Source organism: Hordeum vulgare, chromosome 6H (genome assembly GCF_904849725.1).
Source record: "Hordeum vulgare subsp. vulgare chromosome 6H, MorexV3_pseudomolecules_assembly, whole genome shotgun sequence".
NCBI classification, from domain to species: domain Eukaryota; kingdom Viridiplantae; phylum Streptophyta; class Magnoliopsida; order Poales; family Poaceae; genus Hordeum; species Hordeum vulgare.
The window spans coordinates 157,632,429-157,704,517 of record NC_058523.1 but is presented as its reverse complement, the minus strand read 5'-3'; the positions used below and the strand labels follow the sequence as shown (position 1 = coordinate 157,704,517).

At 42.4% G+C, this 72,089-nt stretch overlaps 3 non-coding genes across 3 annotated transcripts; all 3 read left to right on the top strand.

The window, feature by feature from the left end:
- Window positions 1-60,525: 60,525 nt before the first annotated feature.
- Window positions 60,526-60,626, top strand: LOC123406589. Its single transcript, XR_006612259.1, has one exon. It is a non-coding gene; the product is annotated as a small nucleolar RNA R64/Z200 family (small nucleolar RNA).
- A 1,895-nt stretch (window positions 60,627-62,521) lies between these two features.
- On the top strand, window positions 62,522-62,667 carry LOC123406660. Its single transcript, XR_006612320.1, has one exon. It is a non-coding gene; the product is annotated as a small nucleolar RNA F1/F2/snoR5a (small nucleolar RNA).
- Window positions 62,668-62,985: 318 nt separating this feature from the next.
- On the top strand, window positions 62,986-63,080 carry LOC123406534. Its single transcript, XR_006612221.1, has one exon. It is a non-coding gene; the product is annotated as a small nucleolar RNA Z103 (small nucleolar RNA).
- The last annotated feature ends 9,009 nt before the right edge of the window (window positions 63,081-72,089 follow it).

Here is a 72,089-nt window from a genome sequence, read left to right as displayed (position 1 = left end):
TGCCGACAGGGAAAGCAGTTGATTTGTCGGCCATTCGCAGAGAAATTTCAGTGGGTGTCAACTTATCCAGTTCAAGTCTACGATAAAGACAGAGAGGCATAACACTAACACCGGCTCCAAGGTCACATAAAGCAGTTCTTACGTAGTTTCCTTTAATGGAGCAAGGTATAGTGGGCACTCTGGGATCACCAAGTTTCTTAGGAGTTCCACCTTCGAAATTATAATTGGCAAGCATGGTGGAGATCTCAAGATGTGGTATCTTCCGTTTATTGGTCATGATATCTTTCATGTACTTGGCATATGGAGACATTTTGAACATATCAATTAACAACATCTGCAGAAAGACGGTTCTCAACATTTCAATAAAGCGCTCAAAATCCTCATCATCCTTTTTCTTGGATGGCTTAGGAGGAAAGGGTATAGGTCTCTGAACCCATGGCTCCCTTTCTTTACCATGCTTCCTAGCAGCGAAGTCATTCTTATCGTATCTCTTAGGTTGTGGGTTATCAGGATTAACCGTAGGTTCAATCTCCACATCCTCATCATTGCTAGGTTGAGCATCATTATGAACATCGCTGTCCATATTGTCACCAGGTCCATGTTCATCACGAGATTGTGTTTCTGCATCAGACGCAGAAATATCATTTGGTTCTTCAGGTGTGATAGTATTTGGTGTTGTAGGTTTCTATCATCCTTCTTCTTCTTCTTAGGATGACTGGGTGTATCAGCATTATTTCCTTGGGAATCTTGATCAATTCTCTTAGGATGGCCTTCAGGATACAAAGGTTCCTGAGTCATTTTGCCTCCTCTAGTAATGACTCTGACAGAGTTGTCATTTAATTCATTGAGCAAGTCATTCTGAGCTTTAAGTACTTGTTCTACCTGAGTAGTAATCATAGAGGCATGTTTACTCAGAAGCTTCAGATCATTGACATTTCTGTCTACACAAGCACTTAAATGACTAAGCATAGGAGTACTTTGTTCCAATTGTCTGCTAACATAATCATTGAAACTCTGTTGTTTGGCAACAAAGTTGTCAAATTCATCAAAGCATAAGCTAGCAGGTTTGTCAAAAGGAATATCACTCTCATCAAACCTACGCAGAGAATTCACTTCCACTACCTGTATCGGGTTATCGAGACCATGGATCTCTTTGATAGGTAGTAGATTTTTGACATCTTTAGATTTAATGCCTTTCTCTTGCATAGATTTCTTTGCTTCTTGCATATCTTCAGGCCTCTTTTCTTAGGAGTTGGCTTAGGAGGTGGTTCGGGAATAGTCCAAGCATTATCGTTGATCAAGATGTTATTCAGCAGCATCTCAGCTTGTTCTGTAGTTCGTTCCCTAAAAACACAACCGACACGACTATCTAGGTGGTCTCTAGAAGCATCGTAAGTCCGTTATAGAAGATATCAAGTATCTCATTCTTCTTAAGAGGGTGATCAGGCAAGGCATTCTGTAGCTGGATGAGCCTCCCCCAAGCTTGTGGGAGACTCTCTTCTTTGAGTTGAGCAAAGTTGTATATTTCCTGCAAGGCAGCTTGCTTCTTATGGGCAGGGAAATATTTCTCACAGAAGTAATAGACCATATCATGGGCACTACTCACACATCCAGGGGCAAGAGAAGTGAACCAGGATTTAGCGTCATCCTTTAGAGAGAAAGGAAACAGCTTAAGGATATAGTAGTAGCGGATCTTCTACTCACTAGTGAAAAGGGTGGCAATATCGTGTAGTTTGGTAGGATGGGCTACAACCGTCTCAGACTCATAACCGTGGAAAGGATCAGATTCTACTAGAGAGATTATCTTAGGGTCGACAGAGAATTCATAATCCTCATTGGTGATAAAGATAGGTGAAGTGGCAAACTTCGGGTTGTATTTCATTCTAGCTTTCAGTGATTTTTCCTTCCACTTGAGAAGTAATTTCTCAGCGTCATAGGCATCCTTACACGCAAGAAAATCCTCAGCTATCTCTCCCTTCATAACATAACCCTCAGGTATATCAGGCAATTCATATCTAGGAGAGCTAGATCTAGCAGGAGCAAAAGCAGGTTCTATCTCAATAGTATCGGCAGTTTCAGAAGCATCACGAGCATTGGCAGTAACTCTAGCAATATGAGCATCAAGGAATACTCCTAGTGGCACATCAGGCAAAGTAGTATGTCTAGCAGTATCAGGCATAGCATCTCTAGCAGTATCAGGCATAACATCTCTAGCAGTATCAAGCATAGCATCATCAGGCATAGTATCAAGCATAGCATCTCTAGAAGTAGCATCATAAGCATCATCAAGCACAGGCGACATATCAAGATTTCTAGCAGGAGGTGATCTCACAAATTTCCTCATAACTGAAGGTGAATCAAGTGCAGAGCTAGATGGCAGTTCCTTACCTCCCCTCGTAGTTGAGGGCAAGACTTTGGTTTTTGGATCCTTCAGATTCTTCATAGTGATCAGCAGATATAAATCCCAAGTGACTCAGAGAATATAGCAATACCTTCCCCGGCAACAGCGCCAGAAAAATGCTGCTTAGCAGTCCCCGGCAACGACACTAGAAGAATGTTGTTGACGAGCCCCTGACTTGATGCCTTTGTGACAAGAGAGCCAGAACTGCTCCCAGTTGCTCAACAATTAGCAATTGTCTTGCAATGGCCCACGAGCGCGTGGGTTCGCGACAGTTTTCGAGGGTAGAGTATTCCACCCAAATTTGTTGGTACGCCAGTGAGGAGGTGAGAGAATACTCTCGAGTATTAGCAGCTGAATGTGTCTGATTCAACCACACCTAAAAGATTAGTATATGCAAGCAAAGTATCAGCAGAAAAGTAGTATGATAACAACAGTGTCAGAAACGATCTATTGACGACAGACTATTCCTAACTGTCGTATCAATGGCGCCAGAAGTTGCCCGTTGACGGAAATTGTCTTTTCCCGTCAACGCCGATCGAACCAGAATTGTAGCAGGTAGCAGCAGAGCAAGCGACAGTAGTAACAGCAGTAGCAAGTAGCAACAATAGTAACAGCAGCAGTGCAGAGCAAGTAACAGCAGTAACAGTAGGAGTGGGACGAACTCGTAGGCAATTGGTCGGTGATTCATTTGGATGATATTCATCATGCAATAGTTGTAGCACAGAGAGATATGTGGCTAGCTCCCGTTCATCAATGTGATGTAGGAATGCATTCCGTGTGTAGTCATACGTGCTTAGGGTAAAGAACTTGCATGACATCTATTTTCCATCCCTCCCGTGGCAGCGGGGTCCAAAAGGATACTACAGGATATTAAGGTTCACCTTTTGATAAAGAACCAGAACAACACATTAGGACTTGGTGAACACATGAACTCCTCAAACTATGGTCATCACCGTGAGTGGTTCCGGTTATTGTCACTCCGAGGTTGCTGGGTCATAACTCATAGTAGGTAACTACAACTTGCAAGATCGGATCTAAAACACACATATATTGGTGACAACATAATAATTTCAGATCTGAAATCATGGCACTCGGGCCCTAGTAACAAGCATTAAGCATGGCAAAGTAGAAGCAACATCAATCTGAGAAGATAGTGGATACAAGGGATCAATCCCGATCAAAACTAACTCGATTACATGATAGATATCATCCTACTCATCACCGCCCAGCGAGCCTATGAATAGATTACTCACGAACGATGAAGAGCTTCATGGAATTGGAGAGGGAAGAAGGTTGATGATGACGATGGCGACGATTTCCCCTCTCCGGAGCCCAAAATGGACTCTAGATCTGTCCTCCAGATGAAGAACAGGATGTGGCGGCCCTCCGTATTGCAAACGCGACGAAATCATCTCTTCTGATTTTTTTCTGGGAGAAAGTGAATTCATAGAGCTGGAGTTAGGGCCGGCAGAGCCACGTGGGCCCCACAAGCTTGGTTGCCGCGGTCGGGGGGTGGCCGCGGCAACAGGGCTTGTGGCCCACTGGCCCATCCCCTCTGGTGGATCTTTGCGCAGGTATTTTTCATATTTTCCATAAAAATTCTCCGTAAATTTTCTGGACGTTCTGAGAACTTTCATTTCTGCACAAAAACAACACCATGGCAATTCTGCTGAAAACAGCGTTACTCCTTGTTAGTTCCATTCAAATCACACAAATTAGAGTCCAAAACAAGGGCAAAAGAGTTTGGAAAAGTAGATACGACGGAGACGTATCAGTTCCCTCGGCCTAGCAACCGGCCTCGCCCTTCGGCCCATCCTCTCTCCTCCAGGCCTGCCGAGCGAGCCAGCCCAAGGTGAGTCTGCCCCTATCCCGCGCCCGTGGCATGTTTTAACGTTCTATCGCGCATGCCCTATTCGGCCTGTTAGTAGTTTAGGCCCGATAGTTTTATTTTGTTTAGGATTCGGTTTAGTTAATTTTAGGAATATAAACGTATATTAAAACGCCCGTAAATTTTAATCCGTGTGTCGGATCACGATGAATTAGATACGAATCTTGTGTAGAATTTTGCGTAGATTACGAATTTACAACTTGCATAAACGTTTGATGTAGTTTGACGTACCTAATGCCTAGTTTTGTGTGCTGTCTCAATAGGATAGTGGATCCGTATTTATTTTCCGTGCGTGTCTGGTTTGCTCAAACCCCGTAGATAAAATGTTCATGTTTTAGGAACCCCTTTGCCATGTATTTTAGAGTAGTCGATTGTATTTTTGCATGTGGGGTTTAGTCGCTAGTTATTATTCCGTGTTTAGGACATTTTCCCGCATATACGTGTGGCGATATTCTTGTGTTGCAACCCCTCACGTTATATATGTTTTCGGGGTATAAAAATCCATAGAATTTAACTGTGTATTTAGTTTTAGCTTTAGAGAAAGTTAGTTCGCGTAATATTTTGCCATGTTGCCCTTTTGCTTATTTTGGTGGGATTTAATCCGTGCGTGATATGTAGGAGTTGTCAACTAGAGAGTTCCCCTTGGATGTTTAGTCTAGCCCCTGGTAATTTTGGTTGCAATAGAAATCCATGTTTAGGTGTGGTTTGCTTGTTCTTTACTTGCTAGGAAATAGTGTTGTTTTAGAGATGTTGAAATATTTCTAAGTCTGAGATCTGTTATTTTTTGTTGCTGTCTTTGCATGAGTTTATCTTGTGATGTGTAGCTCTTTTGAGGTTGGTGCAATGGAGTTAGTTGTAGACTTTGGGATTCTCTAGCATGCTATGAATTTGCATGCCATTTGGAGTCATGTAGCTTGTGGTTTTTCTTCTGTCAATATGCCTTCAGATCAAAAACTGCACTTTCATGAAGTGTTATTTTCACTAAGTCTGAAACTATGTGTGAGAAGCCATTTTGTGACTTCCTTTCCTAGTGCTCCATGCTTCCATGATAGGTATTATAAGTTGCTTGTTGTAGTTCCTCTTGCCCTCTAACGTCTCAAGCCTTGGTTGAGTAAATTGGATTTGTGTAGCTCGTAGTTGTGGGGTGTAGAAAATGCAATGTGGCTGATTTTGGCAGATTGTAGTGATTTCTTGTTTTGCTCGTAGTTGTTGAACCGTTGCCCCGTTTTGATTGTGTCCTATATGAAACTTGCTTAGAATCTCGTGTAGTTTCATTTTATCTTTCTGGTTGTGTGTTTTGAAATGTTGTGGATGCCATTTACACACATATTGCATTCATGCCATCATATCTCGCGGTGTCCGTATCTTTTGATCCGTAGCTCCGTTGGAGATGTTCTTTATCTGTAAATTTCTTGTAACAACACGTCGAATCACGTGAGCCTATTTTTTTTCTGTTTAACAACTATTTAAACCCGTTAGTTCAGATCTGGACAGAATTGTAAATTAACATGTGAGGTCGTTTCAGAGGTGCTATATGTCATTTCCGACCTCATTTAAAATGCCTAGATAGGTAGATTAACTATGCTTAACCTCCTGCCATGTGCAACCACATTTAATATTGCCGTGTACCTAATCGGGATAGAACTAAATAACTCGAATGTGGAGTTTTGTCAATATGCAACTCGTTGCATATTGAACTTCACTTAATGTGTAGTATTTGGTTATTGTGATTTGACATGCCGTGACTTGCATGTATTCAGCTGATCACACATCATATGTTGATTGCATCTTGTCGTGCATATGCCGTGGTGAATATCGTGTGTTGATGCTTGTTTCCGGTTTCCTCCGTCTCGATAGAGTTTCGCAAGCGTGTCGGAAGTGAGGACCCGTTCGACTATATCGGTTCGTCTGCTTCACGGAGTCATTCTTCTTCCAAGCGGGATCTCAGGCAAGATGATCATTTCCCCAGCTACCAGTACTATCATTGCCATGCTAGTTTTACTGTTTCTATCGATTATGTCTCGTTGCCTACCACATGTTAAATATCAGCCTCTCAACAATGCCATGAAAATCTTGAACCTGTTCACAACCTAGCAAACCACTGATTGGCTATGTTACCGCTTGCTTAACTATGTGTTAGCATTGATAGTTGCAGGTGCATTTGCTTCCATGTGATAACATGGGTTCCTTGTTATATCACCCTATTAAATGCTATTTAATTTAATGCACCTATATACTTGGTAAAAGGTGGAAGGCTTGGCCTTTCTAGCCTGGTGTTTTATTCCACCTTTGCCCCCTTAGTTTCGGCTACCGGCGTTATGTTCCATAATTGAGCGCTCCTAACACGACCGGGGTTGTTATGGGGACCCCTTGATAATTTGTTTTAGATTAAAGCTGGTCTGGCAAGGCCCAACATTGGTACTACATTTTCCCAACATAATAACTTTGTTAATACTGAAAGCATAGGATTTCATGAACCCGAGGAGTAATTTACATAATATAGGGGGCCAGTGCTGATGGTGTTGGTCCAAAACTAGAGCCGTTTGCGGGGCCAACCCGGGGCAACTTGGGAGATTTCTATCAGGCCACCGTACGTTGTGCTTATCCGTCGTGTCCTGAGAACGAGATACGCGGCTCCTATCGGGATCGTCGACACGTCGGGTGGCCTTGCTGGATTAGTTTTACCTTTGAAGAGGTATCTTGTGCATCGGGATTCTGGTGATGCTTTGGGTAATCTCCGAGTTGAGGTTTTTCCACTAAGGAGTCCGACGAGATCGGGAGTTTCGTGATCGAGGATTTCTATGCGGCTTGTGGTAATTTGTGATAGATTAGTTGGAGCACCCCTGAAGGGTTAAATCTTTCGGATAGCCATGCCCGCGGTTATGTGGCAACGTGGAAACTTTGTTTAACACTGGTTCTAGACGACTTGAAGTTAACTTAACTAAAACTTGCCAACTGAGTGCGTAACCGTGACTATCTCTTTCGTGATTTCCTTCTCCGATCAAGGACACGGTGGGGTTATGTCTGACGTAGGTAAGTGTCCATGATCATTCATTTGATCATCAATAGTCACGTCTATTATGCGTAGATCATCCCCCTCTTTATTTCTTATACTCGTAAGTTTAGCCACCAAATATATGCTTAGCCGCTGCTGCAACCTCACCACTTAACCTTACCTCACCCATTAAGCTTTTCTAGTCTTGATACCTTCGGAAATGAGATTGCTGAGTCCCCTGTGGCTCACAGATTACTACAACACTAGTTGCAGGTACAGGTAAAGGTTACTTGACGTGAGCGCATTGATTGTTCATTTGGAGTTGCTTCTTATTCTTCTTCATCGATCTAGGATGGGTTCCACGCCGGCAGCCTGGGATAGCAAGGATGGACGTCGTTCTTCTTTTCTCGTTTGTTTTTGTCCGTAGTCGGACCGTGCTCTTCTTCGTGATATTTATGTATTGTACTGATGTGACTCTGATGTAGCTTGTGGCGAGTGTAAGCCAATTCTTTATATCTCATCTTTTCAGTACATGTACTTGTAACAATATTCATTCTTGCGAAATGAAGAGATGCGCTTCTATCCCTGACGAGGCCCTCGTGCCAAATTGAGGATAGGATCGCATCTTGGGCATTACATGTTATTTTAGTACGAACTCTTGGATAGATTGATCCGAAAGGATAACTTGTTATTTTAGTACGAACTCTTGGAAAGATTTATCGGAAAGAATAACTTTGTGGTGGTTTCGTACCCTACAAACAATTTATTCTTATGTTCTCTTCTAGATAGGAACTTTGGAGTGATTCTTTATCAAATGTTGAGGGATTGTTTTGTGATCCAATTATGTTAGCATTGTTGAGAGATTTCACTTGCAAAAGTGAGGACCCGGGACTTATTTTCAAGTATTGCATTACCGTTTTTGCTATGTTTTATGAACTACTACCTTGCTTTTTTTATTCATTCGGATTATAAATATATATTTCTACCATCCATATTACATCTGTTTCACCATCTGTTCGCCGAACTAGTGCACCTATACAATTTACCATCGTATTGGGTGTATTGGGGACACAAGAGACTCTTTGTTATTTGGTTACAGGGTTGTTTGAGAGAGACCATCTTCATCCTATGCCTCTCATAGATTGATAAACCTTAGGTCATCCACTTGAGGGTAATTTGCTACTGTCCTACGAAACTCTACCCTTGGAGGCCCAACACGAGTCTACAAGAACAAGTTATGTAGTAGAAATAAAGATCTTTTCTCACGCTGTTGCTAGGGAGGTGAGTTGTTGAATGTATATCTTTAGATCTGGCAACTGAATCTTTTAGTTTCTTGTTTTATCACTAGTTTGGTTTATAAAAAGAAAATAACAAAAATGGAATTGAGGTGGCCTCATATCATTCATCTTTATCATGTCTTTCTGAAAATGATGGAAAGGAAAATTGTGCTCAATTTATCGAAAAATAAATCAATAAAATGTTTGGCATAAAATCATTGAATGTTGAGCATGATGCCAATATTGTTGGTATGAATTCTCTGAATATCCATGATACTAATGGTATGCAAAGCCGCAAGCTTGGGGATGCTATGTTTCATGATGAAGATGCTATTTTTAGTCCCCCTCCCCCAAGTTTTGATGAGGAAATTTGTTATGATGAAATCATGCCTCCTATCTATGATGATTATTTCGATGACATTTATGCTATAAAGATTAATGATAACCATGAAAGTTGTCATCGTGATTTTAATTTTCACACGGATTATATCAATCAAGTATCTCACGATAGTTTTGTTTTTAGTTCGCTCGCGCTACTATGATGTGGGGACCCCGACTTGTAAGTCGTGATCACCGAATGCACATGTATAGTTTTCCCAGAGATTAATACTCACTGAACACACAGGAGCTGAATAACAAGAGTCTTACATCCATACATACCATCTAATACAAATAAGGACCATTAAGGCCAAGTCTTACATTGATAGGGACTCGAATGCCAACACACCAAACACTACTAACAAAGGATATCTTGATTGACAACATGAACACATGCCATCTGCCTTGACCTACAGGCATTCCGACTGGGAAGCGTCCTAGTCCGCATGTTCGTCACCGACGAACTCTTCTCCAAACTGATGTCTCTTGCATGCCTGGCCAATTAAATAACCAGTGGCAAGCTAATGAGTACTTTGAATGTACTCGCAAGCAACCCATGATATGGAACAAGGCAATAATGAAGTATGACATAACACTAGTATGCTATTTTGCGGAAAGTAGATTTTTCCCTACTGCAATAACATGATCAACTTCTCGTGCGGCATGCATCATAAGGTAAACGGTAACCAAGTGAACAAATTACAAATATCAATATCAATTGAGGGTTGAACAACCCATGTTCACCCATCATGCCAAGTAATCTGACTTAGCTCATTATTCGTACTGCCACCATTCCCCTCCCCACAGACACTTGGTTTAAGCAAAAACTCCTGGACGTAGTTTAAGCAACACCACCCAACTGCCCTCGACCATGGCCAATTAAAGGTAGTTTCTTAGACATGGTCAAAGGCTGCTTGACTTGCTCAACAAATTCTCCGAGGTCTTCAAGGTCTTCGGGTTCAAGCCCCTCGTCAACAACGCAATCTATCGCCGCAATATAAATGGTTAAAAATAAGCACTCAACCAAAAACAAGGAAAATATCCTACTTACAAAAATGTCACACCATTTTTGTAAAATACTAGGGTGGGTATAGGTTATGTAAAAATTATTGGGTTTTCTATTTGGACTACAAGAAGTTGCAAAAACTATATTAAGAGAGTGTTAAAATGACTAAAAAAGGGTTCTAAAATAATACAAATGCATGCAACATTTTGTAAAAATCGCACAAGTGGCACCCTAAATACTACATAATATTACAAGACTTGTGGTGGAGGAATATTTGGATTTGGATAAATATTCAATCATGTGGGATATTTACAAAACAAAATTAAAAGGAAAAAAGAAAAGGGACATAGTTCCTAGGCCAAAAGTTGTTGGTCGAATTAGCCCAACCAGCGAAAGCAGCCCAGGCGGGCTAGGCGTGCGCACCCACTAGGGTTTTAAACCCGACATGCGGGGCCTAGCCGCGAGTAGTAGTGAGGGGAGACAAGGGAGAGCCGAGGATAATAGGTGGCCCCCACCTGTCATCTTCAACCTCAACACAGAGAGGGCGACGAGCTCACCGATGACGATAGAGGGCACAACGAGGGTAGCTAGGGGTGGAAATAGATCTAAGGGCGAGTCGTCGTTCGACTGGTGGTGGAGAGAGGAGCCGGGGTATAGGGAGTCAACGGTGATGAGGTCTAGCAGCGGAGGCGGTTTAGGAGTGTAGTCCCCTGGGTCAAATCCTATAGAAAAAGAACAGGGGATAGAGGGGGAGCATCAGGAATCTTTTGCTCTTCCATTGGAAAAGAAATGAGAGCCCGAGCGACCTTGTACCCAGGGATTGCCGGAATCCTGATCCAGCGGATCCAGAGCTCGATCTCAAGCTCGGGGGCTCCTAGCGATGATTGGGTGGCTCAGGGGTGCTATTAGGTGTAGTGGGAGGTCGAAGCGAGAAAGAGGGAGGCTCCTGGCGTGCCGCGCTGGCGGGTGCCATCTGAAAGAATCGGCCGCCTGGGCACGCATCGCAGGAGGGAGGAGAAGGGGAGAAAGGAGGGGCATGACATGGCGAAGCACTCCTGCCGTCGAGGGGGCCTCGGCGGACAACTAGAGGGGTCCGAAGCTGGCCGGGACTGGCCTCCCAAAGCGCGGGTGCGCACTGTAGCACGTCTAGAGCGCAGTTTTGGCATGCCACGGCATGCTCGCACCGTCTAGCATGTCCCACCTTGTACTCTAGCGTCTGGGGGTGTGGGGATGCTCCTGGGATGTTTGGAGCCGAGGAGGGAGACTGTGGTCAAAGGGAGAGAAGTAAAAGGCTTCTGACAGGGTGGACCAGAGGGGTAATTGGTGTTTTTTCTAACTCCACGGTTGAACCAGAGATGTACCTTGCTACTACGCGTGAAGAGTGACTATGTGGGCCTGTGGTAAACATTTGGAGTGAAGGAGAATAGTGTAAGGGGTCAAAGTAGCAGTTTTACCAAATCACCAGAACGTGCTTGATACTGATTTGAGCAAGATAAACCTCACCACCTGCAGTGATATTTAACAGGATTAAATTATGAGCAAAATCAATAGGATTCATAAAGTTTCAGCTCATTTGAGCAAATTTGACAATGTATACATGTAAAACCCGAGAAATGGACATAATCAGATTTATGTGGACCAAGGTGATCATATCAACTCCCACAAATGCAGGACTTCGTGTGGCATCCTTATTTTGTGGCTGGATCACTCTTGTAAAGTTTGTGATCAATCGGGTAAACTTGGTAATGTGGAGTTGCTGAAATTTGGCTCTAGAGACGAAGGGTTTTGGGATTAGTAGGTGGATCAAATGAACTTGGATGGAGATGAAACTTTGGACGATCACCACATTTATCATGTGTGACTTGCTATAATTTTCAAGGAATTTATGGTCAATATTTCCTATGTTAATATTTCAAAAGCTTGAAATAGGCAGAAATGGTTTTGAGGGGTTTTGTCCAATATTTTAAACATGACCATGTGTTGAAACTCTTATGCATGGAAAATATATGCCCACTGAGTTTCCCTAAAGTTTCTCAAATAGTTTTGAAGCAAGAAAATAATTATTCCTTATGAAATACCATTTCTGTCCTCAAAAAAGGTATTTAAATAAAATTGGAAAATAACTTTGAAAATAATTATTTTGTGGTTTTGGGAAGTATTTTGAATAATAGGATTCGAATAAAATCTTTGGTGTAAAACATCCCTCCTAATTTAGGGATTTGAAGTGAAAATCCCAATTAGTGGTTTTGGAAAACTTGGAATGATTAAATGCATGTGTCAAAAATAATATTTTGTAAAAAATGTTTTTCTCGTTCTATTCACATGGCATGATCATTGGGCAAGGGTTTGGGGTCAAGGAGGTAGTTTTAGAGAGGAGAACAACTATAGTGATTGAAAAACTCAATCAGTCACACAAGCAAGTTGCAACAGAAATCAATCATCACAAACATGCAAAATGTTTTAATTGGTTCCAAATTTTCATAAAAACAATATGTAGTAAAAGTGGTACAAACACAGGGTGTGAAATATGAATGATAAGATTGTTTCTTGTGTGGGTAGTAAAAAAAATTATATGCTTGTGCATCATGAAAAGATTGCTTTATGTGATAGTTATATTGTTGAATTCCTTCATCATGCTACTGAAAATTATTATGAGGGAGGAACATATACTTCTCAGAATTGCAATAATACAAATTTCCTATCTATGTGTTCATAGTTTTGAAGTTATGTTTGATTTTCCTTCCTATGCAAGATGATTCTCGCTACAATAAATTACTACTTTTCAAGTGCTTCATGATGTTCTCTTGCATGTTTCAATTACTACTTTTTATGTGAGCATCGTTCAAATCATCATGCCTAGATAAAAGTCATTAAAGAAAAGCACTTGTTGGGAGACAACACAATAATTATAATTACTATTTTTGAGTGTTCACATGATTAATTTACATATTAATCATTTTAATAAATTTTATTTCAATAAAGTGCCAAGTAAAGCCTTTGGGGTAGTGTGGATACTTGCTTGTTTGATTCTGTGCAAAAACAGAAACTTTTACGTCCATTGCAGAATTTCTATGATTTTATTGGAGAATCAACAAATTATGAAATTTTCACATAGTTTTGGTATGCAAATTCTATGGGTTATACGAAGTGGTCAGAATTTTTAAAGTCACGGAAGTATGGTTTTCATTCAGATCTTCACACATTGTTCCGTTTTTAACAGATTCTGTTTTGCATGCATAGTTTGCTTGTTTTAGTGTTTACATAGCTTATATTGAGTGATATAAATTATGGGAATGATATAATACAGTAGGCATCATGTGATAATAATTATGAATCTTGTCTTTGCATTACCTAAGTGAATGATCTATATTTATCATACTAACCCATCTCACGAAGTTCCCTTAAGTTTTGTGTGATTGAAGTTTTCTAGTTTTGCGTGAGATACCAATATGAGGAGAATAAGGAGCAGGAATAATCTAAGCGTGGGGATGCCAAGTCACCCCCAAGGTAATACCCAAGGAACACTCAAGCGTCTAAGCTTGGGGTGCCCCATAAGGCATCCCCTCTTTCGTCTTCATAATTATTGGTATATCTTACTTGGAGCTATATTTTTATTCACCACATGATATGTGTTTTGCTTGGAGCACCATTTTATTTTGTTGTACTCTGTTAGATGTTATTTATTATCTTGTTTTTTAATAAAAATTTCCGAGAATGGCCTTTCAAATGCTTGAATTACATGTGTGATGTGTGTTGTACAAAACTAGAAACATATGGTGTAGTATTTGAATTATCATATTTCACTAGAAAGATGAAAGTTTGTGAAATGTTTACACAGTCGTTTTGTACAAATTATTTATCCTGCCCTAAATTTTCAGAATTTTTCAAGATACAGAAGTACACTTTTTATATAGATTGCTTCACACTCTTCTCGTTGGACAGATTGATGTCATAGTTTTGTTATCTACTTATCCTATAGTTTTCATAGCTTATATTGGTAGATATAAATTGTGTAAATGATGGTATACAGTACCTAATATTTGAAAATTATTATGCAACTTGTATTGGCAGTACATAAAGAGTTGATTTATGCTTATGTGCACTAACCTAACTCATGAGTTCTTTTGAAGTATTGTGTCGATGAAGTTTTTGAGACTTAGGTGAAACCAGGATATGAGATGATTGAACGAGATACGGAAGCTCATTCTTGGGGATGCCGAAGGCACCCCAAGTAAATATTTGAAGAAACCTCAAGCATCTAAGCTTGGGTATGCTACGCATCCAACCTCTCTTCGTCAACAACTATCGATAAGCCTATGTTGATCCTAAGTTTCTATTTATCAACATGATATGTGATATTCTTGGAATCACTTTTGTTTTATTTGCTGTTAAAAATAAATTATCAGATTTGAAAATCTATATTGATAGAGAGTCCCCACATATCTACTTAATTGTTTGACTACTCATTGATCTTCACTTATATCTTTTGGGAGTAGTTTGATTGAATTGCTCTAGTATTTCACTTATATCTTTTTGAGCATGGTGGAGCTGTTATTTTGAAGCAATATGCTCTCATGCTTCACTTGGATTATTTTGAGAGTTAGTAGAAACTTTGAAGAAATCCTCTCTTGCTTCACTTATATTATTTTGAAAGTTGAAAATTTTAAAGAAACTTGTGCTCTCGTTCTTCACTTATATTTGTTGGAGAGATTGTTATTAGCAATGGTAATTTTCTTTAAATTAAATTAGTCCCAAAGCGATAGATATCCAGGGGAGATATAATAAACACTTTTATGAAGATCATTGGATGTTAAACTTGATTCTTTGCAATAATTTTGCAATATGAAGATAGTGATATGTGAGTTGTGTTGATGAGTAATTATGCTTTAGTAAGAATATTGGTGTTAAGATTTTTGATTCCCTATGAATGCACATTAACTCAATAATTTTGCTATGAAATTACATCCTACTTGTGCTGCATTATTCAGTGTTAGTTATGTTTAATGTTCGTTTATGATGTTTTTCCTTCCTTGGTTGGGCGCTTCCCAATCTATTCGCTAGCCTTCACTTTTACTAAGCGGGAATTTTGCTTGTGCATCCAAATCCTAAACCCAAAGTTGTGCCAAACGAGTTCACCATACATACCTATATGCGGTATTTCAGTACCGTTCTAAGTAAATTTGTATGTGCCAACTCTAATATTCAAAATAAACTTCTGTTTTGTGTGCCCGTACCACTCATGAAGCGGCAAGGGGTGGCCGGTATCTTCCATGTTAAATATGTTATTCTCAAGATGAGTGTTTATTCACTTGTTAGTACACGAGAGTATGGCGGTAATAGGGATGCCCAGTCCCAAAATGCGAAGAAAAGTTATTTTATGTTGTCAAATAATAAATTCCTTCGAAAATGTTGGTATGGACGATACCCATGGATGTGGATAGCCTTGAAGTGTGAAAGAATGGTGGAAAAGGAATAAAATTTATTTTCAGTATCCGAACCACCAATGATTTTTTTAGCGTGGAAGATATTGGGACTCTTAGTCATTTTCGCTGACAGGGAAAGCATGCCACCCAAAATAATTTTATCTCTCAATTTAAGCTTTGAGCTCTCGCCCCTCTACAAAACTTTGTTTCTCTCTACGAAGGGCCTATCTATTTACTTTTTGCAATTTTTATTTTTATTTGACTCTCCATCTTCTCTTATAAAGCACTAACTATGGAACACTAGTATCATACTTGAGCACTGGATGTACCTAATATTTGGGTGTGTTGCATGAATGGATCAATGATTGAGCATGATGGATTAGGGATAGCGTTCTTTAGCATTGATATTTCGAAAAACTTTGTTGCTTGTTGATATGCTTGAGTATTAAAGTTTTCATGTCAAATTATAGACTATTGCTTTGAATCATTCAAGTCCAAATGTCCATGCTACAAAAGAAAAGGGTATATGATGAATATGATAAGTAGCATTCCATGTCGAAAATGCCTTTTTTAATTGCTACTTTATCATGATGACCTTTATAAGGAAGAGTTGTTGTTATGATGCTAGGAAAATTGATTGAAATTATGATTGATCAAAGTATGCAGTATGCTAGCATTCACACTTCATAAATTATTTCTTTTATCATTTACCTACTCGAGGATGAGTAGGAATTAAGCTTGGGGATGCTAATATGTCTCCAACGTATCTATAATTTATGAAGTATTCATGCCATGTTTATAACAATTTTATATGGTTTTGGTATGATTTGCATGGAACTAACCAGGACTAACGTTGTTTTCAGCGGAACTACCGTGGTGTCGTTTTTGTGCAAAAATAAAATTTCTCAGAATTGGAAGAAAAGTTTTGACGATTATTTTGGAAGAAAGAGAATTATGGGAGCAAAGAACCACCAAGGCGCACCAGCCCCCATAGGCGCGCCCTGATACCTAGTGGCCCCCTCGAGGCCCATCCTGACGTGAGACTGGCGACAAAAATCCCTATAAATACAGAAACCACTAGAAATAACCCTAGATGAGAAGTTCCGCCACCGCAAGCCCCTGTAGCCACAAAAACCAATCGGTAGCATGTTCTGACACCCTACCGAAGGGGGAGATCATCACCAGAGGCCATCTTCATCATCCAATGGCCACCATGATGAGGATGGACTAGTTCACCCTCGGGGCTGAGGGTTTGTACCAGTAGCTATGTGTTTATTTTCTCTCTCTCTCTCTCTCTCGTGTTCTTGAGTTGGCACGATCTTGACATATCGCGGGCTTTGTTCATATTATTGGATCATATGGTGTTTCTCCCTCTCTATCTTGTTGTGAGGAATTGAGTTTCCACTTCGAGATTTTGTTTCATCGGATTGAATACTTTTATGGATTTGAGAGCACTTGATTTATATCTTGCTATGAATACCTATGGTGACAATGGGGTATCATATTGATTGACTTCATATATGTTTTGGCACTCAACTCATGGATTCCTGAGCTGACATTGGGGTAATCTATGCATAGGGGTTGATGCACATTATCGTCTTTGTTTCTCCGGTAGAAATCTTGGGGCACTCTTTGAGGTTCTTTGTGTTGGATTGAGGATTATGAATCTGAATTTGTTATGGTGTTATTTTAATACCAACACTTGTATAGATCAATCGGAAAGGATAACTTGTTATTTTAGTACGAACTCTTGGAAAGATTGATGGGAAAGAATAACTTTGAAGTGATTTCGTACCCTACAAAAAATTTATTCTTATGTTATCCCCTAGATAGGAACTTTGGAGTGTTTCTTTATCACGCGTTGACTCATTGCTATGTGATCCAGTTATATTAGCATTGTTGATAAATAGTACTAGCGAAAGTACGGAACCCATGACTTGTTTTCAAGTATTGCAAAAACATTTCTGCTGCGTTTTATGAATTTCTACCTTGTTGTTTTTATTTATTCAAATTATAAAAATATATTTTCACCAACCAAATTACATTTGTATCTCCATCTCTTTGCCCAACTAGTGTACCTATACAATTTACCATGTATTGGTGTGCTGGGGACACAGGAGACTCTTTGTTATTTGGTTGCAGGGTTGTTTGAGAGAGACCATTTTCATCCTATGCCTCGCACGGATTGATAAACCTAGGTCAGCCACTTGAGGGAAATTTTCTATTGTCCTACAAAACTCTGCGCTTGGAGGCCCAACACGAGTCTACAAGAACAAGTTGTGTAGCAGACATCAAGATATTTTCTGGCGCCGTTGCCGGGGAGGTGAGTGCTTGAAGGTATATCTTTAGATCTTGTAATTGAATCTTTTAGTTTCTTTTTTTATGAGTAATTTGGTTTATAAAAGGAAAATTACGAAAAAATGGAATTGAGGTGGCCTCATATTATTCATCTTTATCATTTCTTCCTTGAAAATGATGGAAAAGATAATTGTGCTCAATTTATAGAATAAGAATTCAATAAAATGGTTGGCATAATTTCTTTGAATGATGGCATGATAGCAATATTGTTGGTACGAATTCTCTGAATATCCACGATACTAATGATATGCAAAGCGACAACCTTGGGGATACTATGTTTGATGATGAAGATGTTATTTTTAGTCCCCCAAGTTTTGTTGAGCAAATTTATTATGATGAAATCATGCCTCCTATCTATGATTATTATTGTGATGACATTTATGCTATCAAGAATAAGGATAACCATGAATCTTATCATCATGATTTTCACTTTCACATGGATTATAACAATCAAGTATCTCATGATAGTTATTTTGTTGAGTTTGCTCACACTACTATGAATGGTGAGAATTTTGCTTGTGTGGGTAATAATAAAAATTCTATGCTTGTGCATCATGAAAGCAATGCTTTATGTGATATTTATATTGTTGAATTCCTTGATGATGCTAGTGAAATTTATTATTAGGGAGGAACATATGCTTGTAGAAATTGCAATAATATCAAGTTTCCTCTCTATGTGTTCAAAGTTCTGAAGTTATGCTTGTTTTGACTTCATATGCAACATGATTCATGCTAAAATAAATTAATACTTGTCATGTGATTCACAATGCTCTCTTGCATGTTTTAATTACTACTTTTTTATGTAATGCTTTACTTGCTTGCTATTTGCTTGTGTGCTTGTGTGTGTTTTAATGCACAAAAAATCTCCTTCTCTCTAGACTCATCTCCTTGCTCAAAATCTTTGCCCAATGATCATACCATATGTATAGGATATTAAACTATTTTTACAAAATATTATTTTGACCAAAAAGAATTTATTTGGACTAATCGTTCAAAAACCCTTGAATTGAGCTTTGTACCACAAGTCCTCAAATTAGAGAGGAAATTTTGCCCCAAATATTTTATTTGGATCCTATTATCAAATAACTTTCAAAAAGTTGTTTCATAGTTGAAAATATTATTTTAAAAGTTGTTTTTGTATTTTATTTAAATACTTTTTTCTATGGCCAAAAATGGTCTTTTATAGGGAAAAAATATTTTCATGCTTCCAAAAACATTTGAGAAAAATTAGGGGAAATCAGCGGACATATATTTTCCATATATAAGAGTTTCAACACATGGTGATGTTCAAAATATTGGACACAACCCTTCAAAACATTTTCTGTGTATTTCAAGTATTTGAGATATTTCTATGAGAAATATTCCCAAATAATTACAGTAAACTTCTAGCAAGTTTCGGATGATATATGTGATGCTCTTGCCAAGTATTATTTCAATCCAAGTTGATTTGATTCACCAACATATTACAAAACCCTATTTGTACATGACCAAACTTGAGCACCTTTACATTAACAAATGTCTCTAACTTTTCTCAAATTTTGTGGACATGTTCTAACCCCCTAATAATGCATCCACACCAAGTGGTGCATCAAGGAGAACAGATCCACTTGTCCAAATCCCCTCCAAACCACTTTTGCTCATTTCTAGAATTGGGGATATTTGCATTGCCAAGTTTCTGCAATTGATCCCAAACTTTTTGGGCATGCTCCATTCCTCAAATAATTCCACCACACCAAGTGGTGCACTAGGGGGAATTAATTTGCATCGATAGATCTAGAGAAAGCCATTTCTGCCCCTTGCTAGGTTTTACCATGTTTACATTGGAAACTTTATCCAAAAAATCTCAAAATTGGTGATTAGGCTTATTTATCACAACAATTTTATGATGTTATTTTTCATAGCAAGGGGAATCATTTAGCTAACCCACACAACCATCAAACACCTTCTCCTCATAGTTCCTGCTCAATGATTGGATAGCAGAAGTGCTCTCCTTGAGCCCAATTTTTTACCGTGCCTTCTACTAGTTCCCCTTTACCTCCAGTAGAAACCTCAGCACCTAGCTCCATGATTGAGGGAAGGGGAACCCCCACTTGCACACATGGACAACACTCTTTTCTCACCCTATCAGTGTTCCTTCTCAACCAAGGCACCCCCATGGCATCCAAGGTCATGAAGACTTTTCTTACTCCCTCCTAGTACTAGTGGACAAGTTTGGACACGCCCGGGACGCAAGTGGAATGACCTGTCATGCAGAGCTCAAGCTCTGGAGCATGCCATAGTGTGCACCTGGATTGTAGTTGCTCCCATTCTGAGCCATTGGGCGACTTTGGACGGCGGGAGTGAGTCCCTCGAGGTCGCCTCGACATCCTCAACACGGCAGCCGTGGGGGTGCCTTGGTTGAGAAGGAATGTTGTGGGGGTGCCATGTCGTGCCCCTCCTCCCTTGCCCTTCTGTCTCCCCTGTGGGGCACGCCCGAGCGGCACCTTTGGACACAGTCCACGGTACACCTCGGCCAGACTATTTAAGCCAGCCCTGAGCGCCCCTCGCAACTCCCTTCGCTCCTCTCTCTCCCGCAGAGCTCATGGACCCCCCCCCACACACACACACATACACACACACTCTCCCGTGCGTTCTCCTTCCTCCATGGCTACCATGACGCCGCCTCGGCCTCAGCCAAATTCTCCTAGGTCTAATGTCCTCCTCTCCCTAAGTCTGCGATAGATCATCACCACCACCTCTAAGACTCGCCCCGTGCCGCATTTTCCCTTTCGGTGGCCGCAGCGTTGTTCCCTCGTCGCGTCAGCAACTTCCGTCGTGGCTGACACTACGTTCCACCTAGGCCTCGCCACATATCGAAATCCACCCAGTGTGCTAGGGGACATCCTACAGAGCTCGCAGGTGGGTAGGGCCTCACCGGAGACAGCCTCTGCTGCTGGGACAGGTGACAGGTCGTGCTCGGTCGGCCACCCCTGCCCCTCCTTGTTGGAAATATGCCCTACAGGAAATAATAAATTGGTTATTGTTATATTCCCTTGTTCATGATAATCATTTATTATCCATGCAAGAATTGTATTGATTGGAAACTCAAATACATATGTCGATACATAGACAACACACTATCCCTAGTGAGCCTCTAATGGACTAGCACGTTGATCAAAGTTGGTCAAGGTTTCCTGACCATAGACAAGAGTTCTCATTTGATAATTGGATCACATCATTAGGAGAATGATGTGATGGAAAAGACCCAAACAATGAAAATAGCATGTGGTCGTCTCAATTTATTGCTACTGTTTTCTACATGTCAAGTATGTGTTCCTATGACCATGAGATCATGCAACTCCCAGGACCGGAGGAATACCTTGTGTGTATCAAACGTCACAACGTAACTGGGTGACTATAAAGGTGCTCTACAGGTATCTCCGAGGGTGTCAGTTCGGTTGGCGTGAATCGATACTAGGATTTCTCACTCCGTATGACGGAGAGGTATCTCTAGGGCCCACTCGGTAATACAACATCACAGGAAGCTTGCAAGCAATATGACTAAGGAGTTAGTCATGAGATATTGTATTACACAACGAGTAAAGAGACTTGTCGGTAACGAGATTGAACTAGGTATAGAGATACCGACGATCGAATCCCGGGCAAGTAACATACAAATAGACAAAGGGAATAATATACGAGATTGATTGAATCCTTGAAATCGTGGTTCTACCGATAAAGATATTCATAGAATATGTAGGAGCCAATATGGACATCCAGGTCCCGCTATTGGTTATTGGACAGAGAGTATCTCGATCATGTCTACGTAGTTCTCAAACCCATAGGGTCTTCACACTTAAGGTTTGGTGACGGTTTGGTATTAATGAGTTATGTGTGGTAGTAACCAAAAGTTGTTCGGAGTCCTGGATGAGATCCCAGACGTCACGAGGAGCTCCGGAGGCAAAGATTTATATATGGGAATTCATATTTTGTCTACCAAAAAAGTTTCGTGTTTTTCCGGTATTGTACCGGGAAGCTTCAAGAAGGTTCCAAAAACTTCCGGAGGAGTCCGGAAATCCACCAAGGGTTCCACCATGTCCCAAAGGTTTGCATGAGCCGAGGGGAGACGTCGTGGCCTTATTAGGACGAGCACACAAGTCCCTTAAGTCCCATGCAGTTGGGGAAGGTGGAAAGTCCACCTTTGTATGGAAGGGAAGGAAGGGGACTTGGATTCTACCTCCTCCCCCCTTGGTTGCGCCCTATGGCTTGGAGGGGTTGTTCCCCATGCCCCTCCACCTATATATAGAGATGAGGGGCACCCCAAGAGGACAGACGAAGCCCTTGGTGCCCCTCTCTCTACATAGATTGATTTCTCCTCTAGTTTTTCCGGCAGTGCATACGCGAAGCCCTGTCGGGACACCACCACCACCACCACCACCATCATGCTATCGCACTATCGGGGAATTCATCTACCACTCTGCCCTCTCTTGCTGGATCGAGGAGGCGGGGACGTCATCGAGATGTACATGTGCTGAACATGGAGGTGTCGTCCGTTTGGCACTTGATCGGGAGTTCGCGGGACGGATCGTGATAGGATTGTGAAGACGTTCGACTACATCAACCGCGTTTCTTAACGCTTCCACTAAGCGATCTACAAGGGTATGTAGATACAATCTCTCCTCTCGTAGATGTGCATCTCCTAGATTGATGTTGGAGAGAGTAGGAAATTTCTTGTTTCCCATGCGACGTTCCACAACACTCTTCTCATTTGTGTGGGAGGTAGGAAGAGATCTGCTAGCATGGTCCGCCTGTAGGTGGCAGTGCCCCCCGCGATAAGTGGAGTCGACTCCGCTCGAATCCGTGTGCGCACAGGGGAAACGCCCGCCGGGAACCCGCATTTGACGTAGCCCGATGCTCCATCCGGCCGAGCCAATGGTCCGACCCAGTCATTGTCCCACGTCGGTGCGATGTGTTGCTCAGTGGGTCTAGCCCATTTAGGTAATTCTCTCTTTATTTTTCTTTTTCCAAAGACACTAATTAAATCATAATAAATTCCAACAAACTCCAATTTTGATAATTCAAAATCCTAGGGTTTCCTAAAATCACGACCTATCCAAATATGTGCATTGCACATTTTTTTACAGAGATTTTGTGTAGTGTTCAAATTCAAATTCAAATTTGAATTATTCAAACTCCACATTGCAAAATCTCTAGAGAGTCCAAATCAACTCCAAATGGAGTGATTCAAATTTCCAAAGACTCTACAAATCATGCACTATTTTTTTATCCGTGGTTAACATTTTTCCCATGCTATATTTTGGTTGGGCCAAATAAATAGCTTAGCTTACCATTTATTGCATATTAGAAAATTCCTAGAACATTTACCCCAATTCCAAATCCAATGAAAGCACTTTCGAAATGTTTCTAATATCATGCCCTATTTAATGGGTGCCTCCACTCATTTTTAGGAAAATATTCTCTATAGACTTCTTGTGGGGCCAGTAATGCCTCCATTTCCACCGTTCAAAAATCACTAGTGATCCAAATCAATTAGAGCAACTTTAGGTAGTTTTCTTATGACCATAGCCAGTAATGACTAAGTTTTTGTATTTGAACACTTTTGGTTGTTTTCCTGTTGTGTGTCTTATTGTGGTTGTTTTCGATGATAGTTGACGAAGTAGACGAAGTGCTCGGAGTTAGACTAGAAGCTTGTGAAGACCTCGAAGACTTTGCTGGACCAGGGAAGCAGCCCTTGGGTGGGAAACCATTTTATGCATGTCATATGGCACTTTGTCTCGTTGCATGTGAATCATGTTGAATTGGTGACCAACTTGGTGCGTTGTCTCCGATATTTCCTCGTTGATACTTGCACTAAGCATGACCCTACCTTCCTATGAGGGTTGTGCGGGTGGGAAGTAGTTAGGATGCTAAGTAATTGTTACACATATGGGATGGGAATATACATGGTGACAAAAAAAAGGTTTCAAAGACTTTTCAAAAACCCCGTCGTGTGCCACTAATGCCCGAGGGAGATGGTGTTGAGCTAGGTAACCACTTGAGAAAGAAGTGGTGTACCGATGCAAGTGAGTGTGTTGTTTAAAAAATGGATTGGTTTAAGTTGCGACCACGATACCCCTGTATGGGACGTGGCTTCTTTGATTACCTTGGTCGATGCTAGCAGAGAGCCCGCATTACTAGTGGCGAGAGGGCCAGGGTTACCCTGTCGATATGGGGTCATGCCAAGTAGGGCGACCATGGGCTGTTTTTACACACACCAGGCACACCGTTGAGTCCCCTCTTTGATGGTACGACCTGGAGCGAGTCTCGTCTGATGTACATCAAGAGGGCCATGTACCAACGAGTGGATTCTTTATTTAGTCTATTTAGGGGAAAGGCATTGTTTAGGTGCTTACCTCAAGTATGTAATATACCGCGAGTCGTTGATGACACGGAAGTTCCTCGAGTCTCATGGGTACATCACGCAAACCTCTACAGAGTGTAAAACTATTCGAGTAGCCGTGGCCACGGTCAAGGACAGTTGGATGACCGCTCTTCGGCTACGTCCATGGTTTCCAAACTTGGTGTGTGTGCATGAGAAATATGATACTTGAGCTAAGTTAGATGAATTTACATGATGAATGAACATGTGATGTTCAACCCCCTGCTTATATTGATATTCGTAACTTGTTCTTATGGATATCTGAAACCTGTTGATGCATGCTTTCACAAGTTGATTTATTCATGACATTGCACTCAAAAGTAGCTTTCTGCAATGTACCTATTAGTGCTATATTATGCATTGTTATTGCCTTGTTCCAGAAATGGGTTAATTGCAAGTAGATTCCAAGTACTAAGTGTCTTGCCACTGGTTATTTGTTTGGCCAGGCATGAGAGAACAGGATATGATGAAGATTACCTTGGTGATGTATGTGCAAGCTAGGACGCTTCCGAGTCAGAATGCATGTAGTGTTAAGGCAGATGGCATGGGTTCATGCTATCCTTGAAGATTTCCACTGCAAATATATGAAGACCTGGCCATAAAGACTATATCCGAGTAAAACAATACGTAACGGATGTAAGACTCTTGTTATTCAGTTTCTATGTATGAGCATTGATCTCTAGGATCACTATGCACGTACATTCGATGATCACGACTTATGAGTCGAGGTCCCCACAGACGAGAAACATGATGCGGAGACATTTGCCTTGCAAGAAAACTTTCAAGGTATTATGACCCAAAAGTAAGCGAGGGGGAGAAGTGATGCAAGAGAAAGTGGAGCAAATGAAGGCATGCATCAAAATACAAAACAATAATCTCGAGATGAAGGCGGACATACAAATGAAGAAGCTTGAAATAGAAACATTCATTGCCAAGACAAAAGAAAAAGAGGTGGCACTCGCTTTCATGGTGAAGGAGGTGGAGATGAGGACATTGGACTTGAGAAAGGTGTCCCCAAGGAGAAGGGGTTGGTTCGAGAAGAAGCAAAAGCAAATGCTCGAGAACAACATCTTTTTTGTATGTCGACATGTGTGCCGGCATGAACCACGGTCGAGATGTATGGCATGGTTGAACTATGTCCGTATTTTTGTGTGCTCACAACTCTGTTGGCCGGTGGCAAGTGTGTTGGCATGAACTGTTATTTTTTTGTAGGCTCGCATGTATGCCAGCCGCTGACTCCCTTGGAAGAGGCAGTGCCTACGATGTGCACTTAGACATGCTTAGACGCTAGGTGATGGCCAACCTCCTCGTTTAGCGCATAAATGAAAGTCTAGGAAGGGCAAGTAAGACAATGTCTACTCAAACAAGAAATCATGTCGTATTGCACTGATCTGCCAAATGGGCCATATTTCAATGGTTGTAGCTGATAGTTAACTTATTTATATGCCCTAAAAATTAATATTGATAGACATATAATAACCATAGAAACCCCTCATAGTGAACATGTATTACCACCTAGGTAACTCCTATTGCGCTTAAGTGCTCGCTAGGCACTAGACGAAAGCCAAGCGCCTGACTTACGCATGTCGTGTTTTCCAACCTTGGCCGCTGGCATGAACTGTGGCTGCTGGCATGGCCTGTGGCATGAACTGTTATCATTTTCCTTTTCTAGATTAAACTTGCTCACCACAAAATTGGGCATGGACGACAAATGCCTCAGCCGATTGGGTGCACCGGTCAAACGCGGGCGGACAACACGCTTCCAGCTCACCCAAACATAAAACAAGCACACAAAACACGCACATGTTTGTGTCGGTAATTGGAGTTGCTCTTAGGGAAACTACAACGCACAAACCAAAATCTTGTGCATTTTTATCGGTTTTTAGTCTGTATGGGTCCGCGAAATGGACAACGGACAAACAGATATGACCGGACATGGTCCTAGTGACCAAAGGTGTTGTTGCATTTGGTGACATGTTCCCTAGCATTTCGTCGAACACCTGACCGGTGACATGTTCACATGCTTTCATGCCACCGCAGCTGCGAGCTCTCTCGCCACTTGACCTCGGGGTCCTGCGCTCGCCTAGTGGCCCCGCGCGCTCGTCCTCGTCGCGCCGCAATAGAAGAGGAGCAGCTTTGCCAGCGCGGATCACCATCTGTGTTGCATGGGAGACGGAGAACTCCCACCGCAGCACGTGCTCCCGAGGGAGGCTGGTGTGGTCACGAAGATCGTGACCCGAGGGAGGTCGTTAATACGTCTCCAACGTATCTACTTTTCCTAACGCTTTTCCTCTTGTTTTGGACTCTAATTTGCATGATTTGAATGAAACTAACCCTGGACTGACGTTGTTTTTAGCACAACTACCATGGTGTTCTTTTTGTGTAGAAATAAAAGTTCTCAGAATGGAATGAAACTTTGCAAGGATTTTTTATATCAATAAGGAGAATTTCTGGAGCCAAGAGCCACTTGAGGGGGGCACCTGGGTGGGCACAACCCACTAGGGCACGCCTGCCCCCTAAGCGCGCCCCGGTGGGTTGTCCTCATCTCGTGCCCCCTATGACCCTAAAACCGATGCTATAAAATCATATTATTCTAGAAAAAATAAGAGAGAAAGAATTATTGCATTTGACGAGACGGAGTCGCCGTCGTCTCCTGTTCTTCACCGGGAGGCCAGATCTGGTGTCCGTTTGGGGCTCCAGAGAGGGGGATCTTCGATCTTCGTCATCACCAACACATGTGCATGGCCAATTCCATGATGCTCCCCATCGGGAGTGAGTAATTCCTTCATAGGCTCGCTGGTCAGTGGGGAGTTGGATGAGATTCATCATGTAATTGAGTTAGTTTTGTTAGGGCCTGATCCCTAATATCCACTATGTTCTGAGATTGATGTTGCTATGACTTTGCATGCTTAATGCTTGTCACTTTGTGTCAGGGCACCATGATTTCAGATCTGAATTTTTTATGTTATCTCCATTATATCCATGTTCTAGATCCGATCATACAAGTTATAGTTACCTACTACATGTCATGATCCGGCAACCCCGGAGTGACAATAGACGGGACCACTCACGGTGATGACCGTAGTTTGAGGAGTTCGTGTATTCATCGTGTGTTAATGCTTTGTTCGAGTTCTCTATTAAAAGGAGGCCTTAATATACCTTAGTATCCAATAGGACCCCGCTGCCACGGGAGGATAGGACAAAATATTTCATGCAAGTTCTTTCCATAAGCATGTATGACTATTTACGAAATACATGCCTACATTATGTTTACGAACTGGAGCTAGTGCCGTATCGCCCTAGGTTATAACTGTCTCATGATGAATGTCATCCAACGAGTCACCGTTCCAATGCCTATGAATTTACCTTATATCGTTCTTGCTAAGGTACTACTGTTGCTACTGCTATCGTTACTGCTACAAAATCATTGATATCACTGGTACCGTTATTATTGTTGCTGCTACTATCATCAAAACTATCATATTACTGTGCTACTAATACAAGTGCGGTTGAATTGACAACTCAGCTGCTAATACCTTCATATATTCTTTGGCTCCCCTTGTGTCAAATCTACAAGTTTGGGTTGAATACTCTACCCAAAAAACCTATTGCGATCCCCTATAATTGTGGGTTATGAAGACCTTTTTCTCGCGTCGTTGTCGGGCAGGATAGCTATATTTGTTGAGTCACTTGTCATTATTATCATATTATCACTATGAAGAATTTGAAGGATGCCAAGACTAAGATTTTTCCCTCTAAGACTGAAAAGGATCGAGATGGACCTAGAGGGGGGGTGAATAGGTACAGTTCCAAATTTTGATAATTACTTAGCAATATTAGGGAAAGGTGCGGAATATGAGCTTAGGCCTAATAATAGCAAAGTCAAGGAGTAAGCTATTTAGAGTGAAGTAAGGCAACCAGTAAACAATAATCAAATACAAGTACGTAATAAGGTTTAACACAGGTAGAGAGTTAGGGTTAGGAATAACCGAAACTCCAAGAGAGACGAGGATGTATCCCGATGTTCACTTCCTTGGAGGGAAGCTACGTCACCGTTAGAGGGGTGGATGTTACGACGAAGGCACACCAACGCCACGAAGTCTCACCCTATTCTCCCTTTGAGATAACTCCATGAAGGCGTTTCTCAACCACTAGTGGTAAGCCTTGAGGTGGCTTCCAAACCTTCACAAACTTTCCGGGGGAAATCACAATGGTTTGATTCCTCTCCGGAGACTCCTACCGCCTAGGAGTCTCCAACCTCCAAGAGTAACAAGATCACGGGGATTTCTCAAAACTTGCTCAAATCACAAATCACTTTGGAGGAGAGGAGGAGAAGGAGACGATCTATCTTTTGATTGGAACAACACTCAAAGGGACTCACAAATGCTCTTGGGATCTAAGATTGGGTGTAGACAAGAGTGAGTGAGAAGAAAGGTGATCTTGTATGTGTTATAGCTGTGTTGGACCCTCTCTCACGAAGAGGGATGGGGTATATATAGTGGGGAGAGTAAAACAGCCATTGGGGACACTTTAAGTCACACAGGGGTCGGACATCCGGAAGTTCACGGATGTCTGGGCGTCTACAAGGAGTCGGACGTCCGACAAGGGTCGGTCGTCCGAGGCCTGTAAATATATCTGGAACCACTGTGGAGTTGAACAGGGACCAGACGTCCGAAGAAGGCCGGAAGTCCAAGTTATTCGACTCAAACTTCTGCGGTGCAAGATTTCGGATTTCCGAAAGGGGACGGACGTTCGGCCCTCGGACGTCCGGAGGGAGCCGAAAGTCCGAGTTATATGGCTCAAGTTCTTCTGGTGCAGAGCTCCGGATTTCCGAAGCTGGTCGGTCGACCGGCCCTCGGACGTCCGGAGGGAGCCGAAAGTCCGAGTTATATGGCTCTGATCTCTCTGGTATACGATTCCGGATTTCCGAAGCAGGTCGGACGTCCGACCCTCGGACGTCTGGAGGAGGCCGGATATCCGAGGCATTAGTTCTGTTTTGAGATAAGAGCAGAGTAGTGAAGATGTGGTATGAGAAGAAAAGTAGAGATGTAGTATGAGCAAATTGATCGCAAAACCTATGATCCCCTCTTAATAGTGCGGAATCCCTATACACGAGAATAATAAATTCAAAGGATAGTCTACATCTTATTTTCTCAATCCCGAGCCTTCTTGACATATAAGTCCCGATCTTCTCAGACCACCTTGGCACATAATTCTCAATCTACTAAAGTACTTGCCATCCTGAGATACAATAAACAAATAGGATTAGTTTCCTATGTATGTGTTGTCATTAACACCAAAAGTCGATTAGGGGCATGACTGCGCTTTCAATCTCCCCCTTTTTTGTAGTTGATGACAACATATACATAGGTCTCAAAAGATTTAACATACATTATAGCTTTGGAGAGGTTTAGTACGGAGCTCCCCCTTAGTATGTGCATGGTAAAATATCGGAGCTCCCTTTTGATGTGTGTTTCGAAAATATCATGTGACTTAGTAAAGATAATGGATCATCATGCAAAGATAATAGATCATCATAGAAGTAGTGGAGCAAAACATAACGTCTACGATGATATCATAGCAATCCACAGCAATCACAACATTCATAGGTAGCCATACATAGGTTTATCCATTACATTACACAAACATGCAAATTGAGACTAAATCTCCAAAGACTAAAAACTACGATACATTACTCCCCCTTTGGAACCAAGTACCAAAAAGGCAGGCACCAACAACATCAACCATGCTTAGAGATCACCAGCATCATCATCATCATCATCCTCATCGTCAGGCAAGCCACTGCCACCAGCCTTGTCAAGAAAATCAGCCCACTCAGGACCAGATGGGAAGCCAAAGTCAGAAGGAGGAGCAGCAGGAAGGGCCTCATCGTCACTCACATCAAGAGCGCCCGAGTCTCTCAGACGAGCCTTGAGGGCATTCTTGGAGGAGACAAGGCAAGAAACCACATCATGAGTTTGACCGCATTGGAAAGAGAAGGCCTTCATCATAGCAGAATGTGCCTTGCTAATGAATTTGGCAAAGCGACCGAGAGGAGTTGAGCTGGATGAAGGGGTTGCTGACCGGGCAGCAGTGCGGCGAGTGGAGGTGGATGGTGGGGTTTTCTTGGGAGCATAGTTATCCGCCATGTGAGCGGGAATGACCCACTTGTGATGCATGTGAGTGACAGCAACAGTGAATTCAGCAACATGGTTAATTAAAGCCTGGATGAAGGGGGCATGAGGGAAGGCTCGCTTGTATTGAATACTAGCAAGCCGAATCTCATGCCATGGAAAGTGAGGCACATTAATTTTGTTCTTGGGGTGCTCGTGCAAATGTGACATGATGTCAATACAGTAGCCACTGCAGGATCCCTTATCACCCATCTTGGGATAGATGGTGCGGATAAGACACTGAAAGATGATAAAGTAGGGAGAGCGCTAGATGGATACTTGGTTAAGATCCTTCATTCGTTCGTCTGCATCAAGTTCACGGAGTGGTTTGAGGAGTTACCCACACGCCTCAATTTTCTTATGTGCATTGTTAGGATCATTCTTATGGATTTTGAAGCCGGAGTTGGGGAAACCAAGTGCGGCAACAAACTCATCATAAGTGGCTGTGAACTGAACGTCAGAGGTTATCCAGCTAACATTTTTGTTTGGACCACAGAAACATGTGGCATAAATTTGGTGAATAGCAGCAGCGTTAAAATCACGCCGAAAAGCAAAGGGGGCACCAAGCCCTGATGACTCAATGAGCTCAATGGCACCCGGGTATTTTGCCGGGTGCGTGCGAATATGCTCAAGATCAATAAAGTGATGGACAGAGAGACCATTAGGAACAATGACCGTAGTAAAGATGTCCGCCTGGACGTTTGTGCGGAAACGTGAGTCCATAGAGTCACGTACAACAGAGAATTGATCAACATCGCGGCGGAAAGTGAGGTAGGAAGACTTAGCAACCGTGGTAACGTTCTTGACTTCACGACCTAAAGTAGCAGGAGGTTCAAGTGAGATGCGACGAGATTCACCTTCGGGCTGTTCAGGAGGAGGTGGTGGCATATAGGAGGGCCTGCGAGTCCCAGGCTTTGGCATAGTCTTCTGAACGGCGGGCTGTTCAGCACGGTCCTCAGCTGCAAGCTCATCCTCGAAGTCAGAGCCATCAGACGACGAGCTGAGCTGTTGAGGCGGAGGACGCCGAGAAGTCCGTTTGAAGGGACGACGTTGCCCTTCAGAGTCCGACCGCGTGCCAGTAGGGGCACGAGCGGATGAGCCAGCAGTGTCCTTCCGGGAGGAGTGCTTAATCTTGGGCATGATGAACAAAAGCCTACACGGTTGGAAACCCAATGGGGAATGGTCACGGTCAAACCATATGAACGAACACGTGAAATTGGGAGAAAAGGAATCCAAACGCGAGGGGGGCGGAGGGGATACCAGCAGATCGAGAGAGGAGAGGAAGGGGAGACGGATCCCGTGGAGGAGATCGGATCCCGCGGATGAGATCAGCCAGATCCCGGAGGTGGCGGCGCGGGCGAGCTCCCCTAGTGCTGGTGGCAGCGGCGGCTGGGAGAAAAGGAGGCGCGTGGGGGCTAGGGCAAGGCCCAGCCCGCGCCCTTCTATTTATAGGTCCCCCGATGTGTCGGAGGTCCGACAGGCGTCGGATGTCCGGAGTGGATATAGCCGTCGGACGACCGACACTGGCCGGACGACCGGAATGAGTTTAGCCGTCGGACGTTCGAGACACGTCGGACGTTCGAGAGAGGAGTAGGCAGAGGCAGATACCGGAATTTGAATGATGAGATGATTTGACAGAAGTTGCCTTGACATGGTTTATCACAAAGGACACGAACACAGTTGCCTACAAGAATTACATATACTACTTGTGGACAGAAGTTGATTTATGCATATTTTGTAGGATTAAACCACAGAATTATGACGTAAGTCCTAGTGACTCCCCCTAAATGCATACCCACATCAAGACAAAAACATAATTTGTGTGTGTGTATGTGTACAAGATTTCAAGTTACGTTATCAAGCTCCAAGATACCAAGTTCACGCCTAAGTTGACAGAACCTTGCTACGCTAAGTGGCTTGGTGAAAATGGCAGCGAGCTGCATGTCGGTACCCACTTGGGTAATATCAATGTCACCCTTTTGCACATGGCCTCTCAAGAAATGATACCTAATATCAATATGTTTTGTGCGAGGGTGATCAATGGGGTTCTCGGACATCTTTATGGCACTTTCATTATCACAGAGAAGAGGCACGTGTCGATACGGGATACCATAATCCTTTAGGGTTTGCCTCATCCATAGCAGTTGGGTTGCACAGCTTGCGGCTGCAATATATTCGGCCTCGACCGTGGAGAGAGAAACACAATTCTGCCTTTTCGAGGACCAACTTACCAAGGAGCGTCCAAGAAACTGACAAGCACCGGAAGTGGATTTCCGTCCCACTTTGTCACCGGCCCAATCCGCATCGGAGTACCCAATAAGATCGAACTTTGCATCCTTAGGGTACCATAAGCCTAACTTTGGGGTGTGAACAAGGTATCTAAGGATATGCTTAACCGCCGTATGATGGCTTTCCCTAGGGGAAGCTTGAAATCTAGCACATATGCCTACACTTAACATGATGTCCGGTCTAGATGCGCAAAGATAAAGTAACGAACCAATCATGGAGCGGTAAGTAGATGGGTCAAAAGGGATACCATTGGTGTCTTCATTTAGAACGACATCTGTGGCCATGGGTGTCTTCATTGGTTTAGCATTTGTCATATCAAATTTGTCAAGAATGTCCTCGAGGTACTTAGTTTGACAAGAAAATTCCTTCTTGAAATTGTTGTATTTGACATCCAAGAAAGAACTTCAAGTCCGTGTTGAGTGACATCTCAAAGGTCTTGGTCATGGAGGCCGCAAACTTCTTGCATAAATGGATGTTAGGAGAACCAAAAATGATGTCATCTACATAGATTTGGCATAGGATCAAATCACCATTTTCCCACTCAGTAAAAAGAGTGGGACCACAAAGCCATCATTGAGTAAGAACTTCTTAAGATGATCGTACCAAGCACGGGGTGCTTGTTTGAGGCCATACAGAGCCTTGTGAAGTTTGTACACATGGTCTTTGTGGTGAGGGTCCACAAACCCCGGTGGTTGTGATACATATACCTCTTCTTGTAGAGGACCGTTAAGAAAAGCACTTTTCACATCCATTTGATGCAAAGTAAAACCATTGAAAGCAGCATAGGCCAATAGAATGCGAATGGATTCAAGACGAGCAACAGGGGCGAAAGTCTCACCAAAGTCCAAACCTTCAACTTGGGAGTAACCCTGTGCTACTAACGTTGCCTTGTTGCGTAGGACAGTCCCATTCTTATCTTCCTTGTTCTTGAAGATCCATTTAGTTCCAGTGACATTGTGTTCCTCAGTTGGTCGTTCTACCAATGACCATACTTCGTTGCGTGTAAAACTGTTTAACTCTTCTTGCATAGCAAGGAGCCAGTCATTGTCACAAAATGCCTCCTGAACCCTGTGTGGCACAGTACTAGAGACAAACGAAAAGTGAGCACAAAAGTTTATTAATTGTTTACGAGTCACTCTACCTTCCGACACGCCGGTGAGGATTTGATCAATATCAACACGACCGGCCACACGTGGCATGATGGAGGTCAGGGTTTCGCGAGGTTCGACTTCGTTTCCATCATCAACGTCCTCAACATATGGATCATTTACGTGCGGTGGAAGATATTCCTCTTCGCGTTGCACCTGTTGAGGTTCATCATCAAGCATATCCATACTTTGATCTAGCTCTTGAAGATCAACTTGTTCTTGAGTGTGATCAGGGTGAGAGACATGTTCTCCCACATGATCCTCAACAACTGGCATGATATGTGTGCTAGTATCTTGTGCAGGTACGGGAAGTGAACTGTCTTGAGGATGAGAAATACTCTCATCATCTTCATCATCATCATGGGGTCTTTGTTCCATGGGAATAAGTGCACCTACACCCATGTTCAAGATATCTTGCGAGGAATCTTCTTCACCTGCATCACTTAGATCAACTTGCTCCCCATGGGAGCGGTTAAATTCATCAAATGTCACGTCACAGGTTTCTATAACACATCAAGTGGATTTGTTGTAGACTCTGTAGGCATGAGAGTTTGATCCATAGCCAACAAAAATCCCTTCAGTTGTTTTGGATTGAAATATTCCTAACCGTTCCCGTTTGTTAAGGATGAAACATGTGCATCCAAACACACGAAAGTACTTAACATTGGGCTTGTTCCCGGTTAGGAGCTCATATGGAGTCTTCTCCAATATTGATCGAAGGAAGAGCCGGTTTGATGCATGACATGCTATGTTGACAGCCTCGGCCCAAAAACTATGTGGTGACTTGTATTCGTCTAACATGGACCTTGCCATTTCCACAAGTGTCCGGTTCTTCCTCTCTGCTACACCATTTTGCTCAGGGGTGTAAGGTGCGGAGTACTGATGTTCAATTCCCTCATCACTAAGAAATTCTTCTAGGGTGTAATTCTTGAACTCGGAGCCATTATCACTTCTTATTGCCTTGATGTCCTTGTCAAACTTCCGCTGGACTTGTTTGGCAAAATCAATGAAGGTGATCTTTGTCTCGTCCTTGGACTTGAGAAAGAATACCCATGTGTATCTTGAGCAATCATCAACAATGACTAGGCCATACTTTTTCCCTCCAAGACGTGCCCATGAAGGAGGCCCAAACAGATCCACATGAAGGAGCACTAACGGCCTTGAAGTGGATACAATGTTCTTGGGTGGATGTTTTGATTGATGTTGTTTCCCAGCTATGCATGCACTGCACACACGATCTTTCTTAAAAGATACATTTGTTAGTCCAAGGATGTGATTGCCGTTTAAGAGATTTTGAAGATTTCTCATGCCGACATGGGCGAGCCGGCGATGCCAAAACCATCCCATGTCGGCCTTGGCCATTAGACAAGTTGTATGGAAGGTGCTCTCTTTCGAGAAATCAACTGTGTAAAGGTTGCCATCCAACTCTCCAACAAAGGCCACTTCGAGAGTGTCTCTCTTAAATACTTTCACATCCGTTAGTCCGAATAATGTGTCATAACCAACGGAAGCCAATTGGCAAACTGAAAGTAAATGATATTGAAGAGATTAGACAAGCATGACATTTGCAAGAGACATGTCATTAGTGATTGCCACCTTGCCCAACCCAATTACCTGCCCTTTCGACCCTCCACCAAATACAATGATCATGTATGGTCGAATGTCTTGCATGAAGTCATAGAGCAAGTTACTATCTTCGGTCATATGATTGGTGCATCCACTGTCGATCACCCATTTGGCTCCTCTGGAGAAAACAACCTGTAACGAACTAAGACTTGGTCTGAGGTGCCCATTTCGTCATGGGGCCTCGCACATTAGTTACAAGAGTCTTAGGGACCCAAATAGCATAAAATCGGAATGCATTACGGGGACCAACGAATTTAGCATAAACCTCTCCTTCCTTTGATTTGCGAAGTACATAGGATGGATGCATGAATTCAGTTGTCTTGTTGAGAGTAGGCAAACCCTAGTGGCCGACCCACTCACAACCTTACCTTTCTCCTTGTGTCCCTCTCGTACAAATATTTCTTTAAGCGGAGTGGTACACTTGAGAGGAGATGCACTTTTCTTGGCGGTGCTTGGATTGAACCCAGGCCCTTCCTTGGCAAATCCTCCATTGTGTTGACTTAAGATCTCATTGAGAGTCTTTTGTCCTTGTGCACATGTCATGAGACCTCTATCTAGCTGTGCCTTTAGCGAACAGTTTTCCTCAAGGGTAGATGTCAGTTCACTACTAGAGTTAGTAGTGCAGGTATCAACATTAATAATAGGTGAGGAGTAAGCCTTAGCTAAAGTGTCAAGATAAGTAACCTTGAGTGCCTCAAAGCTCTTTGTAAGAACAGTTAGTTTCTCTTTCTTGTCTTTGAGAGACAAGGATAGAAGCTCACAGTCCTTAGAAAGGGAAGCATGATAGTTCACTAGTCGGTTTTTATCATTTAGTAACTCTTTGCACACAGATTCAGCCTTTTTTAAGGAGGCAAGATCGTTAGCATGTTTATCAAGGTTTTCACCAACTTTTGAGCATAATGCATCATTTTGTGCTTCCTCATACAGGACTTTCTGCTCAAGGATTTCATTTCTTTCCTTCTCCTCAGTGACGAGGGTTTCGAGTTCCTTGATGGTATTGGTGTGCTTACTCACCATTTCCATAAGTATGTGAAACGTAGTGAGCTTCTTTCCTGAGAGCACATAAATTTGTTTATTTTGGAAAACATGGGATGATCTAAGTCGTTATCCTCATAGTGATCTTCCGCATCAAGATACTCATGAGGTGAGGTAGAAACTAGACTGAAAGAGTTTAACCGTGGAGTTACCTTAACCTTATCATGGGAGCTTTGGTCTTCCTCATCTCCCATGGCAGTCTTTGCCATCAAACACTTGTGGGCGTTTCCCTTGTAGTCTTTCATATAGTTGTAGTGAACAACATCACCACTTTTGTTGACTAGCCTCAAGGTGTTTTGGGTATCCTGAGCTACTCCGGCAACCCCACCAACGTCTTCTGGATCTGATTCTTCTTGTGCAACCATTGCTCTTCCATCTATTCTCTTGAGCTTGGAGTTCATAGGGTTTGGCAACTTCTTCTTTACAAAGGTCTTCGCAAACCTTGGTTTATCTTCTCTCTTCTCATAAGGGCAGTCATTGGAGAAGTGGTTGGTTTCCTCACAGTTGTAGCATTTCATTACTTTCTTCTTTGGGAATCTTCCCTTGAACTTTCCTGCACTGAACTTCTTTACAAAGAGAGAAATGTCCTCATAATATGGGCTTTCATCAGAGTCAACCTCATTACCATCTTCGCAGTCATCATCACCCTCTTCTTCTTCACTTTCTTCTTCATCACATTCATGCTTGGCTTTCAAAGCAAGATTGATCTTTGATGTTGATGTGACATGCATGGCAAGGTGCTTTGTTGCATTTGCCTTTGACTCTTCCAATAATTGGAAAGTGGATATGAAGTCATCTGGAGTCATTTCTTTGAACCCATGGTGCTGCCTCATGTCCCATACCATTTGATGGTGGTACGGAGCAAGAGCATGAAGTAACTTGTCCACGAGAAATCTCTTGGTCAGATTGAAACCATCTTGCGTCTTGTCACAGTCACAGGACTCAATGTCTGCGGCGAGAGTCATGAGCCGTTCTAGCAGTTTCTTGGGAGATTCACCCTTTTCCATACAGAAATTCTGTAATTGCCCCTTGACAATTTCATATTGAGCAAGCCGAAGAGTGGAGGTACCGGTCTTGGTCCTTATCATGCTATCCCACAGTTCCTTGGCACTTGTGATGTGAATGTAAGGTCTCCGTTGCTTGTCATTCATTCCTTTTCTTATGCACATGATCGCAATGTCATTGAGATGCTTGTCATAAGTTTCTCTGGGAGTGAGGCACCTTGGATCTACAGGATTGTACCCATGCTCGAGGATGTCCAACATCTCATCATTGGCGTACCTAAGATGATCCTGCATACCAACTCTCCACAAAGCAAAATCGGAATTGTCATCAAGCAAGGGAGGTTTTCCTCCAGGATTGTACTTAGGTTTATCAACTTGAGGTCTGGCATAAAGCCATGGACCACTGGTTGGGTTCCTCTCTGGAGGTTGTTGGCCAAATGAAGAACCGTGCACATGTGGCCCTGAGGCCCTCGGGGACGTGGCTGTCCCCGTGGTTAATGATGTCAGTCTTAGTTGGACCAAGGCCTCAAGAGAAGCATCATGCTCCTCTTTTTGCTTGGCAAGGGCCCGTTCTAGGTCCTCAGAGGTGAAGGACTTGACTTCCGTGGAAGTCCCGTCCCTCTCCACTGGAGCTACAGTAGTGGGAATCCTGTCCATCTCGCTCTAGGGCGGTTAAGCCACAAGAATAGAGCATGAGGCTCTGATACCAATTGAAAAGGATTGAGATGGACCTAGAGGGGGGGTGAATAGGTACAATTCCAAATTTTAATAATTACTTAGCAATATTAGGCAAAGGTGCGGAATATGAGCGTAGGCCTAATAATAGCAAAGTCAAGGAGTAAGCTATTTAGAGTGAAGTAAGGCAACCGGTAAACAATAATCAAATACAAGTACATAATAAGGATTAACACAGGCAGAGAGTTAGGGTTAGGAATAACCGAAACTCCAAGAGAGACAAGGATGTATCCCGATGTTCACTTCCTTGGAGGGAAGCTACGTCACCGTTAGAGGGGCGGATGTTACCACGGAGGCACACCAATGCCACGAAGGCTCACCCTATTCTCCCTTTGAGATAACTCCACGAAGGCGTTTCTCAACCACTAGTGGTAAGCCTTGAGGTGGCTTCCAAACCTTCACAAACTTTCCAGGGGAAATGATAATGGTTTGATTCCTCTCCGAAGACTCCTACCGCCTAGGAGTCTCCAACCTCCAAGAGTAACAAGATCACGGGGATTGCTCAAAACTTGCTCAAATCACAAATCACTTTGGAGGAGAGGAGGAGAAGGAGACGATCTATCTTTTGATTGGAACAACACTCAAAGGGACTCACAAATGCTCTTGGGATCTAAGATTGGGTGTAGACAAGAGTGAGTGAGAAGAAAGGTGTTCTTGTATGTGTTCTAGCGGTGTTGGACCCTCTCTCACGAAGTGGGAGGGGATATATATAGTGGCGAGAGTAAAACAGCCGTTGGGGACATTTTAAGTCACACATGGGTCGGACATCCAGAAGTTCACGGATGTCTGGGCGTCCACAAGGAGTCTGACGTCCGACAGGGGTCGGTCGTCTGAGGGCTGTAAATATATCTGAAACCACTGTGGAGTTGAACAGGGACCAGATGTCCGGAGAAGGCCGGAAGTCCGAGTTATTCGACTCAAACTTCTCCGGTGCAAGATTCCGGATTTCCGAAAGGGGACGAACGTCCGGCCCTCGGACGTCCGGAGGGAGCCGGAAGTCCGAGTTATATGGCTCAAGTTTCTGGTGCAGACCTCCGGATTTCCGAAGCTGGTCGGTCGACCGACCCTCGGACGTCCGGAGGGAGCCGGAAGTCCGAGTTATATGGCTCTGATCTCTCTGGTATACGATTCTGGATTTTCGAAGCAGGTCGGTCGTCCGACCCTCAAACGTCCGGAGGAGGCCGGATGTCCGAGGCATTAGTTCTGTTTTGAGATAAGAGGAGAGTAGTGAAGATGTGGTATGAGCAGAAAAGTAGAGATGTAGTATGAGAAAATTCATCGCAAAACCTGTGATCCCCTCTTAATAGTGCGGGATCCCTATACTCAAGAATAATAAATTCAAAGGATAGTCTACATCATCTTTTCTCAATCCCGAGCCTTCTTGACATATAAGTCCCGATCTTCTCAGACCACCTTGGCACATAATTCTCAATCTACTAAAGTACTTGCCATCCTGAGATACACTAAACAAATAGGATTAATTTCCTATGTATGTGTTGTCATTAACACCAAAAGTCGATTAGGGGCATGACTGCAGTTTCAAAGACGAGGGGAGGTAAGGAGCTACCATCCTGCTCCACTTTAGATTCACTTTCTGTTCTAAGTAAACCTGCAACACCACAACATGCTATTAATTCTGATGTGTCGCAAGTTATTGGTGATGCTACTTCTGCTATGAATACTACTCATGATGATGCTAGTACCTTACTTAATGATGATGTACCACTAGGTGAATTTCTTGATGAACAAATTGCTAGAGTAAGACAACATGATATTGTTGAATCTGATGATGAACTTGAAACTGAGAATCTTGAAACACCTACTAGAACTAGTCCTCCTAGGTATGAATTGCCAAAGGTACTGGAAAGTTATACTGTGAGTGAGGAGGCAACTAGAGATATTCTTGGTTGTAAGGATAGAGATGATCTAGAGAAATTATTATGCAAGTATAAGGAAAAATCTCTGAATGCTAAAATGAAATGTGATCCTGAGTTTTCTACTTCACCTATCTTTATTGATGATAAGTATTATGAATTCTGTGTCGACCCAGAGTTAATCACTTTGGTTGAATCTGATCCTTTCCATGGTTATGAAACTGAAACTGTTGTGGCACATCTTACTAAGTTGAACGATATAGCCACCCTTTTTGCTCATCATGATATGATTCGCTATTACTATATTCTCAAGTTATTTCCGTTCTCATTAAGGGGTGATGCTAAAGCATGGTACAATACTATTGCTCCTAGTTGTGTGCGTAATCCCCAGGATATGATTTATTACTTCTCTGAAAAATATTTCCCTGCTCATAAGAAACAAGCTGCCTTGCAAGAAAGATTTAACTTTGTGCAAATTGAAGAAGTGAGTCTCCCACAAGCTTGGGGAGGCTTCTCCAATTTCTTAATGCTTTTCCTGGTCATCCTCTTAAGAAAAATGAAATACTTGATATCTTCTATAATGGACTAACCGATACTTCTAGGAATTTCCTAGACTGTTGTGCTGGTTGTGTTTTCAGGGAATGGACTATTAGGCAAGCTGAAGAATTATTGAATAACATGTTGAAAAATTATGATGATTGGACTCCTCTTCAAACACCTATTAAACCCACTCCGAAGAAGAGGGGTATCTTATATCTCAGTTCTCAAGATATGCAAGAGACATAGAAATCTATGAAGGAAAAAGGTAATAAAGCAGAGGATGTTAAAATTTTACCACCTATCGGAGAAATACATGGGCTTGAAGCACCACCACCACCTAAGGTGGTAGAGGTAAAATCTTTAATGAAATTCAGTGATAGTGATGATCCTTGTAATAAACATCCTAGTCAATGCCTTTATAAGTTTGATAATTACATTAGAAAGCAAGATCACTTCAATGCAAATGTTATGAAACAATTGAAATACAACTCTGATATGATTGCTCGCTTAAGTGACTTGTTATTTAGAATCTCAAATGATGTTAGAGGTGTAGGAAAGCATGCCTCTATGGTTCAAACTCAATTAGAACAAGTTGCTAAATCTCAAAGGGAGTTACTTAATGAAATGAACAATAATATAAGTGACTTTGCAGTTAGAGTAGTCACTAGAGGAGGTCAAATGACTCAGGAACCACTCTATCTAGAGGGACACCCAAATAGAATTGAACAAGACTCTCAAAGAATTAACACTGATGCACCTGGTCCTTCTAAAAAGAAAAGGAAGAAGAAAAATAATAGGACTTTGCCTCCCTCTAGTGAACCTGAAATAGAAAAACCTCCTGATAATGACAATGAAGTTTCTATCTGTGATGCAGAAACTCAATCTGGTAATGAACACTCACCTTCTGATAATGAAAAAGATAATGATGAGGTTCATAAGAACAATCAAACAGATAATAAAGAACCAGATAAAGATGTTGAGATAGAACGAGTTGTTGATCTTGATAACCCACAATCCAAGAATAAAAGATATGATAGAAGATACTTTGTGGCTAGAAAACTGTGACATCCTCAGCTTTTGCTATAGTAATGTATGTAATAAAGCTATAGTGATCTCATGCTAATTATGCCACGTTGCTACGGCAACAAAAGTCCTTCCCCGGTAACGGCGCCAGAAATCCTTCTGCTACTTCTCAAACAACAGCGCCAGAAATTGACACGTTGACAGAGACTTGCTTGCGTTGGTTTTTCCCTTGAAGAGGAAAGGGTGATGCAGCACAGGAGTAGTAAGTATTTCCCACAGTTCGAGAACCAAGGTATCAATCCAGAAGGAGAATCTCGTCAAGTCCAGAGTACCTGCGCAAACACAAACGAGCTTGCACCCAACGCTATAAAGGGGTTGTCAATCCCTTCAAGATTGTTTGCAAAGTGAGATCTGAAGGCGGAAAGTGCAATGAAGTAAAAGAGTGTAAGGCTAGAAATATGGTGTGGAGTAGACCCGGGGGCCATAGTGTTCACTAGAGGCTTCTCTCAAAATAGCAAATATCACGGTGGGTGAACAAATTACTGTCGAGCAATTGATAGAACCGCACAAAGTCATGACGATATCTAAGGCAATGATCATACATATAGGCATCACGTCCGAGACAAGTAGACCGATACTTTCTGCATCTACTACTATTACTCCACACATCGACCACTATCCAGCATGCATCTAGTGTATTGAGTTCATGACGAACAGAGTAATGCCTTAAGCAAGATGACATGATGTAGAGGGATAAACTCAAACCAATGATGAAAATCCCATCTTTTTACCCTTGATGGCAACAACACGATGCGTGCCTCGCTACCCCTTCTGTCACTGGGTGAGGTCACCGCACGGTATGAACCCAAAACCAAGCACTTCTCCCATTGCAAGAATCATAGATCTAGTTGGCCAAACAAAACCCACAACTCGAAGAGAATTACAAGGATATGAAATCATGCATAAGACAGATGAGAAGAAACTCAAATAAGATTCAAATATAATCTGATCACAAACCCACAATTCATCGGATCTCGACAAACACACCGCAAAATAAGATTACATCGGATAGATCTCCATGAAGATCATGGAGAACTTTGTATCGAAGATCCAAGACAGAGAAGAAGCCATTTAGTTACTAGCTATGGACCCGTAGGTCTATGGTGAACTACTCATGCATCATCGGAGAGGTCATGGTGTTGATGAAGAAGCCCTCCGTATACGAATCCCCCCTCCGGCAGGGCACCAGAACGTGCCCCAAATGGGATCTTGCGGACACAGAAGCTTGCGGCGGCGGAAAAGTACTTTCGATGATCTCCTTATTTTTTACGGGATTTTAGGGAATATATAGGCGCAAAACCTAGGGAAAAGGAGCCTCAGGGAGCCAAGAAGCCAGGGGGGCGCGGCCCCCCACCCTGGTCGCGCCATGAGGGCTTGTGGGGTCCCTGGTGGCCCCCTGCCCTGATTCTCCGGCTTCTCGATTTTTTTCTGTTCCAGAAAAAATCTTTTTCGCAGTTTCATTCCATTTGGACTCCGTTCAAAATCCTCCTCTGAAAGGGGTCAAAAGCATGGAAAAAACAGGAACTGGCACTTGGCACTGAGTTAATAAGTTAGTCCCAAAAAATATATAAAAGGCATGCAAAACATCCAAAGTTTGCCAACATAATAGCATGAAACCATCAAAAATTATAGATACGTTGGAGACGTATCAAGCATCCCCAAGCTTGACTACTGCTCGTCCTCAAGTAGGGAAGTGATAAAGACTGAATTTTTGATGTGGAATGCTACCTAGCATAGTTGTCCTTTGCAACTTATTTCACATGACATGAATGTTCAGATCCGTAAGATTCAAAACAATAGTTTGTTATTGACATGAAAACAATAATACTTCAAGCAAACTAGCAAGGTAATCATGAAATTTCAAAATAACAAGGCCAAGGAAAGTTATCCCTACAAAATCATATAGTCTGGCTATGCTCCATCATCCTCACACAACTAATGTAAATCATGCACAACCCCGGTATTGGCCAAGTAATTGTTTTCGCACTCTTACTTTCTCAAACCTTTTATAACTATCACGCAATACATGAGCGTGAGCCATGGATATAGCACTATAGGAGGAATAGAGTGTGTGGTGGTGGTTGTGAGACAAAAAGGAGGAGATGGTCACATTGACTCGGCGTATCAAAGGGCTATGGAGATGCCCATTAATAGATATCAATGTGAATGAGTAGGGATTGCCATACAAGGGATGCACTAGAGCTATAAGTATGTGAAAGCTCAAAAGGAGAACTAGTGGGTGTGCATCCAACTTGCTTCCTCACGAAGACCTAGGGCAATTTTCAGGAAGCCCATCATTGGAATATACAAGCCAAGTTATATAATGAAGAATACCACTAGCATATGATAGTGACAAAGCAAGAAGCTCTCAATCATGAAGAACATGGTGCTATTATGAAGCACAAGTGTGGAAAAAGATAGTAGCATTGTCCCTTCTCTCTTTTTCTCTCTTTTTTATAGGGCTCTTAGGCCTCTTCTCTTTTTTTCTCTTTTTTTTATTTGGGTTCTTTGGCCTTTTTAATTTATTTACTCACATGGGACATTGCTCTAATGATGATCATCACACTTTTATTTACTCACACCTCAAAGCTTAGAAATGACTGTATAGGAAATGCCTCCGGACGTATACCGGGATGTGCAACGATCTAGAATGGCGGATGACGTTGAAACATCTCGCTAGCTATATTACGATCATGCAAGGGAAATATGAGAGTGACGGCACAAGTCATGAGACGGAACGGTGGGAGTTGCATGGCAATATATCTCAGAATGGCTATGAAAATGCCATAGTAGGTAGGTATGGTTGTTGTTTTGAGGAAAGCATATGGTGGGTTTGTGCACCGGCGAAAGTTGCGCGGCAGGTGAAAGTGCATCTATGCCATGGACTCACATTAGTCATGAAGAGCTCACATACTTGTTGCGAAAGTTTTTATTAGTAATCAAAACAAAATGCTAAACGCATACTCCTAGGGGAAGGGTTGGTAGGTGTTAACCATCGCGCGATCCCTACCTCAACACAAAGGATGACAATCAATAGATCAATTATGCTCTGACTTCATAACATAGAGGTTCACCATACGTGCATGCTACGGGAATCACTAACTTCAACACAAGTATTTCTAGATTCACAACACCCTACTAACGTAGCTCTTATTATTACCAAATCCACGTCTCAAAACTAATTGAGAGGAATCAAGACTTCTCTTTCTACTCAATGCGCATGAAGATGGAGGTTTTTGTATCCTCTTTGGGTACCTATCAGCTTTGGGACTACTTTCATAGCATAAGCCAACTACCAAGTCAAGCACCGCCGTGCTCTAAAAGATATATGTGAAGCACATAGAGCAAAATTATCCAGCTCAAAAGATATAAGTGAAGCACTATGAGCATTCTAGCAAAATCATGACGAGTGCATGTCGCTCTCTCTCAAAAAGGTGTGCAGCAAGGATGATTGCGACACAAAAAAAGAAAAGACTCCTACGATACAAGATGCTCCAATCAAAACACATATCATGTGGTGAATAAAAATATAGCTCCAAGTAATGTTACCGATGAATTAAAAACGAAGGAGGGGATGCCTTCTCGGGGCATCCCCAAGCTTAGGCTTTTTGGTGTCCTTAAATTTGGCTTGGGATTCCTTGGTCATCCCCAAGCTTGAGCTCTTTCCACTCCTTATCTCATCGTCCATGAGAACATCACCCAAAACATGGAAACTTCACAACACAAAACTTAAACAGAAACTCATGATAACATTAGCACAAGAAAACAAACTACCACTTCTTTTGGTACTGTAGCAAACTTGAATTCTATCGATATTGGTGTTGGGTTACTGTATTCTTACTTTTCCATGGCAAGTACCCCCCAATACTAACCATAGTTTCATCAAAACAAGCAACCAACTCAACAAAAACAGAATCTCTCTAAAACAGACCAGTCTGTAGCAATCTGTATACTTTGTATACTTCTTGTACCGCATAAATTTTGAAAAAATACGAATGCCTGCACAAAAGGAATATGAACCAGTACCAAAAAGAATCAACTCAAAAGATCTTTCTGAATAAAAATGAAAAATCATCTCGTGAGCGAAAAGTCTCTGTCTTTTTGCAGCAGGATCAAACAATCATCACCAAGACTAGTCATAAAGGTTTTGCTTGGCTCAAACACAAAAAAAACACAATCTCGACAGAATTATGATGGTGTGGACGTAACAAAACAGAAAGAAAAAGATAAATTCATTGGGTTTCCTCCCAACAAGTGCTATTGTTTAACGCCCTTAGCTAGGCATAAAAGCGATAGAATCACGTCTCGTCGTCTTTGGTGCTCAAACCATAAGTGGCCCTCATCATGGATTCATAAGGCAATCTTATTTTCTTTCTAGGCAAGTGTTCCATTCCCTTCTTTAAAGTAAATTTAAATCTAATATTCCCTTTCTTCATATCGATGATAGCACCGATAGTCCTTAGGAAATGTCTACCAAGAATAATAGGGCATGCAGGATAGCAATCAATGTCAAGCACAATGAAATCCACGGGTACATAGTTCCAATTTGCAATAATAAGAACATCATTGATCCTTCCCATGGGTTTCTTGACAGTAGAATCCACAAGATGCAAATTAAGAGAACACTCTTCAATCTCATTAAAACCCAGAACATCACATAAAGACTTTGGAATCGCGGAAACACTAGCACCCAAATCACACAAAGCACTGCATTCATAGTTTTTGATTTTGAGTTTGATGGTAGGTTCCCACTCATCATGAAGCTTTCTAGGGATAGAGACTTCCAATTCAAGTTTCTCTTCAAGAGATTTTATCATAGGTTTGACGATATGATCGGTAAAGGCCTTGTTTTGGCTATATGTGTGTGAGAGTTTAACATGGATTGCATCAAGGAAATGCATTCAATCAAGGAGCAACTATCATAATTGAATTCCTTGAAATCCATGGTAGTAATTTCATTACTACTCAAAGCTTTAATATCTTCTACTCCACTTTCAATGCTTTTAGCATCAAGATATATGAACTCCGAATCATTGGGGCACTTTTCAACCAAAGTGGATTCATATCCAGCCCCATAATCATTAGGTTTGTCACAAGAAAACAAAGATTCAATGGGAGTCACACCAAGCACTTTAAGACCTGCATGATTCTTATCACGAGAGCACGCCTTTTTAAGCCATTCATGTCTAGCACGAATTTGGGCGGTTCTTTCTTGGCTCTCAATCATGGAAACACGCATAGCTTTCAAAGTTTCATCCATATTGATCTTGGGAGGAGCACATCTAACTTTCAAAGAATCAACATCACTAGACATTCTATCAACGCCCTTAGCCAAATCGTCAATTTTGAGTAGCTTTTCCTCTATGGACGCATTGAAAATCTTTTGTGAGTTGATGAACTCTTTGATATTACTCTCTAGGTCAGAGGGTAATCTATTGTAATTTCCATGAGTATTGTTGTAGGAGTTGCCAAAGTTATTATAGGAGTTACTTGGAAAAGGCCTAGGAACATAGTTTCCTCTAAAAGCATTGTTGTTGCCAAAATTATTCCTACCAACAAAATTAACGTCCAAGCTAGCGTTGCTACTCTCAATCAAGGAAGACAAGTGCGTATCAATAGGATCTAAAGGAGCACTTCTACTAGCAACCAAATTCATTAACTCATCCATCTTAGCACTCAACGAGTTAATTTCTTCTATAGCATGTACCTTCTTACTAGTAGGTGACCTTTCAGTGTGCCACTGAGAGTAGGTTGTCATGATGTTGTCTAGGAGCTTTGTAGCTTCCCCTAACGTGATTTCCATGAACGTTCCACCTGAGGCGGAGTCCAAGATATTTCTAGAAGCGAAATTCAAGCCAGCGTAGAAGATTTGTATAATTATCCAAAGACTCAAGCCATGAGCAGGACAATTTCTAATCATAAATTTCATTCTCTCCCAATATTGTGCAACATGTTCATGATCAATTTTCTTGAAATTCATGATATCATTACGGAGAGAGATGATCTTAGCCGGCGGAAAATACTTGGATATATAACCAAGTTTCTGCGCGATCTCGCAACGAGAAAGGAAAAAGCTTCAATTTAATCACATCATTATCCACATATTTCTTCTTTTGCATATCGCAAATCTCAATGAAGGTGTTGAGATGGGATGCGGCATCTTCACTTGGAAGGCCGGAGAATTGCTCTTTCATAACAAGATTCAGCAAAGCGGCATTGATTTTGTATGACTCCGCACTACGGGCGAGAGCAATCAGAGTACTAATAAAATCATTATTATTAGTATTCGAGAAGTCATAGAGTTTGGTGTTTTCATTCATGGTGACTTCAGCAAGCAAGCAAGCACACGAGCGAACAAAGAGCAAGCGAGAAAAAGGGTGAACGAAAAGGCAAATGAAAAAGGCAAATTGTGAAGTGGAGGAGAGGAAAACGAGAGGCAACTTGCAAACAAAGTAAATGCAAGAGATGAGTTTGCGACACCTACTTGGATAAGTTCTTGACTTGATCCTCCCCGGCAACGGCGCCAGAAATCCTTCTGCTACGGCAAAAAAAGTCCTTCCCCGGCAACGGCGCCACAAACCCTTCTGCTACTTCTCAAACAACAGCGCCATAAATTGACACGTTGATGGAGACTTGCTTGCGTTGGTTTTTACCTTGAAGAAGAAAGGGTGACGCAGCACAGGAGCAGTAAGTATTTCCCTCAGTTTGAGAACCAAGGTATCAATCCAGTAGGAGAATCACGTCAAGTCTAGAGTACCTGCGCAAACACAAACGAGCTTGCACCCAACGCTATAAAGGGGTTGTCAATCCCTTCAAGATTGTTTGCAAAGTGAGATCTGAAGGCGGAAAGTGCAACGAAGTAAAAGAGTGTAAGGCTAAAAATATGGTGTGGAGTAGACCCGGGGGCCATAGTGTTCACTAGAGGCTTCTATCAAAATAGCAAATATCACGGCGGGTGAACAAATTACTGTCGAGCAATTGATAGAACCGCGCAAAGTCATGACGATATGTAAGGCAATGATCATACATATAGGCATCACGTCCGAGACAAGTAGACCGATACTTTCTGCATCTACTACTATTACTCCACACATCGACCGCTATCCATCGTGCATCTAGTGTATTGAGTTCATGACGAACAGAGTAACGCCTTAAGCAAGATGACATGGTCTAGAGGGATAAACTCAAACCAATGATGAAAACCCCATCTTTTTTACCTTTGATGGCAATAACACGATGCATGCCTCTCTACCCCTTCTGTCACTGGGTGAGGTCACCGCACGGTATGAACCCAAAATCAAGCACTTCTCCCATTGCAAGAATCATAGATCTAGTTGGCCAAACAAAACCCACAACTCGAAGAGAATTACACGGATATGAAATCATGCATAAGAGAGATCATAAGAAACTCAAATAAGATTCGAAGATAATCTGATCATAAATCCACAATTCATCAGATCTCGACAAACACACGGCAAAAGAAGATTACATCGGATAGATCTCCATCAAGATCATGGAGAACTTTGTATTGAAGATCCAAGAGAGAGAAGAAGCCATCTAGTTACTAGCTATGGACCCGTAGGTCTATGGTGAACTACTCACGCATCATCGGAGAGGTCATGGTGTTGATGAAGAAGCCATCCGTATCCGAATCCCCCCTCCGGCAGGGCACCAGAAAGTGCCCCAGAAGGGATCTTGCGGAGACAGAAGCTTGCGGCGGTGGAAAAGTACTTTCGATGATCTCCTTATTTTTTATGGTATTTTAGGGAATATATAGGCGCAAAACCTAGGGCAAAGGAGCCTCAGGGAGCCCACAAGCCAGGGGGCGCGGGCCCCCTGGCCGCGCCATGAGGGCTTGTGGGGTCCCTGGTGGCCCCTGCCCTGATTCTCCGGCTTCTCGATCTTTTTCTGTTCCAGAAAAAATCTTTTTGGCAGTTTCATTCCATTTGGACTCCGTTCAAAATCCTCTTCTGAAAGGGGTCAAAAACATGGAAAAAACAGGAACTGGCACTTGGCACTGAGTTAATAAGTTAGTCCCAAAAAATATATAAAAGGCATGCAAAACTTCCAAAGTTTGACAAGATAATAGCATGAAACCATCAAAAATTATAGATACGTTGGAGATGTATCACACGTCACCTTGATTTCTATCGTTGATCTCGTGTTAATCGAAACCGAGTCAAATTCAAAATAAGTCGAATGAGAAAAGTTTTCGAATGTTGAAATAAAAATGTTGGATGAGTTACAAATATTTCTTAATTATTTATAGAATTGAATCGGGCATTTTTGAATTTTTTCTAAAACCCCTATATATTCAAAACGGAAACTAATTAAGAAAATAAATAACTAAAAACAAGAAACGAAAAAATAAAAAGAAAAGCCTAAACGCCCCGGCCCAACTGGGCCTAGTGGCTAAGCCGGCCATACCACGGCCCAACTCGCCACGGGGTATAAAACCCCGTGGGCGTAACCCTAACCGCCCCACTCCCGGTTCCCACTCACGCCGCCGCTCCCTTCCCTCGCTCCCACGATCCCCCACCTACCGCCTCTCGTCAGTCCCACCTCGCCCGTACCCCACGAACCAGCGCCGCTCGCCCCGTCTCCTTCCCCCCAGCGAGCGCCAGCTCCCTCGCCCCTCGTGGCATCACCCGAGAACCCCATCGCCCCACTTCCTCCCCCCTGGACAGTACAAGAAATATGCTCATACATGACGTTTTTTAAGACGTCGTTGATGAATTCGTCATAAATTTGTGACGATTTCATCCGAGATCATCGTAAACCGTTTGAGGGGATCAAATCTACATATAAATTACGACGATGTGAGTCAAAAACGTTGTAACCGCATAAGATGAGATCGTCATAACTTTTACAGTGATTATAAAAATGTCGTAACATGTTCTAACTTTATTGACATGTCACTCGTGGGTCCATTCTATCCCACCTCATGCTAGTTTGTGAAGCAACCTACTATTATGTCATTCCAAAAATTCTATAAAAATTCTCATAAATACTTTGGACCATATATTTCCCAAATATATGAAAACCCTCCCTTCCATAGTTCAAAAATAATTCAAAAATATTCATTTTCCTATTCTGTTCAAAATAGCACTTTGTGAAGGAAGTGTTATTTCTATTTCTTTGATTACCCTCATATTGTTTGAGCACTCTTTCCTATCCAAATCATTGCCTCATGAAAACTTTCGTAATGATTTGCCTAGTAAATCTTTCTCAGCAAATTTCCAAAGTTTATGTTCAGCTAACAACTTTGTGAAGGAAGTACTAGATAGGAATTTCCTGACGAGTTGAATTTTTTACACATCATCTATGTGCCCAAAACATAGCTCTCCATAAATTTTTAGCTACATCTAACAATACATGTGAGCTCATCATCCAATCTTTGTTTTTGGTAATAATATCATTTTGTGAAGCAACTATCTTTTATATTGCTTTATAGTTGATAAAAATTTACCACGGGATGACACTGACCATATAACCTCACTCCACCAAATTTTAGCTCATTTAATTCAGCCACTTTCTCTCAATATTTTGCCCAATATTCTGTTCAGTAGAGAGCATTGTGAAGGAAGTACAATTTTTATTTACCCAAATTTTATGAAATTTTTACAGTACCTTAATGTGCCCAAATTATCATCCTCCTCCAAATTTAAGCTCAATCCAATGATCTATGTGAGCCCAGTTTCAATTACCATTTTTTGTCCAGATTGGCACATTGTGAAGGAAGTGTCACTTTTTCATGTCCAAATGGTATAATTTTTATACAGTGCCTTCATATGCCCAAATTAACATCATACACCAAATTTCTACTCAATCCATTCATTCATTTGATCCTAGCTTCAACATCCATATTTCTGCACAATGTGTTACTTTGCAAAGCAAGTGCCACCTAGATTCATCCATTTGAGATAAAAATTTGCCAAGAGAGTCTCCTTAGTAGATGATCATCCTCAGCCAAAATTTAGGACCATTGTCTATGTGAATTACCCGCACCGCTAATCAAACACTTGGTTGCTAATTCATGTTTGTGCTTAGTTCAGTCTCCTCGTGAGATTCTTCTATTGAATTATTCTTGCTAACACCTATCAAGGGATTGTCCAACCCACCAGACATGCCTATTCCACCTAGAACGCGTGGCAATGCAACGGTCAGGCGGTGACTATGCGACTAGCATGCAAGTTCACGCGCTCTGGAGTTGGGGCCCTCGACCACCATCCAAACCTCGACGTCAAGGCACCACACCATGTATTTCTGATTAAATAGATACTTATATACCTATAAATGATTTTTGGGAAAAATAAAGAGCAAACTATAATGTAGCTGCAGTTCAAATTTAACCCGCTTCCAATTGAATCGACATAAATTTGTCTTTTTCACGAGAGGTGGATAAAATCTTTTAACACCCAACCATTTTGTCAATTGTACATTAAATATGGACTAGTATTTTATAAAAATGATTTGATACAATTTTAAAACAAATATATGGTAGATCCTTCACAAAAAAACTCATTTTGGTCACTTGAAAAATTGAAAATGAATTTTTCATACAAGGAAAATGAAAACTTCCTTAATCAACATTGTTTGCCATTCCAATATGCACCCTTGTGCATAATATTATATCATTTCAACAAACTATGTCATGAATGTGGCCATAAGATTGATCATTTGGCTTGAAAGACATGAATCTTCACACATGGTAGCCCATTTCTAGGAACACTTATTTAAAATAATTGTCATATTACTAGTTTATTATTTTTCCTGGTAACTCTGTCACATATAATGACACAATGCAATGGTTTTCATTTTTTTGAATTTGTTTTGAATTTTTCATGGTCATTTCAAAACACGGTCAAAACTACGGGTATGACCGTTCATACCTAGTGGTTGAATCTTGGAAATGTTTTGATGTTTCTATGATTAAATAGATACTTGTGTACCTATAGGAAAAATATAGAGCAAACTATAATGTAGCTGCAATTCAAATTTGACCTGCTTTCAGCTGATTCAACGAAAATTTGTCTTTTTTACGAGAGGTCGATAAAAGTCTTTAACACCCAACCAATTGGTCAATTGTACATTAAATATGTCCTAGTATGTTAGAAAAATGATTTGGTCCAATTTTGCTACAAATATTTTGTAGGCCATTCACAAAAAAACTCATTTTGGGCACTTGAAAAATGAAAAATGAATTTTTCATACAAGGAAAATGAATACTTCCTTAATCAACATTGTTTGCCATTCCAATATGCACCCTTGTGCATAATATTAGATCTTATGAACAAACTATGCCATGAATGTGGCCATAAGATTGATCATTTGGCTTGAAAGCCATGAATCTTCACACATGATAGCTCATTTTTGAGAATACTTTTTAAAAATAATTGTCGTGTTACAAGTTTGTTATTTCAAGGGTCGCCTATTCGTCCCAAATAAAAAGGAAAATCTCAGGATGACCGGAAAGGTGAAGAAAGAAGCTCACGACACACCATTGTCTATTCACCCGGAAAGGTGATGGAAATGGGACCATGTTAAAATGGACTTTGTCACTGGTTTTCCCAAATCTCAGAGAGGTAATGATGCCGGATATTATCCAACTTGCCGAAGATCAAGTCCACATTATTCATGAGAATCTGAAGGCTGTTCAGAACAATTTGAATTTGAGATTTAAAAATAAAACAAAGCGGGAATAATTATCGAATGCGAAGATTAAGATATCGGGGGTGATATGAAAATTCCATAATAGATTATAATTATAAATCGAACATTTTAAAATTGGTTAAAATTCTATATATTTAAAACAGAAATAATAAAAGAAATAATAATAATGATAACTAATAAAAGAATAATAGAAAAAAGTATTTAAAAAAAAGAAAAATAAAAAGACCCTCGGGAACAACTAGGCCAAGTGGCCGAGCTGGCCATCAACCGCTCCAGCCCATAACCACCCTCGGCTATAAAGCCCTCTAGGGGGCTAACCCTAGCCGACCCGTTCACCCTCCCCACTCCCCTGGCCGCCGCCACCCATCCCACACAACGCACCCGCTCGCCCCACCTACCCCTCGGCCTCTCCCTCCACCAGATCGACCCCCCCCCCTCGTCCCCTCTCTCCCACCGACCCCCAGCCCCACGCGGTCCCTCCTCTCGCCTCTCACCCACCCACCCAACGCCCCGCCTCCCTCCGATCCGATCTGCGTGACGGACCCGCTGCGGCTGGGCTCCATGGTGGACTTCCCGGACTTCGAGGCGCACCCGGTGGACCTCCCGGACGCGGCGGACACGCGGATATCGGTTCCGCGGCGAGGTGCAGGGCCCTGAGAGCGTCGCCTTCGACCCGCGCGGCCGCGGGCCGTACACGGGCGTCGCCGACGGCCGGCTCCTCATCTGGGACGGTGCGCGCTGGGCCTACTTCGTGGATGCCTCGCCGCCACCTCCCCAGATCGCAGCCGACGACCACTACAAGAAATATGATCGATAATGACCCACCATTTTGGTCAAAGAATCATCATTGGTATCATGTTACGACCTTTTTTTGACTAAATTCAGAGGGTCAACAGTTGGCCGTCAAGAACGAACAACCATGACCTTTTCAGTATTTTGGTCAAGTATTCTTTGACCAAAAAACTTAGGTCATAAAATCTTTGACCAATTTTTTTGGTCATTACATGTGTACCTGAACCACGTAGGAGCTGACATGGCATCAGCCACATGGCTAAGCTAATGATGTGGCGGATCACCAATGACTGAAAAATAATGTCACAATTTTACTAGCCCAATCCAAATCAGACACCTAAATGGGTCAGGCCCAACAATTCAGATCAATATTTGATATTTCAGCCCATTACTATTTTTATCTAGGACCAGGCCTTATTTTCGCACAGTTTTCATACACTAGGCATCGTAGATAATTCCGATGAAAAAACATTATGTTAAATAGTCCCGGTCATTTAAACAATAAGCATCATTGCAGAAACTTTACAAACATGCACCACAAAAAATAGTCCGCCTTCAACTCCACTACAAATCCAGTTACAATGAAGCTTCATCCAGTTACAACTCCAGCCCTAGAACCTAGTAATTATTACTAAAATGAGCACATAAAGAGAATGAAAGGTCCAATGAAGCTTCATCTCAGTCAAACATGTTACAATGTGAAATGAGCACAATATGTGATTTGACTTGTAACTATATTCATGTGTGTATACTAAGTGTGGGTGATACAATTGAAGCCCCAGCTGCCATGCCATATCTTCTTTATTGCTCCGGAGGAACGAAGGAACATGTGTAGCAGTCTCCATTATCTTCCCAGCCCAGGTCGATAAATTTCCATCTAAAATTCATGTGCACACATTCAAAATCAAAAGATACAGTATAATGTAGGTATGAGTTAGAAAGTTACTGCATGAGTGCAAACACCTTTTGGGTGACTCATCAGCACTCCAATCTATAGAAACTTCATGCCAGCAATGAATATATGTCAAAAAGATGTCATGAGAAAATACATGATGGATCTGTTCTTACATTTTTTTTGTTCAAGAAGTTTTCATTCCGTGTAGCTTTAATTATAGTATAGTATTAAACACCTATGTGTTGTCGCAAAAAAGCCTATTTATATGCTTTTATAATATTTACCAATATTTCAAATTTCTCCATCTATTATTATTTTTAATTGCACAATTATATTTTTCTTCTTCTGATATTCTCCTTCCACTTCATCCTCCTAGTCACTAAATTATTCGCCAATTAGACCCTATGCTCGTGGCTAGTGAGCAAAAAAAGTTGGTCCTCCTACTGTTCTGCCAGTATGATGTCATCAATAGTAATTGGTGTGCATGCATGAATCCTTTTCGCTCCTCCATACAATATTTATTTGGCAGGTATGAACAAATTAAGAAGTGCTACATAAAAAAAAGCTGGTCGCTGTTTTTTTACTGATGTTTGATGAGACTATCAAGTATAATTAGCATAGGTATCGAGTTAGCTCTTTCATGCAGATTAGCAAGTGCTGGCATCCGAAAAATAGAGTTCAAGGCTAGTTCATTTGAATTTTCTTTGAGAAGGCTAGTTCCTTTTATTAGCATGTAACGTACTGGAGCCAAAAAAGTACATGTATGTTTTTCTCTTGGCCCACAAATATAAAATTCTGCTGAAGGCAATACCTAACATTAGTGCTTAAATGGCGAGTTCACGTAAAAACACAATTATGATGCAGTAAGGTAAGACACTTATATGTGTTGGGTCCGCCGGACTCCAGCTTGGCTCTTGCATATGAATTCATCGTGTAATGCTAGTCCAACTGATTCACCTAGCGATTCTTTTTTTACCCTTACAAATCGTATGGGATAAGGAAACATGCTTATGCGTACTTCTATTATGGAAATCATACCCGTTTTTTTTAACTATTTTTCTGTTGTTACATCTAAGTCGTACGTTTTCTATTGTTACATCTAAGCCGTATGTTTTCAAAATATAATAGATTTTTAACAATGAGAGATGTGTATCTAAACAAGATCGTATTGTGAACGAGTAATGCAAATCAAGTGATTTATGATCACACCTGTTCATCCTCATCTCCTACTTGTTCGTGCGTAGGAACACCTTGAACTAGAGTAATCGTACTCAGCGTCGCCATTCCATTCTCCCAATCACAATTAATCCTTATATCCATGCGTTCTGGACAGGTTTGAAATAACAATGAAAAAAGGATAAGCACTTGGTATCATTGTATCATTAATTCTCTAACATTCATTGGCACTTTACAAATGTGCTTCAATATTGCTAAATCGAAGAACCATTTTGCAAGCATACATATGCACAGTATACCGTTTGTATTCATGTGCAATGCAACAAGGTTCAGGAAACAAATTGAATGACTGTGCGGCTAAAGGAAAAATACAGTACCAACCAATAGAGACAATGGTAGGATCGCACTTGAAAAACAACCATCATCTGGTCTTGCACATTATTCCCCCAACCATTATCTTAAGACTTTAATTTTCAAAACTAAAACATTTTCCCAATGGCAAAAGCAGGAAAACGTTTCTAAAAAAAGTACTACATCTATAACAAGAATGGCCAATAAACAAGAATTACAAAAGTAGGTATCCATGAGACAGCTTAGTTGTAAAATGGGTTCTTAGTCTTTCTATCACGACAAAGAGATAAATCTCTCCAGAGTGGTGCATGACTTTTCTAATCATAGCATTTTGCCTCGCTAGGAAGGACAATGCCATGTATTACTCCAGGAAGCATAATATAGAATACTCCATATTTGTAATATACAACAGTAAGCACAAGAAATCACACCTCATTTGATCTTACTATTAAAATAAACAGGCACTAAAGCAACATTATATCTAGTTTTGTAATATTATAATTTATACAATATCTTAGATTTTGTCGATTGATGTCATATTATATCTGGTTCATAAAGTGGCTCACCCTGAAACATGGGCTTGAATCCACAAAGCATCCATTTTGCAAACATAATCCATCACTGACAAATCTTAAATTCACAAGTAGAAAACAACAAAAAAATAGATAAATATTTGTTGGTGAAACGTGATTGCCATGTCGAACCTCAGTGACTCACTTTTGGAGCGGCATTCCTTGATGAAAGAAAAGTCAGTCAAGGGTCCATTAGCAGCATTGCAGTCAGGAACAACAAAAAGTATATAGGAAATTTATGGTTGCCAAAGAGCGGCATGGGAATCATGATTGTTGTAATTCAATCTTTTATAATATTTAAAGGTGGCCAAGGATAAGAACCTAAGCTAGCAAGTAACAACACACCAAATTATTTTCGTTCCCCCCTCCCAAAATGTTGCTCTTTGTATTAAACATTTCCAGTGGACAATTTTATCCTTGTGAGACTTCTACGGAAGTAGACCTCAGCACACATATGTAGTATTCTATCTTGTCCAGCCATTTCACTCACGGTTTCAATTTGGGCAAGCATACATGCTGTTGAGTTGTGTATATGATAGGTAATATTCTCTTGCAGTGGTAACAAACTTATCTCCAAAACAAACAGGTCCATCGGATTGAAGAGCGGGACGAACACGTACCAACAAAAGGGGCATAGGAACCGGTCGAGGTCGAAGGTGAGGGAGCACTTTGAATAGGTCCAGGATCTGCAGCGATGAGGCGAGGGAACACTTTGAATAGGTACAGGATATGCATGGACTTGTCCTTCATGCGTTGTCGGCAGCCGTGTTGTCCTTCTCCTTGGCCACATGGATCCACTGAAGCGTGAGCTCTGGATGATAGCGTCAAGAGGAGGCACGGGTACCATACCCGCCGTTGTCGTGGTCATCCGCGCCGACGTAATGGCCTCCCGCGTCAAGCGCTATAGCTAGATCCGTCGACGCCATGGGCGTACACGCCGACACCGGGGCCTGCCGCGGCAAACAGGAGAACAAGGACTGTGCCAAGGGCACGGTGACCAGCTCGCCGGTGAAGGATGGTGTGGGACTGTGAGAAAGAGCGTGGAGAGGATCGATCTTGTGAGTGGGAAGGGCGAGCTGGAGGATGGGCGGGACAAGTAGAGAGGGAGGAACGCATCTGGGGTTAGGGTTAGGTTAGCTTGGGGAGGGATTTTATATGCTATTGGTCGTGTTGGGCCGGCTCAAGTCATGATTGTCAAATGTGTATATAAAACAACTTATATGTATATGAGAAAAGTAGACATAAAAAATATATAAATTAAAAAATGTACAATATTTATGACAAAATTAGACATAAAATATATAAAAATATAAGTAGACATAAAATATATCAAAAAAGGACGTATACAAAAAAAGTATGATGTATTTGAGAGAAGTTGACATACAAATATATGTTATCAAAAATGTTAATTATATATTTGGAAAATCTTAATCCTGTATATAAAATTATTCTTGGTGTATACAAAAAACAAAGAAAGAAAAAAATAACATAAACCATAAAAAATATACCAAAGAAAGAAAGAAAAAATTAAGAAAAAACAAGAAGGATAAAAATATGCTATCATTAATAACTAAAATGTACTTTTTTATTTTCATTGCACTGCAAGTATTTGTTGGCATCTCCGAGGAGGAATGGTATATATTTTTTGTTATCTAATAAATTAAAAACATCTTGAGTACAAAACTTTCTGACGTGTACAAAAAATGTACAATGTTATTCTCATCGTACTCCAAGTATTTTATGGGCGTCACGAGGAGGAATGGCAAAAAATGAGTAATGAGATATCTCCAATTAGGTAGATATTTTTGTTGTTCAATAAATTAAAAATATATTGAGTATATTTAAAAATTCATTCCATTTTTATTGTTTCTGCGCAATACCACTTAACATGTTATTTGTCATGTCACATCGTCAAAGATTTCAAAGGATTTACTCGTGTCTTGATAGTGTGTATGAGTGGTGACTTTTTCTTCCCGTCGAAACGCACGGGCATTTTTGCTAGTTGGGTTTAGAAGAATTCAACCCATATGGTTGTTTGTAGTTGCTTACTATATTTATTAGACTAAATATCCCTCAAAAAATAGACTAAATTTCTTTTGCATATTCATTGTCTAAAAAACATTTTGATTCACGTTCGGGCCTTCTCCTTTTGAGACTGCGAAATAGAGATGGTTATGCCTATTGGGAAAACTTGCATTTCGTGTGGTACTCCTGTTGTCACTAGTGTTGTCCGTATAAACACTTTTTTATTTAATTAGCCGTATCAACAAACTATTACAAGTAGAGTTCATTCATTTGAAGTACATTAGTGGTCGTTATGTAGTGATTGCATCGTGCTTGTTCGCCCATTGTTACAGGTTCAAATCCAAGCATGCGACATTTTCGTTCTTTATTTCTTACACGCATACATGGCAATGGGTTGCATCCCTGGGCCCACATTTATGTGTTGTGCACATGGCAGTCCTGCTAGTAGGTTCATTTTACACATGGGTCCCATCTATATGTAAATTTGATACCTACTCAAAATTTACATGTAGACATAACACACTTAAAATTGACACGTATAAACGACACGCATGCATAATTGTTGAGGTGTCGCCCAGTAACCTCCACTCATATGATTATGACCTTATTATTGGTCATGGTGGATCTAAAATGGGATGATGAACAATGCTACACATCTTAATGACCATTTTGAGCAATGGTATTTTGACCTTATGAACAGAATTGTCATAATTTAATAGGGTTTGGACCCTCATAGACTCTCCATGACCAATTTATTAATTTTTGTGATAAATCAGTGACCAATTAAACCACCGTCAATATTTTTGGTCATAACTGAGTGTTTTTCTTGTAGTGGACCTCCTCTCTTATCCCCACCACACCGACGACTTCTTCTGCTCCAGCCCCACCATCGACATCCCGCCTCCCGTTCTCCTTCTCTACCGGCTGCTTAGAGGGCTCGAGGACCTCGGCTTCGGCTAGCGCCGGAACAAGACCCACACGCTCTGCTTTAGTTGCGGCCGCCGCAGCTTCCACCTCCATAAGAGCACCTGCTCCTCGTGCGGCTACCCCGCCGCCCGCATCCGCAAGTGTAAGCTCCCCAACTCCTCCTCCCTCCCACGTCCTCCGTTCTATTTCTCCATGTCTGTTACTGATATGCGCCACGTTCTTGATGTTACCACGGGCTTATTAGGATGTGGTCGGCGTCTCGTCGTGGTTGTGAGAATTGAGACGTTAGCAGTTGATTCAGTCATCTCGGTTCATAATATATCTGCATGCTCTGTTTGGATGATGGTGGTTGGATGCATAGTTTGATCTCCCAGTGGGAGTTCTTAGGTTCTGTTGATGCATGTGGTAGCGAGATTATGGGTTCTATGTGATTTCTTTTCTCAATGTTGTTTCTACGGTTTGCAAAATGTCGTGATGAATAATGAAATCTACAACGCATGTCAAACTTCTGAGATGCCATTTATTTGGCATTGATGATATGATGTTTCATATTCTGAGCTTTTACTGTTCTTTGACACATACACTTGCATCTTTTGCCGACGAGCAGATCATGAAATAGAGTTCTTCTTCATAATGCTAAGTTTCTCTATACTGAAAGTTTTTGGTAACTGAAGGACCCTCTAATTTTTGTGGAAAAGGAACTAAGCCTTGCAATTTTTGTGATTGCAGTCATGCGCCATATGTATGGATAAACCAAAGGATCTTGCGTTTGGATGTGGACATGAGGTGCAGAAAATATCCCCTTGCTTTCCTCTGAACATTTATTCATAATTCTTGTTGTATATACAAATTGCTAACACGTTTAATTCAGACTTGCTATGACTGCGGTAAAAAATTGGTGCACTGCCTTATGTGCCAGCAGCACATAACCACCAGGATCAGGCTGTACTGATTGAAAGCCGACCACCTGATGCTTTCGAAGCATGTGGTGTGCCAATACGGAAGGAGCTCGATGGAAAATGTTCAGAATTCCGCACAAATTTTACTTGTTGTCCATAAATTTTAGCGTCCTTAATGTGGTTGGGGTGTCTTCGATTAGCCGGTGATTTAAGGCCCTGTTGGAATGCAGCCGTTATTCTCCATTTCCCGCAAGGGAAATGTGGATTGAACCGTTTGAGTAAAATTTCTATGGTCCTGAAGGGCTCTTAATTACTGCAGTGAAGAATGTTCTGTGGAAAATAATGTACATATTGATTTCCTTTCTTTATCTTGTAAATAAAATGAACAGTCAAGAAAATTCAGGATGTACCAATTAGGAAGACATTTGCATTGTATATTAATTAAAACCTTTTATAATTGTTGAATATTCAGTTTTGTATCCAGTGGGCTCGCCGGGTTTCAGCACCGACCGGCTGCCGCCCAACACCACCACCAGCCGCGGCGCGACCGACCCATCCTCCTACTCGTACGATGATGGCGAGGCGGAGGTCGACCCCAATGTGCGCCCCGAGGAAGACGACGGGGAAGACCCCTTCAACGACGACTACCTCAAGTAAGCGGGACACGTCCCAACTAGAGATTTTCCGGATGTACTGTTACTTGGGACAACGTTTAGATAGATGTTTCTAGTACCTGACAAGTTTAGCCCGTTGGTTCTGTTAATAAATTGGTTAGTCAACGAATTCGGGGGTTCTAGATTCTAGGAATTCCGGCGTAGATTTACTTCATAAATAGGCAGATTTGAGCCACTCGGATACAAGGGGATTTACAACACTTCGCCGGATTGTGCATTTTGTGTTACCATGAATGTTTTGTTAGTCATGGACTTTCTAATGTGGAAATGTCTGCCAACTTGCTTCCCCTAACTGAATATGAATATTAAAACATGTTGTTTGTGCTCGGTATTTTGTTGGGTATATTTCAGTTTACCAAATTCAGTACCTGATATGTCCTGTTGCTTTTGATGAATTAGTTGTCTGAAAAGGATTTGTTGATCAGTTTTCTGCTGTCCAGATGAATAGTATTGTTCAGTCACCTACACAAATTAACTGTTCCTTTCTGTTGTCCTGTAGTTTTCCTAATGTGTTTTTTACTTTCTGGATTGGCTAGTGTTTTGGAAACTGTGACTGTTCAGTAATGTGTTTTTTATTTTCTGGATTGGCTAGTCCTGACGCTAAATTCAGGTTTATTTTTTGTCTTAGAAGCACCTCATGTGTTTGTGTAGTTGTACAGTCTAGTGTTGTCAGCTCTTTACTTATGTCTTATTGGTAGAGTAGGGCATTTTTACTTATTTGCATGTAATCGAAATCAATAAAGAATGTCGATATTTTTGCTTAACTCTATTTGCCTTCTTTGGATTAAGATTATAGCACGAACCATTCTTTGAGATGGTTTTTGCATTCAACTTGTCCATACATATCTTAGCACTGAACTGAATTTTGTTTGGATAGTGGTATTTGGGATGCCATGAGGTATCTGATGCTTGGTCTTCTTTCATGGCCTTGTTTATCGTTAGATTGGCATACATCGAGAAGGAAACGGGTTTTTGCGACACTGGCTGCTCTCATACAAGGAGCTTCCTGTTACTATACCCCCGTTTACACATATCAACTATATTGTTCTCTCTGCAGCTGGTTTCTATGGTTGATTCATCAGTGATGATCAACACTTATTAGGTGTCTCATCATACAGTATATTATTAAACTATGCATATTCGGCATCTGAAGTCATGTTTTTGTATCTCTACTTATTCTGAATGTCTAGTAAGAAGCACATTCTGTCATGGATGTTGTATAGTTGTCTTGTCTTAAATAAATAAAAACTCCTACACCATTTTTTGTTTGCTTTGAGAAGTGATGATATCATATCCATACCACGTTTCTGCACTTACTGTGATGATCAATTTCTTTTTTCCTTGGATTATATGGACCTAAGGATACTTTCTCCAAATTATCGTCTATGACTATACAATGCGCAAATGTAATCCCATCAGGATTCCAAGCCAGAAATCTGATCCATCTTTTATGTTTTACTATTGTCTTCTCGTTAATATTTGGAGTGCTAGTCAGGTTTCCTTTCTCCAATCTGGCTAAAGAATTACCCGAGTTGACACCAGAAATCAACTCAGCATCAAGCTCTATCTAAATCAATAATGCTCTTTGGTAGTCCCTTTTTCATATTTTCATTTGATTCGATCTAAAACTTCTGAAGGTAATAAATTAGAGTCTCTGGTGCACTTATTGATAGCGTAATTTAGTGATGTATGTTGCCGAAAGGATTTTTTGGGCTAATATTCTTACACGCTGGTTTGCACTTGGTTATCACAGTAATGTGGAGTAGCTTGTTTTGTATTATCTTACATGTCTGCTAATTATTGTGTCATTGACTCCTGCTTGTGTCAGTGCTTAAATTCCTCCAGTAAAGCGAAAATACCATAAAGATATTGAGTTTGCTTGTCTGCATTTCCTTTGTCCAGAATTTCCTCGAACAATCTTAGGTAGTTTGAAATTTAATTTTTAGTTTCTGTGACCTGTTTAGGTTGGACTAATTATACTCCAGAATTTATATCTCAGGATTTTTAACATCATCTTTAGGATGAAAACAAATCTTTTTTATTTCTAATATTTTTATATTTGTTTCCTTTTGATTGATGCATGTGCAGTGTAATGTTTTTGTAGGTTGACAAGTTGTGGCATCTCGAGCATGCCTCATAGGAGAGCGGAATGAAGTCCACTGTACTGTTGGGGCAGTAGCAGATGTGCCATTGTTCTATTGTGCAATTTTGTTCGTTCTTGCTATATTCATGTGTAAGGACATGTATTCATGAGATGATTTATTGTGATATGTAAACTTGGGATATGTATTTTGTGATGTTATATGATGGATGATTTTAATTCGACTTGGAGTTTTCTTGATTTGAATATAAAATAGTATTGGATTTAATACTGGATAAATAATTGGGTTGAAAAGGACCAACAAATAGAAATGAATCCAAATTCTGGAACAAAAAGTTGCTGAATTCAAAAATGAAAAAGGGCCAAAACTGAAACTGGACCAAATGTATTTGGGCTCTAAAAGGCTAGGTCCCAAATTATGTGATATAAAAAAATTCGAAAAAAATACTAGAAGTGGCTGTAAATAGGCTAAGGCCCAATAAGAAAAAGCCCAAAAAATTAAAACCAGCCCATGTGATCAATTGAAATGGGTTGGCCTGATTTCAACCATGATGTTTTGATTTCGTCGTAATTTTGCCACGTAGGACTGGGTTTGATTGCCAACGACGATTTAGGATCGTCGTAAAGGTTACGACGATAGAGGAATTGTCGTAAAAGTTACAACGATTTTGATCAAAACGTCGCTGCTGTTCATTTCTGACGCTCCGTTTTCGACGCTTGGTTTTTCGTCGTGAGATCGTCGTAAATTAAAAACCGTGACGATGTAGCGACGAAAAAATAGCGTCGTGTATTAGCATATTCCTTGTAGTGGGATCCCGTCGTCCCGCTCCTCTCATCTCGCCAGCGCCAGCCCGTCCTAGTTCCCCCTCGCGCGCCGCCGCCCCTCGTCCTCACGGCGTGTTACTCCCCGAGCCGGCCCTCCTGCCCACGTTGCCGCACACTCCCTCCCACCGAGCTCCTCACCCTCGTGACCCCATCCGGCCCCTACCTCCCTCGATTCCAACGTCGGCCGACGTCGGGTCCACCTAGGCTGATCTACACCACACCGCCGCCGCCGGGGCCTCTTTTCCCACCTCCTCACCGAGGCCTTCCTCGGCCTCCCCCAGCGACGCGCGCCCTCCTCCTTGGGCACCCCACACCAACCACCACCACAGCCGTCTACGCCACCACCGGTGTCGCCCCTTTTCAGCCTCCCCCTGCACCACCGTTGCCAGATCGGTGCCGCACCGGATCCGTTGTCGTCGGGACACCCCTCGCCAGATTCACCACGACGCCGACCCCGCCCCCCAACTCGCGTCGCCGTCCTCCTCCTCAACGGCTCCATCGAGCCTCGCCAAGCACGCCACCCTACAACGTGGGTGTGAACGCCCCCCTCTCCCTCTCCTTCACGCTCCGGTTCCGTTCCGGCGTTCATCGCCTAGTTCCAGCGCCGTTGATCTCCCGTATGAGGAGGTGGAGGTTGCCTCCTCTCTCTCTCTGTTGAGAGAGATGTCAATGAGTTGAGGAGAGAGATGGCAAAGAGTTAGAATAGAGAAAGAAAATGGAAATGTGCATGTATGTATGTATGTATTATGTATGTATGTATGTATCTATTATGTATGTATGAATGTATGTAGAAAAGAGAAACATAAAGTATATGTACAGAATATATGTGTATGTGTGGGCTCGTTGTCCTAGTGACAGTAGGGCTTCACCACTCCCACCAAATGACACGTGGGGTCCCCCCCTAAAAACATAAAAATAAGAAAATAAATCTAAATATATATATATGTTTTTATTAATAAAGTAAATAAATATTTAGATATATTATTTAATTAATTAGTTAATTAAATAAACCGATAAATTAGTAATATGTTAATATAAATAAATAATTATCCTATTAGAATATGGCACGTGGGTCGCCTCACTAAAAATTAATCCTAATTGAAAATTGTGTCTATGACACATGGGACCCACTGGTCAGTTGACCAGTCAACTGTTGATGTCAGCATGACATCATGCTGATGTCATAATAGTATTTAATAATTAATTAAATATGTTTTTATTTCCTAATTATTGAACAAATTTTAAAAATTAATATAAAATAAACTGTAAGTCAGATCAAAAAAATTAACATGAAAGTTGATCAGTAGAACAAGACGATCCCGGATACGCCATCCGTTCGTTTGTCACGCGTCCCTAGCATAGAAAATATGGAACTTTTCCATCATTTTTCCTCTGTCCAGTAGTAGCGGGAGACCCGGGAAATATCATTGGACATTCTTCCGACCCGTGTGCGACATATGTTACTACGTTAGCTCATGCCTAGCCTGCATATTTCCATGTCATGCTTAGTGTTGCACCTGTTGCTGTTATTTATTGTTTCTCCCCCCTCTTCTTACCGGTAGACTCCGAGACTGGCGTTGTTGCCGGGTACATCTACCCTCCCGCCGACCAGACCTTTGCCGCAGAGCAACAAGGCAAGCAAACCCCCTTGATCATCCCTATATCGCCTATTCTTTCTCCCTCATGCTTGCATTAGAATTTTGCTACTGTTGTAGTTAGCTCCTATATCTGATGCATAGCCTAATTTTGATGAACTACTACTTTCAGTAATGTATCTTTATAAACTGTTTAGTATAGGTGGAGCAGTCATCCCTCTGACCCCTGAGTCCGGTTGCCCCGCTTTAATGATAAGTCTCGATCCCTGATCGACGAGCCAGATCCGACACATCACTTACACCCCTGTCATGGGTATAAGCCTGACAGTAGATGTGTAGGGTACGAAAGGATGGGCAGAGCCTTAGCTACGGCGAGGTTGTATGAGTTCAGGCCCCTCTGCGGTGGAGGTAATAGCCCTACGTCTCAGTGCTCAGGGAGCTTGTTGTCGAGTGGAATACAGAATACAGTGAATTGCTAACCCCTGCGCTAGTGGGAGAGGGTGGCTTATATAGAGTGCGCTGCCCTCCACAACGGTTCGGTGCACAGGGGTGGAGTAGTGGCGAATAAATGCATACGTTACAGGTAACGTGCGTCTTAAATGCTAATAAAGGCACATAGAAACGTATGACCGTTTCCCTCCACGGGGGTTATGATGCACAGAGTGGAATCCAGTCGGTTAGTTTGATAAACTCCGAATGCTAATCTCCGACTGGACGGTCGAGGATCTGTTACCGACTGGATGAAGGGAACTCCTTAGTTCAGTCGGAACTAACTAAGGGCCTTGTCTCTTATGAGGGGTAGTCCTTGGGTTGGACCTTCAGGGCAGGCCTATGACCCTACCCTAGGACTATAACCCCATCATTAGTCCCCGGATGGATTGGGGTTGGAACGACGAAGGGATGCTTGAAGTTTGGATCCGACTGGAACGGATGTGACTTTGGCGTTGCTTGCCTCGATCCATTTTATCTTTTCTGACCAACGATCTGAGTGGAAGTATTGGTGGAACAAACTGTCGGAAACCGAGTGCTTCCAGGGTATCTCCTGACATGACCACTCAACTGACAGCGGCGGATTTTCCGGGATCCTCAAATTTCAGTTACCGCGCGCTCAGCGGGGATGACGACATCGCGCTCGAGTAGCGCCTGACGCCTCGATTCCCGCACCTTCATCTTCTCCACTGATATCGCTGCGGTTGGTCGGGGGATAAGGTTTCGGGGCCACCTGCCAGTGATGCAGTCGAAACCTTACTTAAACCTCCGCGGCGAGGGTTTTCTCATTACGCTCGCCGGATCTCTTGCCTTTGATTGCTCCGCTCCTCTCACCTCCTCCTGCGCACCCAAGCTCCTTCCTTTTCCTTCTCCTCCGCGTACCCGCAGCTTCCGCCATGACCAAGGGACAGACTAGAAAGCTGGAGGCAAAGAAGAAGAAGGGGAAGGCGGCGGCTCCTGCTCAACGGCGGCAGCGAGCGTTGCCGGCGGGGTGGATCCAGGTGGACTTCCTCCCCTCCACGGTGATGGAGGGGGATCTGCTGGAGCTGGTGGAGCACGGGATGATCGTGCACAAGTCGTGGAGGTTGCCGGCGGAGAATGAGATCGAGCCGGCGCCCCGGGAGGGGGAGCGCGTCCTGCTGCTCAGCCACGTATACCGAGGTTTCTCCCTGCCCCCGCATCCTTTCTTCAAAGGCATAATGAACCACTTCGGGGCGCAGCTTCACCACTTTCCCCTGAATGCTATAGCTCATCTATCTGCTTTCATAGTCTTGTGCGAGTGCTTCATCAGCTGTCCCCCCCCATTGGGGGCTTTTCAAACATATTTTCTCTCCTAGATCCCAAACTATCAAACGACTTCACCAGTCGGATGATAAGACACACCTTCTCCAGCTCTGTGGAGGCTTAGGTTTCCAGAAGAAGAGTAGAAGTAGTTATCCTGCTCTTCAGCTGAGTGAGTCGGTTAGGAACTGGCAGTCGACATGGTTCTACTGCCAGGACGTTGCTTGCCCGAATGCCACGACAGGGTTGCCTCCTTTTAGCTTAGACCGACCCGCTCCACCTAAGCAGCTTGCGCTCACGAAGGCGGAGAAGATCGACATCGAGCCTCTGGTCGACGCACTCGTAGATGTCGTCAGGAGGGGAGTCAACGGCATAGATTTGCTGGAGGTTTTCCTCGGTCGACGCATCCAACCACTGTAGGCTCGCGACCACGCCATGTGGCATTACACGGGGCCCGAAGACTCCACTCGGACCAACGTCTTGGGCGTGACCGAAGAGAAGGTGGCGTCATGGGTGCTCCAGATCACAGGCGCCTGCGAGAACCCCAGAGGGTCCCGGCGAGTGAGGGCTTTCTGCGCGGACAACCCTCCTCCGAACGAGGTGAGTACCACTTGTCGAGTGCACGTAACTGTCTTAGTTTTATCGCTTTCTTGAATCTCTGTCTGACGCCTGATGTCGCCGACTGTATTTTATGCAGAAGTGGACCAACTGGGTTTCCCTGTCTCGAACAGGAACCCGGCCGAGGAGGAGGAGGAGGGCAGCCAGGAGGGTAGCGTGGAGAGCGTCGAGTACGTCTCCGACAGTGGGGAAACGGAGGAAGAGTCTAGTGAAGAGGAGGGGGAAGACGAAGAGCAGGACTCGCCACACCCGCCGCCAGAGCATGGAACCAAGCGCCGACATGAACCTGCAGCTCTCTCGGCCCTTCCAGCATCCTCGAGTGCTCCACCAACTGCTCCTACCGTTTCGAGTGCCCCGTCAACTGTTCCCGGGGGTCCGAGTGCCCGGACCACCAAGAGGACCAGGGACGCTGCTACTGAACTTGCGGGTCAGCCTTCCAAGGTGGCCAAACCGAGTGGATCTAAACCTCGGAAGGCTTTGCCGCGGATGAGGGTCACCGTTCCTGTCACCTCGACGTAAGTATATTGTTCTTCTAACTTCTTCTGATATTCGATTGGACTCCTGTTTCTTGGTCGAATGAATTTCACTCGACAGGGTTGCTACCTCTGCCACCTCTCCGGCACGCCAGGGGGATGACCCCATGGACATGGACAACGTCGTCTCGTCCCAGCCAGGTGCGTCGTAGCGATTCCGAGAGTTTACATCATCGCATCACGAATTCTGTCTTCGGTCTTGCCCCTTTCTTTTTCTGAGATCTCACGCCGTTTGGTCTGGCTTCCCTCAGGGGTGATTTATGTGGATGGGGGTGACCAGGGGAGATCTGAGCAAGCTGCGGTCCCTGTCCTTGAGGCTGTTCCGCTAGTTACTGCTCTCGCTGCGGACGTGCCGCCGACTGAAGCGATGCCGTCGACTGAAGCGGCGCTGGTTGTTGCTGAACCGACTGGAGCAAGCCTTGGGATGCCCAAGGAGCCTCCAACGATGCCAGGCCCGTCGAATGTCGAGTATAACGTCCAGCGCCTCCCAAAGGATCAGGTGGGAGCGGCCAAGGGGGCCATGGTGCAGGCGGAGTTGATGGCGGGAGAAGCCAAGAAGGCGTACGACTCCATCGCATCCCTGTACCAGCGGAGCTTGGAGCTGCGGGACGATAACCGAGTAAGTGGGCTAGTAAGTATTTACTTTTCTCTTGTAACCCACTGGGTGTGCTCGAATACCGTATGATTTTTGCAATGGGTTCACTCTTAGTGAACCCAGTGGGTGTAGTCCCCGAGACTTCTGTCGAGTGCTTGCACCGGCAGTTGTCTTTATACATATTGTCTTTGACGTGATCAGATCCATAATTAATCTGGTCGAATGCTAACAGTTGGTGCACTCGGAGTGCACCTCCTATAAGAGTCCCCGAGAGTAATTTTACTCAGGTCGGGTAGTATTAGCCTCGTAGGCGTAGGTGTTGTCATGTAGCTCAATAGGGCGGACCTGTTTGAGTTTCAAGCCAGTGGGGTCACTCTCAGTGAACCCACTGGGTGTAGTCCTCGAGACCGCTGTCGACTGCTTGCGTCGGCAGGGGTCTGAAGAACTTAGACTTTTTATTGTCGGATTTGTCTGATCGTCTCTTGGCGCTGGCTGGCAGAAAACTTGCGAGATGGGGACAGCGTACAAGACTCTTAGGGCTGAAAAGGTTCAGTTTGCTGGTGAGCTGGATGCGGCACTGGTTGCAATGGCTGGCATGAAGGATGTTCTGGTGGAACGAGAGAAATCGTTGGAGCAGGCCCGTGAAGCAAACAAGGCACTAACTGCTGAAGTTGAGAAGATGAAGGCACATAGGTCTGAGCTGATGGGGCAAATGAATGTGTTGAACAAGCGGTGTATAGCGCAGGAAAAATACGTTAGTGATTGGGCCCGGCAGATGATAACGCGTCTCGATGGTAAGTCTTGTTTTTCCGAGTGCTTGTGGTATGTGCGTTACACTCGGCGCTTATTGTTTGCTTGTCCTGTGTTTGCAAATTTTTGCATGGACGCTGAGGCTGAAGCAGCTGACGTGGAGCGGTCGATTCGTGAGAACATTCCACTCGGCGAGGACGCCAATCGAGATCTGCTCCGAGCGCACATTCGCCTGGGCAAAGTCGGGCCTTTCATCGGTCGACTGAGAGAAGTCGTCGGCCGGATCGACAAGGAGCTTTGGCCTGAAGACGAGTCTCGGTATGAGATGGAAGGCTTGATGACTCGGCTGGAGGAGGTCCCAAACCGAGTGCAGTCATGGAAGAAATCTGCGGCTCGCTGTGGTCCAGACGTTGCGCTGTCCCTGGTCCGAGTGCATTGCAAGGAGGTGTGCGAAGAGAAGCTGAAAGCGTTGAAGGTCGCCAACACGAAGAAACTTCGATTCGAATACTTCATGGAAACCTTCCTTGAGAGTGCCACCCGCATCGCCGACGGGATCGACCTGGACACATTCGTGGAGCCCTCTAGTCCTGGCGCCAATCTGGACGACGCTTAAGAAAACTTTTACCTCGGTATGCCGAGTGTTGGTTGTAAGAAACCTTGGCCACTTCTGTTGGCCGTCACATTCTTGGTTCGGTGCGGGTAAGCTTGATCCGCACCGAGTCAACTATCCTTAGGTGAACTTCGAATTTAAATCAAATCTTTTTCTCTTCTGTTGCCAGAGTTGTTGACACCATTTTGGCTCGAGTTTTTGTTTGGCTTTTCTTGTTGAAGCCAATGGCAAACATGGAGAGCATGTAATTGTCAGTTTCCTTGACATCTGTGTGAGCCTCTCTGAGGGTCTGCCAAGTCGTCGAGTGGATCTGTAGGATACACTCGAGGGTAATAGAGTACTTAGGCGATTCATGATCGCGGCTAAGTCTTCGAGTGCGACGGTGTAACATCCCAAAATTTTGAAATGTTAAAATAATTATTAGATTGTTTGTTTGTTTGCTTGAGTGATTGAAACTTGTGTGAAATTTGAAGCTTTTCAAAAACTTTTGAATGAGAGGGAATAAAATGACTTTCCCCATCTCCGATGAATTCAAATTCAATCTTTTAAAAGAAAAGAGAGAAGATGACATGACTTCTTCAACTATAAAGAATTTGAACCGAGTTTGCATCTGAATCCTTTCAAAATATTTGCCCTTGTTTCTATATTTTTCTTCCCCGACAAAATTCTTGCACGCAAGAAAGAGCGGAGGAAAATGACCCTCCAAAAACCAGGGCCATTCATTGAAATATTTTGAGCTAAGAAAAAACCAAAATTGAATTTGAGAAAATAATTGCAAAAAAAATAATGCTTTTAGGGATTTTTTGGAAAAACATTTTTTTTAAGTTTTTATTTTGGCCGTGGAAAAATGCCCATCATTTAGATTTTATTTTTCTGATAATTTTAGTATATAGAAACTCTATATTCCGAATTGATTTGATTTCCCTTTTATCGTTTTAGTTGCCTAGTTTTGAAAAAGGAAAAAATCGTGTTTAAATGGAAATAAACGGTGGCCCATTAAGACCTTTCCAAAAACTGGCCCAACAGGATCTTCTTCTTCCTCTATCTCCTTCCTCAC